The sequence below is a fragment of the Micromys minutus genome (assembly GCF_963924665.1).
Source record: "Micromys minutus genome assembly, chromosome: 3".
Classification (NCBI taxonomy): Eukaryota; Metazoa; Chordata; class Mammalia; order Rodentia; family Muridae; genus Micromys; species Micromys minutus.
Window position 1 is genome coordinate 70,143,086 of NC_137972.1, and position 72,089 is coordinate 70,215,174.

The following is a 72,089-nucleotide window of genomic DNA, read 5'->3' on the forward strand; positions in this document are numbered from 1 at the left end:
AAATTAAAAGAACAGGACCGGATAGGTTTAGTGCAGAATTTTATCATATCTTCATAGAAGACCTAATATCAATACTCTCCAAACTATTCCACCAAATAGAAACAGAAGGAACACTATGAAATTCTTTTTATGAAGCCACATTTCCACTTATACCTAAACCACACAAAGACCCAACAAAGAAAGAAAACTTCAGACCAAGTTAACTTATGAATATCAATGCAAAAATACTCGATAAAATACTCACAAACTGAATCCAAGAAGACATCAAAATAATCATCCATCACAATCAAGTAGGCTTTATCCAAGGGATGTAGGAACGATTCAATATACAGAAATCCATCAAAGTAATCCACTATATAAACAAACTCAAAGGAAATAACAATTATCTCATTACATGCTGAGAAAGCATTTAACAAAATTCAAAACCCCTTCATGTTAAAAGTCTTGGAAAGATCAGAAATTCAAGGCTCATACCTAAACATAGTAAAAACAATATACAGCAAACCAGTAGCCAACATCAAACTAAATGGAGAGAAACTTGAAGCAACCCCACTAAAATCAGGGATGAGACAAGGTTGCCCAATCTCTCCCTACACATTTAATATTGCACTTAAAGTCCTAGCCAGAGAAACTAGACAGCAAAAGGAGACCAAAGGGATACAAATTCAAAAGGAAGAAGTCAAAATATCACTATTTGCAAATGATATGATAGTATACTTAAGTGATCCCAAAAATTCCAGCAGAGAACTCCTAAACCTGACAAACAACTTCAGCAAATTGGCTGGATATAAAATTAGCTCGAACAAATCAGTAGCCTTCCTCTACCCCAAAATTAAAAGGGCAGGCAAAAATACTAGGGAAATGGTGTCCTTTACAAAAGTCCCAATTAATATAAAATACCTTAGTGTGACTCTAACCAAGCAAATAAAAGATCTGTATGACAAAAACTTCAAGTGTCTGAGGAAAAAAGTTGAAGAAGATCTCAGAAGGTAGAAATGTCTCTCATGCTCATGGGTTGGCATGATTACTATAGTAAAAATGGCCATCTTACCAAAAGCAATCTACAGATTCAATGCAATCCCCATCAAATTTCAACTCAATTCTTCATAGAGTTAGAAAGAGCAATTGGCAAATTCATTTGGAATAACAATAAACCTGGGATATTTATATTCTCAACAATAAAAGAACTTTTAGTGAAATCATGATCCTTGACTTGATGTTGTATTACAGAGTAACAGTCATAAAAACTGTATGGTAATGGTATAAAGACAGCAGGGTAGAAAAATGGAATATAACTGAAGATCCAGACATGAACCCACATATGTATGGTCACTTGATCTTTAACAAAGGAGCTAAAAAACATTCAGTGGAAAAAAGAGCAATTTCAATGAATGGTGCTAGTCCAACTGGCAGTCATCATGCAGAATAATGCAAGTCAATCCATACTTATCTCTCTGTACAAAGCTCAAATTCAAATGGATCAAAGATCTCCACATAAAACCAGATACACTGAAACTAATAGAAGGGAAAGAGAGGAAGAGCCTTGAACACATTGGTACTTGGGGAAAATTTTCTGAACAGAACACCAATGGCTTATGCTCTAAGAGTAAGAATCGACAAATGGGACCTCATAAAATTGCCAAGGACACTGTCATTAGGACAAAACAGCAACCAACAGATTGGGAAATGATCTTTACCAATCCTGTTCTGATAGAGGGCTAATATCCAATATATACAAAGAACTCAAGAAGTCAGACTCACAGAGAATCAAATAACCCTACTAAAAATAGGAATATCGGATGGTTGAGAAGCACCTAAAGAAATGTTCCTCATCCTTAGTCATCAGGGACATGCAAATCAAAACAATTCTAATACTCTACCTTACACCAGTCAGAATTGCTAAGATCAAAAACTCAGGTGACAGCAGATGTTGGTGAGGGACATTCCTCCATTGTTGGTGGGATTCCAAGGTGGTACAACAGCTCTGGATATCATTCTGGCAGTTCGTTGGAAAATTGAACATAGTAATACCCGAGGACCCAGCTATACAACTCCCAGGCTTATACCCAAAAGACATTCTAATATACAACAAGGACACATGTTCCACTATGCTCAAAGCCTTATTTATTAAGGGCCAGAAGCTGGAAAGAACCTAGATGTCCTTCAACAGAGAACTGGATATAGAAAATGTGGTGGTACATTTACACAATGAAGTAGTTCTCAGGTATAAAAATAATGAGGTCATGAAATTCCTAGCAAATAGATGAATCTAGGAAATATCATTCTGAGTGAGGTAACCCATTCACAAAATAGCACTCCCATGGCATGCAGTCTCTGATGAGTGGATATTATCTCAAAAGCTTGGAATACTCAAGATACAATTCACAGTCCACATAAAGGTCAAGAAGGAGGATGACCAAAGTGTGGATGCTTCAGTTCTTCTTAGAAGGGGGAATAAAAATATTCTCAGGAGGAAATATGGAGACAAATCTTGAAGCAGAAACTGAAGGAAAGGGCATCCAGATCCAGCCCAAATTCAGCCACCAAACCCAAACAATATTGCTGATGTCCAGAAGTACATGCTGACAGGAGCCTGATACAGCTGTCTCCTGAGAGGCTCTGCCAGAACATAACAAATGCAGAAGCGGATGCTCACAACCATAGACCTGAGAACAGGGTCCTTAATGGAGGAGTTAGAGGAAGAATTAAAGGAGTTGACTGGATTTGCAACCCCATGAGAATAACCATACCAACCAAATAGAACTCCCAGAGATCAAACCACTATCCAAAGAGTACATATGGACAGACCCATGGCTCCAGCTGCACATGTAACAGAGGATGGCCTTTTTGGGCATCAGTGGGAGGAGAAGCCATTGGTCCTGCCAAGGCTTTTGGCTTCAGTGTAGAGGAATGTCAGTGCAGGGAGGAAAGAGGGAGCTTGTATGTGAGTGAATGCTCTCCTAGAAGCCGGGGGAGGGGTGATAGAATAGGGGATATAGAAGGGAATCTGGGAAAGGGGATTAATAGTAAAATGTATCCAATAAAAAAAAAAAGAAATTTCAGATTTATGTGAACCAACACACACAGACACATATGTACATACAATACACACACATATGCATACACACTCATTTTCTCACTTGTACATGCATGGGATAGGGGAGATGAATATTATTAATGCTTAGCCTATAATCTCTCTTGGGTATCAGAAAACATTATGTATCCACTGGTGATAGGCAGGACCAATATTGGTCCCGGGAAGCCCAGGACTTCTTTTGGTTCCAACAAAGAGCTGAAGAGCAGGGTATATGGGGAGGTCTGAATAGCTAAATGAGGAGCAGGTGGGATGGAGAGTCTGGCCTCTGGAAAGAACCCTAACATTGAGGTAGATCAGCACAGAATAGGTAAAGATTCCATACAAAAATTGGATTGTTGAGTTGGAGTAACTAGTTGATATTGAATCAGGAGGAAAGAGGAGGAAATGAAGCCCTCTTTGCTTATAGGAGAAACAACTCAGCCTTTATCACAGCAAACTGAATGCCAGGTTGGAGCAGAATAAATATGAAAGCCTTCAGAGAACATTTTAAAAGTATAATCTCGCCAGAAAACAAGACTTAAGGTATGAATAAATTAAAGGTAGATTATCATATTTTTCTACACCTAGTCTAATAAAACAATCTAAAAAAGGATGAAAATGTTACTAATGTCGACAGAGCAGAGGGAGGCCTAAGGCTTGAACCATGAAGTCCATAGCTTGGTGCTCAATGGAAGAATACAATGCTTCAGAGAACATCCATTTTTGGAGGGTTGCCCTACAGTAGACCCTCTCACAAGCCAATGCATTGAGTAGTTTGAACCACCAAACTCCCACTGTGAGCCACATTCCCAAAGAAGAGCACATCTGTAGGTTTTCTTCATGTGAGAAAGAGTTGCTGTTTGGCTGCTGGAGAAGAGTTGAATGGAATTGTTGGCGAGTGGCTTCCTACCCAGATAGACACTGTGGCAGAGACCAAGGAACTGGGCCGAACTAACTCCTGCCCTTACCATAGCTGACACTGCTCTGTTCTGACATCTGTTAACAAGAGATTGGAGTGAGGACACACTCCAATTTCTATTCTTTTAGAAAGGAAAAAATAATTTAAAGAGAAGGGTAAGCAGCCATTAAGAATCCCCTGAACCTCTGACATTTTCTCTAGAAACAGTGGGTGCAACATTGGGTTATATGCTAATCTGAAAACCAGGGCTTAGAGGAAAAACATCAATTCAGCCTTTATCAGAGCAAACTGAATGCCTGGATGGAGTTGAATAAATATGGAACAGATGGACGGACCACGTGATGACTGTGTCAACCCACGTAGGCACACAGTCGTCACTGTGAAAGTAGTACAAAGGAACACGGGGCGAGACAGAAGAGGAAGAGAAGAAACTAGAGATAGAGGGGAAACGGGCGATGGGACTGAATTCCTAGCACTTGCTTTGCACCACAAGTTAGGCTATTAAGAATGAGATTCAGCTCAGTGAAGATGAGATGGTAACAGACAGTCAACATCACTACACATGGCGGCACACACCTGCAAGCCATCCTTTAGGAGGCTGAAGCAAGAGAATCAAGAATTCAAGGCTAGCTGCAGTGAGTTTCAGGCCACACAGTCAGAGCCCATTTTACCAAATAGGAGGAGAAGGAGAAGAAAGAAGGAAGAGGAGGGGGAGGAGAAGGTAAGAAGAAGGAGGGGAAAGGTGACTGGGGAGGAGGGAGAGGACTTGTGAAAAGGAGAGGGATGGAGAGAAGAAGATAGTTTAAAATAGAACTTGCTACTTTCAATACATTCCAAAGCAAGTCATAATTAGACTTAACCACTGTTTTTAATGAAGGAACAAAAAATTATTGATTTATTTAGTTATACTTAAAATAGCACTTCCAAAAAGGGATTATTTTTCTACACTTGATCTGAGCCAAAAGGCCGAGAAACGATGGGTTTTATTTTCCAGACACATGGAAATTACTTAAAATTCATCAGAGACAATCTAGTTGTATAGTCAGTAAAAGATCACCCCCCCCCAAAAAAAAACTTACGTTCAGATAGCAAATAGCCGATGATTACAAGCACATTTACCTATAGTCACTTAACACTGGAAAAAAATTCAATTACCCCTAAGTGGGGAACAGAGAGATACTAGTAAGGTCACAAGATTGCAACCAGTTTCAAAAATAAAGAAGAGACAAGATGTAAGTCACTCAAGCTTCTGAGTGTAATGGAACATTTTTTCACAAACCCAGACAAAAAGTAAATGTCAGCTGGCCTTGGTTTTCTTAGAGTGATATTATGTGCCATAAAATTATGGGGTCCTATAGAAAAAGGAATTACCCCATATCTTTTGGGGGTAGATTTATATTTTTTTGCATTTTTATTTTATTTTTATTGGATATTTTATGTATTTACATTCTAAATGTCATTCCCTTTCCTGGTTTCTCCCTCTCCCATTCTCCCTCCCCCTGCTTCTATGAGGATGCTGTCTCTCTGACCCACACATTCCCACCTCACCACCCTGGCATTCCACTGTGGAAACGAGCCTTCACAGGACTAAGGGCTTCTCCTCCTACTGATGCCACTCAAGGCCATCCTCTGCTACATATGTGGCTGGCACCATGGGGCCCCCCATGTGTACACATTGGTTGATGTTTTAGTCCCTGGGAGCTCTGGGTGTTCTGGTTGGTTGATATTGCTGTTCTTCCTATGGGGTTGCAAACACCTTCAGCTCCTTCAGTCCTTTCTTTGACTCCTCCACTGGGGTCCCCATGTTCAGTCTGAAGGTTAGCTGCAAGAATCATCATCTGTATTAGTAAGGCTCTGGCAGAGCCTCTCAGTAGACATCCATATCAGGCTCCTGCCAGCAGGCACTTCTTTGCATCATCAATAGTGCATGGGTTTGGTGGCTGCATATGGGATTGCTCTCCAGGTGGGGCAGTCTCTGGATGGCCTCTCCTTCAGTCCTGCTTTACTCCTTGTTCCTGTATATCCTCCTCCCATGAGTATTCTGTTCCCTCTTCTAAGAAGGAGTGAAGCACCCACATTTTGGTCTTCCTTCTTCTTGAGCTTCATATGATCTGTGAATCGAATGTTGGGTATTCTGAACTTTTGGACTAATATCCACTTATCAGTGAGTGAATACAATGCTTCCCTGGATCCAAGCACAAAGGGTGAAAAAAAAATGTCAAGGAAGGAAAAATGCAGAAATATGCTAACTTTGCTGCTGACATGACAGTAACTGCAGTTACATGATTGCCATTATTAATTATAAAAGTCTTGAAAACATTTAAAATGTCCTAGAGTAACAACCAGTTGGTAAGTGGAGGGGAGCTTCCCAGTGAACAGGCTCCTAACTCATCTGGAGCTGAAGTTATTTTTTTCTTTCAAAACTGAACTCTAGCTTTATTTCTTCTTAAACAACATTGTTTTGAAACTTTAGAAAGATCTTATTGGAAGGAACACTTCTGAAGGGGAAAAACAATACGAAACGAAACATTTACTTCCAAATGAAATATTTCTTCAGTTGGGCTCTGCATTCTCACAGTCTGCTTCCACTCAAATAAAATTAAACACCAACGTAATCTTAATAAACATAGAGTCAGTACAGTGTTCCTGACCAGATGCTTCTCCTTTTAACTTTCTCATGTGTGCAGTGGTAACCAGGCTGGTAGTGGAGATGTATTTAACACACGTGTGTGCAGTAGTAACCAGGCTGGTAGTGGAGATGTACTTAACACACATGTGTGCAGTGGTAACCAGGCTGGTAGTGGAGATGTACTTAACACACGTGTGTGCAGTGGTAACCAGGCTGGTAGTGGAGATGTATTTAACACATGTGTGCAGTGGTAACCAGGCTGGTAGTGGAGATGTACTTAACACATGTGTGCAGTGGTAACCAGGCTGGTAGTAGAGATGCATTTAACACACATGTATGCAGTGGTAACCAGGCTGGTAGTGGAGATGTATTTAATGTATTTAACATTTGCTGTACATACTCAGGAGTATTCCAGGCATTAAGCCTGGGTTAGTGCATCTATCTTTGTCATCCACCAGAAAATCTACACATGAAGAAACTAAAGAATAATGTGTCTGACCTGTAGAAAGACAGACAGATACACACACATAAATACACACACACAAATACACACACACAAACACCTCGGTAGGGCCTTGGAAACCCTTGCCTGACACTAGGGCCTTGGAAACCCTTTCCTGACACTTATTTCTATGCCCACAGGAAGAGGCCCACTGGGACCAATGACCAATTCTTGAAGAAGGAAAAGTTTCACTTTTATCTTTAAGACATTTCTCTGTATTATATGATATATATATACATATATATAGCATTTTAATGTAATATGATTATACTACATGTAATATCTATATCAATATAAAATATAATATATAGTAGTTCAAATATAAAATATAACAAATATATTTATATGTTTAATATATCTGTATATTTAATATACAAAATATTCAATATATTTATATTAAATGTAGTTAATAATAATGAAATATATTTAATATTTTATTATAATACTCAATTACAAAAGGATAGCAATTACTATACAAGGGTATGTATTAAATGTAATTTTAATATGAAAGGATAAATTTTATCTTTTAATATAATTTAAAATATAATTTTAAAATATGATATATTTTAATATAAAATGATAGCATTTGACATTTTTGTTAAGGTGTTAGGAGAAAGCATGCATTAGGTAGTCAGGATGTGAAGTGTGATGTTGAGACCAAGATGGTTTTCTTCCTTTCAATTTTATCTGTATTTTATGTGTTTTGGATAACATTTTAATTTATTTATAAATTATGTGTACGTGCGTTTTTATGTTGGTCAAGAGGCCAGCACAGGGCAAGAGATTGCCTGTAGCTGAAGTTGCTGTCAGAAGTGAGCTGCCCAGTGTGGGCTCTGGGAAGCACACACAGGCCTCCTGCAGAGCGGAATGTCTCTTAACCTCTGAGCATCACATTGGGCTCTGTGGTGTGCTTTTATTGTTTGAAAAAAATCAGTGCTACAAGTCAAAGTAAGAACTGCCTTTTAGGACGGCAAACCAGATAGCCTTTCTCTCTGTGATTATTATTGAATTCTTTTCTTGATATTTCATGACTACTGCCCTGTTAAATATTTTGTAAGATTAAGTAATTAATTAGTTATAAATTAATGTGAGCACACTTCTGCTCTCTTCAGACACATCAGAATTGTGAGCCATCATGTGGTTGCTGGGAATCGAACTCAGGACCTCTGGAAGAACAGTCAGTATTTCTAACCATTTAGTCATCACTCCAGCCCTGGCCCTGTCCGTTTCTTTGCATATTCATTGTTACAAAGCATGCTCATTCCTGCTTCATTTCCTGCTTAGTGAGGCTCTTCCCACTATGAAGATCTACAGTGGAAAGAAGAACATAGAATCTTTCAGTACATGTCTTGTCATATCTTCAGAAGCATTAGCACGGACATCTATTCCCAGTTCCGTTTTCCGACTTTTCGTCTCTGTTGAATCTTACGGAGAACAGTTGTAAGCACAGTCTGACTTATATAAATAACTTAGATGAATTAATATTTTAACGTCTTATAAAAATGACTAGGCTATTTGCACTAAATTTGGAGAATGTCTGGGGCCTGGATTTTCTGATGATGTAGGCTGTCGAGTGAGCCAGAGATCATATTAGGAGACATAGCATTATTTCAGAGAAACTGGGGTTGAAGACAAGTTATTAATTCTGGAGGCTTCAGCTTGAAGGGATCTAATTTTGACCAGATGGGCCTGTGAAAGAGAGAGCGTGTCCCCAGTGGTATCTTTTATTTGCCCTAATTGGTTGGAAGTTTAGAGGGAAACCCAACAGGAGAGCTGCTGATTGAGACTAGCCAACATGGCTACCCTTGGTTATCATCTGAATAACGCCATGTTGGTGAATTGAATGTCGGATGTTGAATTCTCTTCTTCAACAATGGGTACACAGTGGTGTGTGTGTGGGAGGCCAGCTGGACTCAACAGTTGTTCATTACACATGAGGTCATCACGGAGCAACCACTGATGATGCTTAGGTCCCTTAACCACCCCCAGCTCTTCATCTTCTCACTAGACCCGTAAGGAGGCATGAACTATCCAGTTCCACCAGTGAGACCACAGAGGCTCTCTATGCTCTTCCCACAGTGCCACATTGTGTAGCAGAGGCAACATTCAGATCAAGTCCAACCCGGGATGCAACCACACAGATTCGAGTCTCTGCTTTACCACTGACCGTGTATGTGATGAGAACATGCTCTTTAACTCTTTTTACTTGTTTGTTGTTTTGTATGTGTGTGTGGCTGTGTTTTATAAAGGGTATCACCATGTAGGCCTGTCTGACCTAGAACTTGGTATATAGATCAAGTTGACTTCAAACTTGTATGGATTCTTCTGACCTGGCTGTACATGTACAAATTCTAAAATTCGAGTTGTGTACCACCTCACCTTGCTCAAATCTCTTCACTTTTCTATGTTACACCTTCTTGTTTTTAAATGGTGAGAGATAAGTGAGTTAATTAATGAATTCAAACTCTTATTTTATGTATTTGCTTGGCTTGTGCACAACACCCCAAAATGTTAGCTGTCATTATCTCTACCGAGACATGTCATAGATACCCAATGCAGAACACCGCATCTAGCATGGAGAAGACAGTAGATTCAAAAGGAGCAAATATGACTATTGAAATTGTGTACTGATTTTGAAATCAGTGCAGAGCCTAAGGCAATGATGTTATGAATGGCGGTCCCTTCCTTACTCACGCCCAAATGATGGGCGGCAAGACCTAGGAGGACTGTGCCTAATGATCAAGAAAAGGCACATTTGCTAAGATGCCATGGGACTTTCTGAAAGGCTTGAAATGACACATGCTTGGTGACTCATAGGGTTCATCCTTCCTCTTTTATGGCCTTCATTCTCAGTCCTATTCACCTTTGCAGGAGTTCCCTGAGCTGTCTGTAGTCCAGGTCTCTTGGTGTTCTGCTGAATATTCCTAAGAGTCCAATGATGAAGAGGAACATCCCTCCTTGGTGGGGTGGGGAGTCAACGCATGGCTCCGTGGGCACTGAGTGCTGCCTGGTTGAGTCATGCCAGCTCATGGATCAGGTTGACAATGGAGGTAACTGCTGTTCCTTCATTGCTTCTTTGGGTGTAGAAAAAGCACTTGAGTGAAGTCCTGGAAGTGAACCAAACCCTGAGGGTTTTTTTTTTCTCTCATCTGTTAAGTAATCCTATTAGCATGATTAAAATCACGTCTACCTTCAGCACATTTCACTGGAATGAGTTTGGAAACCAAAACCAAAAGAGGAACAAAGAACCAGCCTCCTTTTCAATGAGGTGCCAGACTAGAAACTGAAAGACAAGATCATAATAATTGCTGGGAGCTCCAAGGGAGACCCCACAGCAAGTCCAGGGATATGAAGAAGAGCTGAAAAGAAAGGCACACGGAAGCCAGGAGCCTCTTCAGCACCCGCCACTCTAGTGACAGGGTCAATCCTCAGGAGTGTGGACACATGGAAGAAAGAGAGGAGACAGCTTAGTTTTCCAGAAGGATTCAGCATCCCAGGGCATTTTTTGAGTCTTTACTTCTGGAACCTGTGGTTTTGCTTGTGAATCCCCACAAGTGCTCTCCCTAGATCTGCCCTCACCCTGCCTTATGATTAGCTTTTCTCCCTGCCCTTCTGGATCCCAGTAGGGTTGACCAATGAGCAGCAAGCCTAAAGTAGCAAATACCCTCTCCCACAGGCTCGTTAAACTAGACTTTGAACCAGAGGCCTTGGGACTCTGTGCAATCCGAGGTTACATATTGTCATGTGTCTATTACTCAGGGAGTTTCTTTCCCAGGTAATAGGAAAAATCACTCACTGGGACCTTGTTCTAGAAACAACTCAACCCACATATCGACTCTTGTCAACTGAAGCTTCATCACCACTGGATGAACTTGAGTAGATAGTCTTCTTGTACTGGCCAGAATGTTCCCATGGGTCTCTGCTTGGTCAGCTTACCTGACACTGATGACTTTCCACAGTCACCTAGCCAGCACATGTGAGCACAGCTCTCTCTGCTCCTTTCTGTCCCACTTACCTGTCCAGCCCCTAGCAATTTTTTCTTTCATTCTGGCTCCCATAAGAAACTCCAAGCAGTTTCTATGGACTCTCGGGCATCACATTAACAAACAGGCTCTGCCTGGAATTCTCTTCTTACCTGTCATTCCAGACTGGGATTACTCATCTCTCAGGTACCAGTTCAAGTGTGACACCCTCCAGGAAGCTTTTGTTGAACTCAGAGTTATTCCATCTGTGCCCTGGGCATTGTTCTCCATCTGCACCGATTCTGAAGCATGAGATCATTTTCCTGATGGAACTGGGAAATCCCCGTCAGCAGCACCATGCCTCCCTTGACCCTGAGCACTCCCTAGCACACTGAGTGCTGGTGCTTCTGGGTTAGTGGTGGCAGGCTTGTTCATCTACTCTGGTTTCTGACTCCCACATAAAGAGATCTCTGTCAACAGGTCTGCCAGGTCGGCTTGCATAGCTCTTGACCTAGGGTTAAGCAGGGGAGGATATGAGCTGAGGCTTGAGCCAGTCAGCACATAGGCATAATCTTGAGCACAGCAAATGGTTACTGACCTTCTGGTCTAGTATGAGCACAAACAAAATATGCTCCAACTCTGCTCCTGGTGCATGACAGATGGCTTTTGGTCACCCCATTCAAATAATATGGGGTTTTTATGGACACTGAATGTGAATGAGCTGGCTGTTGTGTGCCAGCTCAGGGCACAATACCTGTCATAGAGACCTTTGGTTTTAGCAAATGGCCTGAGGGCTGTGGTTAGAGTGTTTCCAAGACTAGGTCTTAGGAAATAGGGGGTAATAAGAACTCTTTGTCCCTCTGCTATTACCAGACTCTATTGTATATTTCTCCCTTGTGCTTCCTGCTCAGGAGTGGGGGGGGGGGAGACAATAGAGGGGCACTTAAGGAGCTGCTCAGAACAGATGATGTGGAGACTTCCTGAGAAAAGAACACAGTTCTTTGTTCTCTGTGCATGAGCAGTGCTCTTGTCCCCTCTAGGGTAAAATAGAGAGAGGTTAAAAAAAGAAAAACCAATTGATCTTTCTAACTCTGTGAAGAATTGAGTTGGAATTTTGATGGGAATTTCATTGAATCTGTAGATCACTATTGGCAAGATGGCCATTTTTACTACATTAATCCTGCCAATCCATGGGCATGGGAGATCGTTCCATCTTCTGAGATCTTCTTTCATCTCTTTCCTCTTGAAGGTCTTGTCATACAGATCTTTCAGTTGCTTGGTTAGGGTCACATCAAGGTATTTTATATTAAATTGGGACTATTGTGAGGGTGTCATTTCCCTAATATTTTCTGAGCTTTTTAAATTTTTGAGTGGAGAAAGGCTACTGATTTGTTTGAGTTAATTTTATATCCAGCCAATTTGCTAAAGTTGTTTGTCAGGTTTAGAAGTTCTCTGGTGGAATTTTTGGAGTCATTTAAGTATACTATCATATCATCTGCAAATAGTGATATTTTGACTTCTTTCTTTCCAATTTGTATCCCTTTGAGTAGCTATTAGCCCCAAAAGCTCAGAATACCCAAGAAACAATTCACAGACCGTATGAAGTTCAAAAAGAAGGAAGGCCAGAATGAGGATGCTGCACTCTTTCTTAGAAGGGAGAACAAAACACTCATGGGAGAAAATACAGGAATAAATAGAGGAGCAGGGATTAAATGAAAGATTATCCAGAGACTGCCTCACCTGGGGATCCATTCCATATGCAGCCACCAAACCCATGCACTGTTGCTGATGCCAAGAAGTGCTTGTTGGCAGGAACCTAATATGGATGCCTCCTCAGAGGCTCTTCCAGAGCCATACTGATACAGAGGAGGATGCTTGCAGCTAACCATCAGACTGAACACAGGGACCCCAATGAAGGAGCTAGAGAAAGGACTGAAGGAGCTGAAAAGGTTTGCAACCCCATGGGAAGAACAACATTATCAACCAACCATACCCTCCAGAGCTCCCAGGGACTAAAACATCAACCACTGACACACATGGAGAGACCCATGGCTCCAGCTGCATATGTAGCAGAGGACAGCATTGTCTGGCATCAATGGGAGGAGAGGTCTTTGGTCCGGTGAAGGTTTGTTTTCCCAGTGTAGGGGAACACCAAGGTGCTGAGGTGGGAGAGGGTGGTTTGGAAAGGGAGTTGGAAAGTTTGCTACCTTCATGGAAGCAAGTAGAGGGGTAGGGTGGATGGGGGGGAACAGAATCACATTTAAAATGTAAATACAGAAAATATCTAATAAAAATTTTAAAAAAGAAAAGCAATGTTGTAGCCTTCCAATCTCATGTGAGGGTACAAGTGAAAATATACATGTACAACAAATATCACACACACACACACACACACACACACACACACACACACACACACACACACAGTTGACTCATCACATAGCCATACTACTAAAAACACTACACATACTATACATGACCCATACTCACTCACCACATTCACTTTATGTACACCACAAAAGTACCACAAATCAGAAACTTCAGCATCCACCACATATATCACACCCACGCCATACCACACAATATACACCACATCATGTTCACAACATACACACTACATAGCGTATATGACATATACACAAGCCACGTACCACATGCACAACAGACACAGTGCATGCACCACACATGCCCACATATATACCACATACTCATTCTTCATACTACATATACACCAAACATAAAACATACACCATGAACACCACACACATACCATATTGTGCACACATATGGTTTTAGTTTTTAGGCAACCTCATTCCTAGCTATACCCTTGGAACCAAGGTCAGAAGTGAAGGGTATGCTATGATTAGCTCCTTTGAAAGTTATTTTAATTTTAAAATATTTATTTAATATTTAATTTAATAATTAAAATTTCAATTATTTCATTTATTTAATTAAATAAATAATAAAATTAATTAATCAATTAGAAATGATTTAACTCTAATTTTAAAGTTATTTAATATCCACTTTAACAATTTAAGAGTATTAGTTTAAAATGTTTAATTTTTTTCTGGTTTATTAGCTGAAGACAAGAGGTAAAACTTTTTTTATATACTGGGGAGACCTGGGTGGGTATAAAATTAATTCCCAAAGTGACTCAGCACAGGAGTGTATGAACTTGTAAAACCTCAAAGTTTCTTGTGTGTGTGTGTGTGTGTGTGTGTGTGTGTGTGTGTGTATGGAAGTGAAGGCTGGAAGTGGTACGTAAAGGGAGGGAAGGCCATTGGACACTTTGGCAAGGGAAGCAGCCTCTTCCCGGAATCACCATGTTGTTGAGCACCAGGCTACTGTGACTGACGTCCTTAGACTGTACAATAGAAGGGTGATTGGAATAAGTGGACATGCGACTCACCTATAGTATCTGTTCCATGATTTCCTTCATTCACAGGGATCCTCCAGAGAAAAGCCAAAACAAAGTCACGTTGTTCCCTGCATGCAGGTGGCAGACTGGGAGTATTTTAAAAGCACCACTCAGACCCTGGCACTGGCTGTACTTGTGCCAACTGGGTGTCCTTGTACCTAGATGCTCAGAGCCTGACTTTGTGTGATTTGTTTGTGGCTATGGTCTCAGTGTGATACTCTTTCCATTCATCTCCCACTGTCTATAGCTAGGGCATTTCTTTATTTCTGCTACCATAACTGATTACCTGAGGCTGGATAACCTCCACAACTGAGCTGATAATCTCCCAGATCCAGTGGTTAGCAGCCTGATATTGGTGCCAGGGTTTCTGTTGTCTATGACTCCCTGTATATGGCTGTGTCCTAGGCTCTGTAAGGCCTCCAGTTTTATTGGACTATGCCTTACTGTTATGTTCCACACTCATCTTTTGAACAACATTGTCTCTACTTACAATGGTATACATAAGCATTTGGGAAGGGGAGAAACAACCCAAATCATACAGAGAATCGTCCCCATATAATGTTGCCACTATTCATTTTTATCAAAGGAGAAACTATGAGTTAGATTGGCCTTTTCTGTCCCTATAATGCCAAGAAGTCATTTCCCACCAAGACTGCTAGGTCCTTAAGGGATTCGCCAAATGCATCTCTCAGGGTTTTACTAATGAGTCCTTCTGAAGTGCTCAGCCTTAAGTGAGATATCTATATAACAATCCCTACTCTACAGGCTTAGGGAACATATGTAGTGAATGATTTTAAGAGAGAGAGGTTGTGGAGGGGTGGTGTGAAGGAATAACTCTGAAGTTGACATAGTTGTGGTCTCATAAACTCAGCGACCATAGCTGCTTGGGCAAGCCCTGCCCAAGATCAAGCCAGCTTGGATGGGAGGGGCTCAGATGGCTCCACCATTTGCTGAGGATCTCTTGACACTTGATGGGGGAAGAGGTCAGGTTTTATGTTGCTGTTGTTTTGATTTATTTTTAGGGATGTTGTTCTTATAGGTCCACTGTGCTCCTGTGGATAGTTCTACACAGACATATAAGTTAGACTTAATGGGTTACTTGAACAGGAGGGCAGTGAAGCTGAGTGTTGGGAAGGAGATGTGTGTGTGTGTGTGTGTGTGTGTGTGTGTGTGTGTGTGTGTGTGTGTAGGAGGAGGAGTTGTAAGGGGATGGGGACAAATGTGGTGTATGTATATTATATACATTTCAGAATTACCAAATAGTTTTTACAGAAGGCTCTGTGGACCCCTGTCACGGTGTGGCCCTGAGCTGAGTGGCACGGATAGTGTGTGTCCATTATATCTTGTTATACTTTTTGTGCTGGACAGGTTAGTTGGGAAATGGTGGTGAATTATCTTGAGGATGCGGAAAAGTATGTGTGATTTGACACTCCCATGTTCACTGAGCTTCCCAGCCTCATCCAGGCAGATGGCCCTGGATTCCTTCCCAGTACATTGGATGAGAACTTCCTACACATCCAGTCCTACCGACAGTGCTCAGAGCACTCTGGGAATTCCTGGAAACTGTTCAGCAGAATGATTTACATGCCAGCATATTTTCAGATGCTAGCTTTGTAGAAACTGCCAGTCACTGCCGAGCCACGAGTAGGGTGAATAATGAGGAACTAAACTGAAAGATGTTTCAGTAATCAAACGGGAGCTTCTCCTGGGCGAACCATCCCACTTGTCTTCATGTGGAGTTGGGAATCTGCCTCTAAGGATCATTCCAAGAGGTTTGGAGAAGCGTTGTGAGCAGAATCATTGAGCAAATCTTTAAAAAAACTCACACACACATTGCATGTGTACCGTGTGTTCACTTCTCATAAACCAGCCTTCGGTTTTTTTTTTTTTTTTTTTTTTTTTTTTTTTTTTTTTTTTTTTTTTTTGTCTTCTAATAAATAAAAAGTAGCAAGCACTTCCAGAATACCTGCTCTAGGTCCAGGAACTCATTCAGCCCTGAAGACGTGGACTATAGCTCTATTGGCCTCCATCAATAGATGTTAAAGCATGCACCGGTGTATACACGGTGACAGATGTATCAAAGCCATAGTTCTCTGTAGAGCTGAGAGTGTACAAGGACAAGCATGTAGTCCTCTTTCTTCTTTTGGAGTTGAACAAGAGCCTGATGAAGGTGGGAGGGAAGACAGTTCACTGTTCAACAAAATCAGCCATCTGCATGCCTTGGCAGCATCTCATTCAGATATACATGTTTCTACCTTTTGGTCTGGTGAAACTTGGAGTTTACAGTAAGGTTTGAATTTACTTTCCATTGTTACAGCAACAAAGACCTAAAGCCAGGAAAGTTACATAAAGAGAGAGGTTTACTATTTTCCAGATTTTGGAGACTGCAAATACAAATATTAAAGAGCAGACCCTGGTAAGGGATTCCTGGTAGACAGGGTGTAGGGATGTAATGTTCAAGTCTAGTTTCTGATCAGGGCTCCTTCTACAGATACTGGTGGACACTCGACTGAGACATTGTGTTAAAATTGCAGTCTTGACAGCACCCCCTCATCTGAGAAATGAGTCTACACCAAAGGACTGCCCCATCTGGTTCCTGGCTCACTTTCTTGCTTTCTGACTTGAAATCAGAGAACTTGGCTGTAGGCTTCTGCTGTAGACCTCTTCCTGTCCTAAAAAGCTTTGAGAAGTGGTTCCCTCTTCTGCTGTGTGGACTGTGACTCTCCTCAGAGACCCTGCTATGTTGTCTCTACTGGGCCAGAACTCTTTTCAGAGAGCCATCATGATGTTACTCCTCTGTCTGCCAGTCTATAGCATTGATAACTCTTCTAATAAACTCCTTAATCTCTAGTAACCCGTCTAAGTGTGATCTTGTACCAACCACTTCATCTAGAAACCATTTGCTTAGACAGGAAGCCAGAAACACAGGGGAGACAACCGCCTTACTTTATTTGTAACAGCACTTTATTGATAATTAACCAGAGCCTTCCAACAATAACATTAGATCCTTTCTAAAGGCATCTCCCCTGAGAACCTCCCAGTAAGCCCATCATCCCAAAGATCTTACTGTTTCCCAACATCCTCAAAGCTTCAACCTTGTGAAGAACTCTTTGCATGGGACACCCTAAAACCATTTCCAAACAACAAAGGTACTTTTAGATGTCAGATGAGATGTAACCAGGAGGTTCCAGTTGTACAGCCATAGTCATTTGCATATTTCATTCCTTTTTAATCACATGTGGCACACAGCCCATATATGGGAGGGATTTGAACCAGTAGCATCCCTATAGAGACTCTGGGAATTCCAATGTCAGGCGAGACTATGGCCTAGGGCTTTCTTGGCCTCTCAGAAGGTCCCTGTGAGGCAGCTCTTGGGGTTCTGACTATGATCAAGAGGAACAAGGTGCTTTAAGTGCACAACTTCCCAGAATATACATATCCCTATCTTCTGTCTTTGTACCAGGTTCGTGTGAAGCTTTGTACAGCAGGAAAACAGGAAGCAATCTGAGTGCCCACCGGGAGGACGCTGCTTAAATTAGTCATTGTTGGATCATAGTCTGGGCGATCATGTTGATGGAGAACATTTTAGGTTCCAATGTAGGCACTGAAAAAAGACTACAGGACGACAATAATGTTTTATTTTATATATGTAGTATTTGATTTCAGTCACATTTAAACATATAGTGTAAATAAACAATGCTCAAAACATTGATTTATTTATATGTAGAATATTGATTCCCCCCATACTCTCTGAATTTTTATATAAGCAAAGCAAAACCTTATTCCATTCTTCATCCCCATTGTCTTTTTAACTAACCCTAAAGTCGACTTTAAACCAGAGGAAGAACAAATCCAAACACACCCAAAGTGATAGTGCTCAGTTCCCTCCCAGTCCTTCCTGGTCCTGGCCCTTTAGAAGTCATTCACCTAGCAAGTATTTATTGAGCACATGCTGTATTCCAGGCATAGCTCTGACCATCAACACCATTCCAGTCCTCACTCCTATCTCCTCAACACTTTGCTGAACTGCATCTCTCTACCCTTGGAGGTTCTCCTATCCTCCATGTGGCAGAGAAGGGCAGAGAGAAGAGCTTGAATTAAAGTTGTTGAGCCACCACTTTTATATCAGGTGCTCAAACATTCACATGGGGATTTGTTAGCAGAGAAAGCAATCAAAGAAAGTGTCAGCTAGCTAATCTACTACTACTACTACTACTACTACTACTACTACTACTACTACTACTACTACTGATGATGATGATGATGATGATGATGATGATGATGATACCAGAGGGCATCAGTTTACAGACTGGAACAGTTTTAATTCCTTGGGTCAGTAAATCAGGCAGACCCATTCCTTTCAGGCCTCTGTTGGAAGTGGCAGATGGTGACGTCAAGGAGAGGACCAGGGTCTGACTCTCCTTTCACAGGCAGATATTCCTGTGGCCTACTAATCATCATCTGGGTACCAGCTCTTAATGTTCTACTGCTTCCAAAAAGTGCCAACCTGGAGTGATGTCTTCATCACTTGAGCTGTCACAGAAACATCTAAAATCCCAACTACATCAAAAATGATAAGTAATTTCTTTAGGGTTATTGTGGTGGTTTAAAAGAGAAACACCCTTCATAGGCTTATGTATTAGAGGCCTTTGTCAGCAGTTATTGGCACTCTTTGGAGAGGTTATTGGGAGGTGCAGCCTTGCTGGAGAATGAGCATCACTGGGAGTGGGCTTGAAGAATTTCATGCCATACTCCACTTCCATTTCTCTCTCCAATCCCTCTTGGTGGTTGCAAATGTGCTCTCTCACCTTCATGTTCCTGATGCCTCCTCACCCTAAAGGATTCTCATCCCAGTGGAACTGTAAGTCAAAACAAACTCTTTCATAAATGGCCTTTGGTCATGATGTCTTTATCAGCAACAGGAGTGTGACTAAGGAATACAGTCATATAGCAATTAAAGGGCAGAGCATGGTCAAACTAAGGCATTTCCCCATGACAATCTCTTATCACTTTACAGGAGCCTAAAAGTCCACGTGCTTTATTCTATATCCAGCCTGGAATTCCCTTCAGTTCAGTAAGATATCCAGACATAGCCACTTACCAGGATTTCTTGACCTGCTGGCTTTAAGGATTACCGCTATTTGGTGCAAAACAATTTTTCTATATTTCTATATTTTCTATAGAGATAGAACAATGGTAGGAGACACCCATGCTTCATTTAATCCACCATCTCTCTTTCAACCTTGACAGTCTCTCATATTCTGTGATGTGCCAGAGATCGTCGTCACACAGGGACCCCTGAGCTAGAGTGGAGGGACATGGGTCCCTACTACTGTACTTAGACCTACATGGACAATCAATAGTCATCTTGTTTCTTGCTGGGCTTCTTTGCTTGCTTCTTCATTCTCTCAAGCTCTTTCTCAAAACATTGTCCTTGCTCCTTTTAGGGAAAAATACTTTGACTAGTCTGTTGACATGCCACTCTTCTCATGGGAACTTACAGGTTGACTTTGAATAATGACTAGTAATGTGGAGGCAGGAAATATAAGCAAACTTCCCATGGGGAGTGGTCAGGGAACAAATCTCTATGGCCCATTATACTGAGAGAAGACTTGTGATTTCTATTTTAAAAACAAACAAACAAACAAACTATGGAAGTCATGATGGTTTTCCCTTTATGTTCATGGAGAAAACTGGTCTTTCAGTTAAGGTAAATTTGTATTAAGATCCTGATGATGTGGGAGACAGTGAGGGGAGAAATAAATAGAGCTATTTAGATATCTGAAGGTGACAATAGTGTTTTGGTTCAAATTCATCTCCTTGCCACAAGCCATGCCATTTTCCACTAGAGACTGGCCATCTGTATCCTGATTCTTATCTGAAGGCGTTACTCCCTACTCTCCTCTTCCATCTCCCATCTCGCCCTTCCTAGTTCCCTCCATGTATTTTCATATCCCCAACCAGCATTGAAAGTTGTGTCCTTTATTTTTTGTCTGATTTATTGTTTGTATATTCTCCAAGATGCTGTAACCCTGTGGCTGCTCTGTTCCCTGCGGTGACACACCTGCCTGTGCAAAGTACTCATGAATGTCTTTTAGTGAGGAGCTGGCTTTCAGAGGAAGCATAGATAAAGTCATCCACAAATGTCCAACTTCTAGTGGGAAATGATGTGGCCTGTGGCAAAGAGATGAGTTTGAACCAAAACACTATTGTCACTTTCAGATATCTAGATAGCGCTGTTTATCCCCTCCTCACTCTCTCCCACCTCACTGGGGCACTTAATACAAATTCACTGTAACTGCAGAACCAGTTTTCTCCACGAACACAAAGGCAAAACCAACTTGGCGTCCAGAGTTTGACTTTTCAAATAGAGATCAGTCTTCTCTCAATACAATGGGCCATAGAATATTGTTCCCTGACCCCTCCCAATGGGAAGATTGCTCAGATGTCCTGACTCTGCATCAGTCTCTTCTGTTGCACAAGTCCAGCCAATTGCTCTCAGGATGACACAAGGTACTAAAGTCAGAGCATGACCTAGTTACAGTGTTTATGCGCCGCCCCAGAGAGAAACCAAAGCTGAAATCCGATGACGGAGGATAGGGCAACATGAAGATAGAAACTGACCTGAATTCTGGATAACAATCAGAGAGAAGGAAGCTGGAGAACGTGCTGGCACACCTCCAAAGCCTGCTCATTGTGTGAATTCCTAGAAGCTGTTTGACACTGGGAAACAGGCTCACCCAAATGATTAAACCATAGAGCTTTGAAGAGGCAGTAATACAAACCTAGCAGCCTGGCACTGAGGCCAGAGGCTAGCCTCAGTGGGTCAAGCTGTCTTCGTTTTCCCACTTCTCTCCTTGGTCCTGGTGCCCTTTCAAACTCTATGCGAAGGTTGAGAGTTGAATGGGTGTCTTCATCTTCTAACATCTTCTCAGCAGCACCACCAGCAGTACTGGATTACCCGGCACTGGGCCCACCCCTGTAATTAGTCTCATGGAATGGCCAGCTTCTCTGTCAATGCCACCATTTTGGAACAGTTGAGAGGCCTGACTTCGGTGTCTGCTCACATCTCAGGGGACAGGCAGGGTAAGATATTTTGAGGGGTTGCATTGTGCTGAATTGGATTGTGTAATCCAAAGACGGGAAAGGACTTACTGCATTCTTCCAGCTTGTTTTAGGCAGGGCAAACATAGCAGGAAAAAAAAAAAAAAAAAAAAAAAAAAAAAAAAAAAACTACACAGAGCCAGACCTGGTGACTCATGCCCATAATCTCAGCTCTTTAGAGGAGGACTTGGAAAGTCTGATGCCAGCCTGGACTACATAGTGCGCTCTAGGCAAGCCTGGGCTACAAAATGAGAACTGGTCTCAAAAGTGGAAACAAAAGCAAACCAATAAACAGTCATGCGGCCTTTCCCCCAAGACACTGTTTCCATCTAAGGACACGGGGTTACAGTGACTGAGACTCATAACTAAGGCTCCTCTCTACAGAAAACAAAATAGTACTTGAGGTCACTCTGCAGGATGAAAGAAGAGAGCATGGCATCTAATGACTGCACTACTCATGTTTGTCTCAAGGACAAAATGATCAGGAGGGACCTACCCATCATACACATTGAAATAACACGGAATCCCAAAACTCGATGGACTAAAAACACTGGACAAAAATATCAAGACCCCTTAGTTAACATCCATGAGTTTTAAGTAGTCTCCAACCTCAAACAGTCTCTTGTTTATGATTCCTTTGCCCTGTCAGAAACCCACACTGAGGCTTTGTTGCCTTCTGCAATTTACAAGTGCAAGAACATGTTTAGAATGCCCTGCAAGCTATCTTTGACAATCTGTTGGTAGCAGAGTTTAGATTTGAAAGAGGTACTTACTTGGCACCAAGGAGTTACTGTGAACAAAAAAGTAGTAGAGACAGGGTAACAGAGCAGATTCAGGGAGAGAGGGGACCTGAGTTGCAGTCTCTTGAGAAGATCTAGGACAATACCTTCTCTCTAGGCCTTTCTTCTATGTATCTAAAATTCTCCCACCCAGAGCTTACATGCTTAAACCCTGTGAAGAATGATGATGTCCCTTACATGAATAGATGTTGTGTACGAAATGCAGAGAAGACATATATAGAGAATACATTTAATTAAAAACAATGTCTTTAAGGATGAAAACACCAGCATAATCACTGACACTGATTAAAAGCATGCTACAGCTGTGGCTGTGGCTCAACAGAAAAGTTCTCGCCCAGCATGCACAGAGGACTTAGGTTCAGTTCCCATGACTGCAATAAATTGATTCATTCATGTTTTAAAAATGCACATGCCAGGATCTGGCTATAAGCCTTCTCACATGGGGTCTTTTAATTTTTGTCAATCCAATGACTAAGATAGCATTACAATCCTGCTCATTTGTTTCTTCAGTATTGTGTGTGGCTTTTAAGCACATGTGGGCAACTAAGGAGGTTTAGAAAGGGCCGAAGGTAGAAAATTGGAAGTGCATCGGTTACTAGATGTTAGCAATGAGTTCTTCATGATGGTGCCTTTTGAGAGATGACTTGGCAGCCTCTGGAGGGGAGGGTCTCACCAAACACTGCTGGAAGGAACTCAGGCTGAGACTCTGTCTGTGTGAGGTTCTCATGCAGACGCAGCTTCATGGCCCTAACCCACAGAAGGGCTTTCTTGTAGGTAAGTCAATGTATTGTCTTGCAGTTTGCTCTAAATTATACCTTGTCACCTCCCTCTTGAGACCTGGTGGACTGACAAAGCTCAGTGACTCAGATAATTGCTGACCTTCAGTGCAGGTTAGCAGAACATTCCAGTGTCCAGACTTCAGGTGTTTGCTCCTGTCTCAAAGGCTACATCTCAGAGATAAGATGCCAAGTGTTTGAAGAGATTAGATACTGCTGTACTAAACTTCATGGGGGTGGGAAAGAGGAGAGGCTCCCAGAATCCTCCCTGCAGAGGCTGTGGCTGTACATATAGCTTCATGCTATTTGTTTGTAGCAGCTCCTGTTGTCCTTGGCAGAGACCTCCACCCAGATAAAGATGGGCCCATGGCTTTGCCATGAGCAAGGATTTTCGCACGATACAGAATGGATAAGAGCTGGAGTTTATCAAAACCTAGACTTCAGTGTGTAGTAGAAAGCAGGGCTGTCGAAGAAGTTCACTGGAGAGGGTGGGCCTGGACTTCCGAAGGGAGAGGCACGCTTTGGCATGGTTACTGTAGCGCTATGCACCATTTGAGTAAGTTTGGAAGTGGTTGCCTTCCAAAGTTTCCCAAGATATTGAAGTGAAAACAGAGTGGATTACAATTGATAAAGTAAAAACAAACAAACAAAAAAACCAGTATCACTGGAATGCAGAAATTGATACTGTTCTGAGCAAAAATAATTAAGTTTTGTTTTAGAAATTTAGAAAATATCTTTGAAAAGGAGTGAAGCTCCACCCAAGGCTGTATCTACTCATGTCTTAGCTTGGTTTGCTGTTACTTTAATATTCTTATATGAAACTCCTTCTGCAGGAAAAAAAAATATGGTTTTTATGTAGTCAATCATTACAGAAAATGTTTAGTGAGATGGAATTCTGAGCTATTATCTTACTTCACCCATTGTTCCTACATTTTCTTTTATTCTGCCCCAGATCCCAGCCTAGAAACCAAATGCTTTGGTGGAAGTGAGTCCCGAGGATCCACTGAACCGCATTAACACAAAGGCATAACTCAGAGATGGGCTTGGGATACAACTCTTCCCATGACTCATTTATTCACTGGGCTCTTTTTGAGTTCTGTGCTCTGCTCTGTGGAGATAAAGCTATGTATAATAAGCATTCCTGGCTGATATCAATCCTCAGCACCCTACCCTGACTAATGTCTCCAGCTTCAGTGTGGATTTCTGACAGGGAGTAAGAATCATAAACAAGGGGCCGTTTGAGGTTGTGTTGTGTCTCTTTGGAATCAGAACATCCCATTCAACTGAAATCACTTTTTTTCCTATCTGACTCACATAGGCATCCAGGACCTCGGGTTCCACTTGAGTATACCAAGAATGGGCTCTTCAACCACCACATCTCATTCCCCAAATTCAATAATAGTCTTCATGTGTAAGTAATTCTTGGGACTTCATGTAAAGAACCACAAATTCACTGAGTGTGTTTTTGCCCTCCGAGGTCAGATTTCTTTCTCTTCCCCTACTGCAAGATTTTACTCCACAGCTTTCTAGGCATATGTGTGCATTTAAACTTGCTGATTCATTCAAGTGAACATGTGACTTTGTTCTGAAAATTAGACATATCTCATTACTGTAGGCTTTTCAAATTATGAAGCTTGAGAATTTCCAAGTCATCTGTGGCTTTGGGCACTATAAACCAAAGCCCCGAGTGGCTCTTCTTATCAAAAAAAGGCTGCTTCAGAACTGAAGCAAAGGAGGTGAATGTTCCATACCTTCATCGGCGCACAAAACCAGCAAGGGCATCTCAGGACTATTTTCAGAAGGCCTTCTGGTCACCCCAACAGAAGCAAACTTGTGAGTCAGCTATGAAGTTTCTTACCTTTCCTGATAAACTAGGCAGCCTCTAATGTGCCACTGAGATTGACTCACTTATGGGTGGTGCCAAGAATGGGCATGGAGCAAGTCCTTCTGTTTGTGAGCAGCCCAGTGTTAGGCCAGCGAGGCTTCATTGACTGCCTTGTGTCAGTCAGTATGTAGATGTGGGTATTGGCTGACAGTCAAAGTGGGCTACAGTCTGTAGAGCTGTTGGCTTCTCCATTGACCTCTTCCACTACCTCTATCTCCTCTAAACTCTCCTTTCTCTTCTGTTCTAATAACTCTTGCCACACCCTACCCACCCTGCCTTTATGGCCTGCAGCCTGCATCCATTAAACATCCATTAATGTATTTTGCATGAGTTGTATTTTGTCTCTCGTGAGGATTCCTCACAAGCATGTCAAGGGAAGTCTCCTTGCTACATTCTGCACTGGGTGGGTGAGTGAGCAACAGTTTCTTGGAATTTCTGGACTTGCTAGGAACTTGCATCATTGACAGGTCTGGACTGCAAGACTCTGTAGTTTCCAGGAACCTCCATGTTTGACATATTTGTTAAGGAATTCAGAGGACCTAACAAGTTGAAAAATAGATTTAATCTTCACCATTGGACCTCATCATTTACATTTGTTATTCTCCTAGCAAACTCAATACTACTGAGCTATTGGGTCAATGAATGGCTTGTCTAGGAAACAACAGACCTAACAGAGTGGTAAGAAATCACATGCAATAGGAAACGGAGACTGAATCCTAGATGCTGTGTCCCTCATACATCAACAAGCTCTTAGGAAAGATTATTTTGGTAGACATGGAGTCAAGCAGATGGGTTTTCAGTGTTGATCTTGGAAAATAGAGAGGAGATTGTTGTTCAAGGGTTTCCTTCCTTCTTTATCTGAAAACATGATTGAGAAAGCCAGATCAGAGCTGTTTTGAAATGGTAAGGACTTGCACATGACAGGTATCTGACACAATGAAAGATTGTGTCTCAATGATACAAGCAGAAAGAATAAACACAAGATTTAGTGATGGGGATGGAAACATCTTCTCTTGCTCTCTCATTAACATCTTTTTATCTATGCAGTATGTTGGAAGTATGTTTACAATAAATAGAATGATAAGACTTGGGTGGAAACTTTAGCTGGACATTCACAGTGGGACATTTGAGTTTTGGAAGTAGTTATCAACTGTAGGGCATATGCTACTTAGGAAGTGCTTCCTAGATTCATAACTTTCTGTTATCTTGTATTATTAAGTATTAAGTGGGTCATTCACTGCCCATGGAACATCTATGAAGGAGTGGGGTGTTCAGTTGAAATAATCCACTCAGGAAACTTGGGCCTGACCCAAGAGTTGATGAGGGTTGTATTGAGTATTGTATTTCTCTTCTGAGTCAGTCTAGATTTTACCCCATGAGCCACAATTATCATTTACCTATTTTCATTTCTTTTAGGGCTAATTCACACCCAAGTTCAGCAAAGTACAAACATTCACTCTTGTCTTTCAACATAATGCATGCTTGGTCTATTACTACATAGAGAGTACTATGAATAAACCTGGAGTCTGGCGGAGTGACCCATGCCTATAATCCCATAATGAAGAAGGCTGAGGCTGTTAGTTTAAGGCCACCCTGGATTACACAGTGAGTTCCAGGAAAGCTCATTGTCTTAGGGTTTTACTGCTGTGAACAGACACCATGACCAAGGCAACTCTTATAAAGACAACATTTAATTGTGGCTGGTTTATAGGTTATACGTTCAGCCCATTATCATCAAGGCAGGTATAGTGCAGGCAGAGCCAAGAGTTCAGCATCTCCATCTGAAGGCTGGTAGTGAAAGACTGGTTCCAGGCAGCTAGGAGTAGGGTCTTAAAGCCCATGCCCACAGTGGCACACCTACCCCAACATGGCCACACCTCCAAATAGTACAACTCCCTCTACAAGCTTATACACTCATGATAGTTGGGACCTTGCTCAAAACCATACAAGCAAATTTGTTAGTTTGCTAACAGCCCCCAAACACAGCGCTGAGTCATTTTTAGAAGGTCAGATAATAGGAGTCTGGTTGGGTTCTCACTGTATGAAACTGGATACACTGGTCCCATTATCTGGCAGGTCCATTATAGATAAGCTTGGAAACTCTCTGTAAGAAAATAAGGGTTTGATGTGTTCAGTGAACTGAGACATTTGAGGTGTAACTCATGTATATGAGAACAGAAGGAATTCATTTCTGGGACAGTAAATGTGTTCAAAACCCATGGCCAGGGAAGTTATAGACCCCAGGAGAGAGCCTTTTGGTCTTATTCAGATGCCTTCTTTATAATCACGTTGGTGTGCATGCATTTGGACTGTTCTCAACCTTCACTGAGGATTGTTGCAGTGGGTAGAAGTTGACACACTGCTCTATTACTATGCAAAGAGTTGCAAGTAAGTATCACTGGGTGCTCAGTTGTAGGACATTGTAGCCCCTGCTGCCCAAAGTTAGGGAACACCATAAAGGAACAGCTGAAATGATGTAAAAAGCAGGAGGGTGGGAGAAAGTGATAGCTTGCTGTGGTATACACCAACCTACAGCTGGGATTAGCTGTAGAGGATCAAGGCAGCAAAGGGACTGAAAAGACGGTTCAGTTGCTTAATTTTTTTTTTTCTTTTGCAGAGGACCTAGATTCAGTTCTCAGCACCTAGACAGTGGCTCATAGGCATCCAGACTTTCTGGTCCAGGAGCTCTGACACACTCTTCTGACCTCTGAGAGCACCAGGCATTTGAGTGGTGCGCGCATGCACACACACACACACACACACACACACACACACACACATACATACATACATACATACACACACATACACACATACATGCAGGCAAAGCATTCTAAATAAATATAAAGAAAGAAATTCCAGCACAGAGGGAGGAGAGGCTCTTGGGACCCCACCCTTGTCTGAAGATTTTACTGTTAGTTGATGGCTGGTGGAGGAGGAAAACTCACTCTTTTTTTTTTTTTTCTGAGACCACTGTTAAGTTGACCAATCCCCAGCAGATAAGTAATTTCCATGTACACATGTAGATATCGACAACTAGACTCAGCGGATTCAAAGACAGTTCAATTAATAAACACATAAACATAAATAATTGTAAAGGAGGGGGCTGAGTCGCAGGAGTGAAAGGCTGTTCCTGATTCGTGAGAAGAATCACGAGGGGAAATACAATCGAGATGATGTGTCTGAAAAGGTCAAAGATACATCACACTATTATTAAGAAAACAAGGATGGAGAATGAGACACTCTTTTAAAAATGCAAATGAGGAAAGTCAAACAAACTGTACAAAGACAGCAAGCTGTTTTCAACCGAAACAAGGGCGGCATTATTTGTTGGCTTACAGTTCACATGACTAGGCCTCACCCGCCCAGACTGTGTTGTGCATGAGTTGTTACTCTTTTGTATTTGCTAAGATACTTGGCAAATCTGTATCCAGAAGGGGCAGAGTTCAGGTGGTTCCCTTACCTGCCCATTAGAGTATCTAGAATTCCACTTGCATGTTTCTTTTGCAAAGGAGCAATTTTCTAGCTTTTTTTTTTTCAATTTAGCATCTCACAGACTGTTACAATTCTTGATGGAGCATGACACGTCTGATGTCTGATGGGTGATTCACGTGCCTTTGTTCTTCGGAGTCTACCAAACAACTCCAAGTGTCATAGTGGGAAGTCCTCACTTCAGGTTTGCCTCAAGGCCCTCACCATCTGACCCACCCAAGACCTCCCCAATGTGTCTGGGTGGCAAGTAGAAGATCGGTCTTCCCAGACAGCCTGCTACATCCTGGTGGACTGATCTCAGGAGATGCTAAGATCAAACCTACAAAATACATACTATCCAAGTTTAACCACAATCCCAACACTAACTCTAAGGTCTTTGCCAAGTTTTCTAAGCTTTCTGGAAAGACAAAGATGAGAACCGGGTTGCAGAATTATCTTAAAGGTAAAAGGAGATAAGCTAAGTAGACTGGTGTAAAAACAAATTAAGATTTGCTCTTAAGTCTCCATCTCAATGCCACAGACCCTTTTCCTGCACGTCCAACTTTCACAAGCTTTCACTACAGCGTTATCCTTGGCCACACTAACCTTGAAACAGTCACAAGCTCCTCCCTCAGATGGACTCCACCACCCACATTGCATTTATAATTTATTGAAGGTAATTATATTCTTATACCTCCAACTGGCTAGTAAACTTTGTATGGTATGGTATGTATGTATGTATGTATGTATGTATGTATGTATGTAAGTGTATATATGTCAAAAGCCTGGTATATTTTTCACAGTATATAGTATTTAAAAAGGCGATAATAACTAAAATGAATTAGTGAGCATGAAATGAAATAGTAAATATAACAGGAGCTAATGAGCACATGTTAACTTACACTTTGCTGTTCTAAGAGGAAATTTACTGGGCTAGAGAGATGGCTCATGGCTTAAGAGTGCTTGCTGCTCCTTCAGGAACCTGAATTCAGTTTCTAGAAACCATGTTGGGTAGTTCACAACTGCCTGCAACCCTAGTTCAACAGACCACGATGCCCTTTTTAGCCTTTCTATATTTGCATGCCTGGGGGGTATACAAGAACACACACACACACACACACACACACAGAGAGAGAGAGAGAGGGAGAGAGAAAAAGAGACTAATATAAACATTAAAAGAAAGAAAATTTATTGAAAAAAGGAGTAGTATACATAGTTCAGTGATAGAGCACTTGCCTAGCACTAATAAAAACACTTAAAGAAAAAAATTATTGAAAACAGGACTAGTATTTATATATGCAAGAGCACTTGCCTAGCATGTGTAAGACTCTAAGGTTCAGTTTCAAGTAGAATATCACACACACACACACAAACACACACACACAAATACACACATGCACACACATGAACACACACATGCACACACACATACACACACTTTCTTTTCCACTGTCTCTGTTTTTCACTCTTTCCCACACATATGCAGATGTGTATTTAAAAATTACTTTTACTGAGGGTGATGATCCAGACTATGTGAAAACCATATAAATCGGTAAGAACACAAGCCGTTATGAAAGTGGGCACGGGAGAACCACTCAGCTAACACCCACTGAAATACAGCTGGCACCGTCATGTGGAAGCTGCCTGGTTATTTTTCTAACGAGCTGGAGATCATGTTATGATTTCCATTCTTTAGATAAGGAGGTTGAGGGCCAGAGGAGCTGCGTGACATGCCTGAGGCTGTATAACCCGAATAGCCAGGAATTACTGCCAAGTTTGTTCTGTTTGGTATTGCCTCTTTGCTGATTCCTCAACTTGATATGCCTTTCTCTAATGAAGAAAAAAATCTCCTCATCTCTCTTTGCAGGAGAAGGCTCATAGCTGTCTTATACCTGTATTTTGGGATTAGCACCCACTAGTCCCTGTAGGGCCCCACCTTCGAAGACAATGATCTCCAGTAAAAGAAACATTCTGATCACTTAAGAAACCTTTGCAACTAGAGGCAGTGTGGCTCATATTCAGAACTAAATGATACTCACAGTGAAAGTTTTATTGAGGAACTGGCAGGATGGTTATATTTAAGTAAGTACAAGTTTGTGTTTCTCAAAATATATGGCTATTTGCAATGGGGTATATCATAATTTTCAATTATTAAGAAGTCTGAAGTACAATATTTTCTTTGAGCCAGGTGTGGTGGTGCAGGTCTGTAATCTCAGCACTAAGGATGTTGAGACAGGAAGGTCACACATTCGAAGCCATCCTGGACTGTATAGTAAGGTTCTGCCCCACCCCCACCCCTGTTTTAATGTTACTATTTTTTTTTTTCAATCCCCTTCCCCTCCCCCAGGCCCATGAGTTTAAATTGCCTAGTTGTCAGCTTTTGGTGCCATTAGATAGAGACAGAATGTTTCAGACGTGAGGTCCAGTTAGAAGGAATCAAGAACCCTTCAAGGGGGTGTGAGACCCAAGCTGTCTTCTCCCTCTTTGCCTACAGGCTGTCACAATGTGGTCATACCTTTTCTAACACTCATTCCCTTCACAGTGAGTGAGGGCAGCTATAGGACCAAGGCAACTGACCAGAGGACTGTGGACGGACACTTCTGCAACATCTGGATTTAGCTCTTGAAGATGCCAACATGTTCAGATGCCAAGACAATCCTCTTCTTTACGTGCTATTTTTATTATGGATTTGTCTCAATGAAAGAACACTGGCTAATACCAACATTTATGAACAGCTCAGAATTCAGAGAAAGAGAGAGAGAGAGAACAGACAGACAGGCAGGGGGTGGGGTGGGATTCTAGCACTCAACACTGGAGGCTGGCTCCATCAGCCATATAGACTATTCCTTTAATGTGCGGGGGTCTGGCTGCATCCACAGACTCAACAGAAGCATTTCTTCCACCGTCTTATGTTGTTTGGGAGATGGCATAGCCTGAGTAGGAAGGCTGGAGTGTCAGGGATGGAGAACAGATACATAAGTAGTAGCAGATGTGGCACAATAAAAGATCATCCGGGGTTCAAAACTTTGAGGCACTACCTGTGAAGCCCCCAAAACTCCACAGTGGAAAGTTCCTACTTCATCAGGAACCAACCAGACTGAAAGACAGGGTTGTGAGTTCTGAAGCCATCTCACAGAATGGTGTTCTGCACCCCCTACCCCCCCTGCCCAGCTCGGGGTCCTCCCCCACAGATCCCTTGCCTAGAATTGCTTTTTGTGCTGTAAAAGCCAAATGAGAGGCTTTTAAATGATTTCCGTTGCCTGGGAGAGAAAACTAGTATCCACAGCAACAAAATCATCAAATTTTATTATGTGTTAGCTAGTGCTATAGATTTCAAAGTTTTTGTTTTAAAGGGCCTCATTTAGAAAGATGGGGCTGCTTCTGATTGGCTTGGAAGTTTCTATTGTCAAACCATATTACCAGGAAAGTACAACATGTTGGAAAATTACAGGGAACAGCACTTCAGCCCTATTTGGACTTTATTTATAAAAAAACAAATTAATAGTAGATGAATAAAACTTTTAAACCATTATCCGAGTAATAATACTAAACAAAATAACTAATAAAACAGACGCATCCAAACAGCTGTTTAAGGAGAGTCAATGATATTTCATCCATTGTCAAACTTGGCACTTGAGCAAAATGAGGACCAAAGTAAATATTTATTGAATCATGGGAGATTACGCAGAATTCCTCTTTTATAAATAGAATAAGCAAATAAAGCATGATTTATAAAAACCCTGGCTAACTAAATCAGCTAATGGCTCTATTCAAAAAATTCTTATCATGTAAACTGTGAATTGACAATTATAATTGAAAATTACCCGTTTCTCTATGAATTTAATATACATATAGTTAACCACCTGCTTGACTGTTACACAGAGTCATTTAAACGTGCAAATGGATGTTCAAATGTTTGAAGGCTTTTGAACCAAAAGCATTAATTGCCAGTCTGTGTTAATGGAAACACACAGAATGGATGCTTGCCTGTCTCTGTAATAACTATAAAAATTCCCTGGGCTTCTAACACTCTCTACTGAGCACACATGGAGGCATTTATAAGAAAAGCTCACAGACAGGCAGAGTTCCTCAACCCTGACCAGGAGAGGAGAAGGTAGAAGACACTTAGGGGGAGGTATGGATATACATGTTCTTATTATATCAGCTACTTATGTATGAGGCTGAGGCAGGAGGATGATCGAGCTCAAGAGTTGAAGGCCAGCCTATGCAATAAAGTGAGCTCTTGTTTCGAAAAAAAAAAAATAGAGGCTGGGGAGATGGTTCAGTGGATAAAGTACTTGCAATGAACATGAGGCCTTGAGTTCAGATCCCCACCATGTACAAAAAGAGCTAGGCATGGCCTGAAGCATCTGTAACCCCATACTGGCAGAGAGAGAGAGAGAGAGAGAGAGAGAGAGAGAGAGAGAGAGAGAGAGAGAGAGAGAGAGAGAGAGAGAGAGAGAGAAGAGGACCCCTGGAGCACGCTGACCCAGCCATCTAGTCAATCATCAGTGAAGCATCCTGATTTGATGATGAAATTCTATTACAACAAAATAAAGTGGAGAGCTAAAGAAGACGCCCCGCCTGTGCACACATTCACACACACAGACAAGCACACGCACAAACAACAGCAACAAGAAAAATGACAAATGGGCCATCTCTTCTAACATGATTGTGCTTAAACAGAGATCTGAAGTCTTCACAAGAACCAGCAGCTCTGATTCAGACATCAGTAAGCAGGCCAAGTGTAAGGTATGCCTTGGGAGCAAGTCGGTACTCACACAGTTCCTGTTGACCCTTCGGCAAGTGATCTTGTGTTTTCTTCTAGTGGCCCCTGGACCTGGTAGCTATTTAGGCCTGGAGGCTATGGCCCATAGCTAGGATGCTTACCCTATTTAACACAATGTGTCAGTTCCGGGTCCTCTGCCTCAGGCTTTCTGTGTCCTTACATCTCTCCTTCTGTGAGCTCCCTAGGGCAGGTAGTTTCTCCACAGCTATGATGGACCATCACAGTGAACACTAAAACTGAAAACCGTAGTGAGCAGCACAGTGAACACCACAACTAACTACCACAGGGACCACACTCTGGCTGACCACAGGGGACACTACAAACTATCACCACAGTGACCACTATAACTGGCCATCACCCTGGACACTAGAACATCACAAGGGATACGAATGGACACCTCAGTGGCCACTATGACTAGTTATCACAGTGAACACAACTGACCATTTGTTTAGCCACTATGACCGACTGTCATAATGAACACTACGACTGACCACCAGAGTGAACACTCTGGATAACTGTAACAGTAAACTAAAATTGAACACTACAGTGATAAACATTGTGACTACCACAGGTAAACACTACAGCAAATACTTCAATTCAACATCTCAAAGTAGCCTGTATTTTGACCATCCCAGCAGACACTACAACTGACCAGGCATGAACACTGTAAGTGTATAACTGACCACCACAGTTAACACTACAGCTGACCACAGTGACCAACCATCATGACGTCAACTCTGCTTGTTCTGTAGCTTTCTGGACAACGTGGCAGACAGAGAAAGCCACATTTTTACTCAGAGTCAGGACTGAAGTCTATGCAAATGTTAAGAAAACAGTTGGGGACATGAGTGAAGACAAACTGGACCTAATGCACAGGCTTCATCTTCAGTGGAGAGTCGAGATTCTGAACTTGGGTTACTTGATTTCTTCCAGCAAACCCAAGTCTTTTTTTTTTCTCCTCCAGATTTTTACTTTTGTTGCTTTATAGGAGCAAAGACAGCGTTTCAGGATATTTACCCATAGTGCATTAAACAGCTTCCCATCTTCCATCAGATGGCAAATAAGACAGACTCAAGCGGAGAAACACACGAAAAAGAGTTAAAAACCAGTAGCTACTGGCAAAATAATCAATCTTATGGAAAAGGAAATTTACAAATGAAAAGCTATACAAGGCAGCTATAAAGGAGGCAGCATAGGGATGGCTCAGTGGGTGAATGCACGTGCCATGATGACTGATACCCTGAGTGAAAAGAGTTAACTGGACACACACACACACACACACACACACACACACACACACACACACAGAGGACCCTAAACAATAAAGTAATGAAAGACAGGAGTTGCTTGTCTCCAATGTGTAAAAATGGAACCGTGGTTTGGATTCTAAAATTTTCAGGACAAAATGGAGGATACTAGAGGACAGTGAGAGGTGACTAACTCATGGGGTCTTCACACATCCTTAGGAGTGGGGAGGAGTGGGGACAACTAAGAGTTTGCATGATCTAGTTGGGGAAGGAATTAAAGACAGCAGTATTTTAAATGGGAAGTGGTTACGGACGACGCACAGGTTGCCTGCAAACAAGTATATCATGTATAATAGGTCTCATGTTTGGCAGCATTTAAATTTAAACCCAGTCTTCAGTTCCTCAGAGACATATCCTCACTAAGAAGCATATTTTTTTTCTGTCTTCTTTGTTTTTCTCACTGCCACAACAGCCTAGCACCCATCTATCCTCTCCAACTGTTTCTGAGTGAGTTTCAGAGACCTTGAAAGAGTCATTGCCAACACAACCTCAGTAGATAAAGGCTTTTCACCAGAGAAGGCAGAGAAAACCAGGCCAGCTTCTGAGGACAGTGTTAAGAGAACTCTGTGCATCTACTGTGTAATAATGTCAATATATTTTTAGCCATTTTTTATCTGTAAAAGCATGCCACTTGACACCAAGCATGACCTAGGATGGTTATTTTTGAAAGGCTCTGCTCTTCCCTGAGCCAAGGTCATTAGGGAAAGAACTTTTGGAAGTAAAAGGGGACGGATACCGCTTGGAAAATCAGGTGTCCAATTCTTTATGGGAGAGGAAATGGAAGAGAAGGAAGGAAGAAGAAGAAAGAGGAGAAAAATGGAAGTTGGAAAGGGTATCTGTGCATATTGGCAGGGAGCTGAAGCCCCACAGGAGATGTATGTCCTTATAGCCAAACCTGGACCTTGGTCCCTGGGAGCTCTTACAGGCTGAAGATATAGCCTCCATTACTTCATGGAGCTATGGAGGCACATGGCAGTGGGAGGGAAAGATGAGCCAGGTATATGTCTGGTTTCTACAGAGGTCATGGCTTAACCACCAATGGCCCAAAGAGTCTGATCATTCCAGTCCCATCCATATATCCTTAGTCACTCCTGTGACAACAGTCCACTTAGGGACTGTTGGAGGTAGGGAATAATTTGATGTAGTAGGCTTAAAGGCAACATGTGTTGATTCTGTGATGCTCTATAGCTAGTCACTATGAATTTGTGGAGCTCGGTCATATCTGATGACTCAGGACGTGGCCTTTTTAGTACGAGATAGGAGAAGTCTTGGACAAACTAGGACAAGTTGGTTCTCTTGGGCAAGAGGAGGTCAGGGTGTTGGGATTCTTTTTGGTTAAGGAGAGATAAGCCAGCCTAGTAACTATCTGGTTCGTGAGGTATAAACTTTCTATGCAGAAGTTGGTAGTAAACTAAAGAAGATGCCAGTAAATAGCATGCATACACACAAACAAAAGACTGTTCCTTTCTAGCACACTTTATCCGATTCTTGTGACTTCTCTGAGATTCCTGATTTTGAGGTGGAGGTACGGCATTTCCATTAATTTTCATGGGAAAGGGCTTCACTGTGGGTAAGCTCAGTGTACATGTATGTCACATGTAGGGCACAGCCAAGAAAATTCTGTGGTCATTTGCACATCTGGAGAAACAACATATGTATCTTTCAGCTCTCCTAGAGCCAGCTTGGGTATAATCAAAGGCTGACAATTTATAGTACTAATGTCACTTGCTGGCTAAGGTCCAGAGATCCCATGTCACTAGCTGTCTAAGGTGGCCAAGAGGTAAATGGGTAGGCTTCTTGACTGCTATCAAAATTTCTCACCTTGTAACTTTGCTGGTGTGATCAAGAGCAAGTCTAAGGTCATCAGAATCCCCCCACTTTGTATATAGACATGGTTTAAACTGTCTTTCTATAAGAAGAGTATCAGGAGAGAGGGTCATCTTCAATTTGTCTCAGGGATGACAGTTTCTGGGCTGGTTGTTTTTAAAAAAAGTTTTCAGGTTCAGAAAGATTAATTTTCTGGCAAGCATGGTATCTATCTGATGTAACTTGCAGCTCTCACAGGGGAACAGCTGCTGGTGTTCATATCAGCTTACAGTGGATAAGGTAAGTTATCTTGTGGCATCAGGGCCAAGGTGTTTTGTTATATCAGATAAGATAAAGGCAAATATTTGCTTCTGGACTTCCCCAGTGTTCTGGAATTACGTAAGAAGGTAAGAGATTTACCAGGAATTTTTGCTTTATCCTCTTTGAAGAAGGAAAAAGCAAGAGTTTAGCTTATATCACATTCTTCTTCTTCTTCTTCTTCTTCTTCTTCTTCTTCTTCTTCTTCTTCTTCTTCTTCTTCTTCTTCTTCTTCTTCTTCTTCTTCTTCTTCTCTCTCTCATTCACTCTCTCTCTCTCAGTCTCTCTCCCTCTCTCTGCCCTCCCCCACTTCCTCCACTTGGTTTAGTTCAGACAAAAAGAGAAACCACAATAAATTTTAAGTTTTCTATGACTGTAGTCCAGGAACTGTCAAGAAAATGCATATTCTCCTTAATCTCTCTCGCTCTCTTGCTCTCTCTCTTCTTTCTTTTTGTCTCTTTTTCTTTTTTCTATCTCCCTGTCTTATTCTTTCTTCTTTTTCCTTTCTTCCTTTCCTCCCTCTTTCCTTCCTTCCTTTTAAAGGATTAACTAATGCATGTTTCAAACTTATGTGTATCTGTGTGTATCTGCATGAGCATGTGTGTATCATGTGTGTGCAAGTGTCTGATGAGGTCAGAAGGGAGCATCTTGAGCTAGTTATATGCAGTTGTAAGTCACCTGGTGTGGGTGCTGGGGACTAAACCCAGGTCCTCTGCAAGAGCAGTCAGCTCTACCAACCACTGAGCCATCTCTTCAGCACCACCCTGAATTTTCTTATATATAGCTATATTTGGTCCTTAGTCCCATCTAAGTCACATGCTGGACTTTATTTAATCAGTGTTATGGTTTTGCTTTTCACTTCCTGTACTGAAGTAGTATACTGAGATGTTCTGGAACTATGCCAATTGCTTTACTGAACAAGTTCTTGTCTTTTATCTGCTTATTGTAAACATATATCAGTCACTGAAAATCAGGCTTATGCTTTGTGTTCTACTAGTTAAGGGATGGATTGCTGTGGATAGCATATAGTCTCTAGAGTCTATTAACAACACAATTGTTGATGACTTTTCTTATCCTTACATAAGGACAAAACTCCCATTCAATATGAATGTGCACAAGCAGAAGTATTCCTTGTGTGTGCAGATATGTGCATTTGTATGCTGCTTTGAAGTTCCTTATTCATAGATGAGAAACCTGTGTGTCATTTGCCCAAATCATTAAACCATTTAGGGCAACCCCAGATATTTATATTGATAGCTAGAACAAATAGTGCTGACATATTGATCAATTTACATATGAACAAATTAACAAATGGATGGACTGTGGCACTGGACGATGAAAAACAAAATCCAAGAAAGCAAATCTTCATGCTCTGTAATACAAGTCTTCATCTATGATGAACAAATGCTACTTATGAGTTCATATAATTGTCATTGTTTTGATATGGAACATTTTGTGTCTCTTATTCACTAAGATATGACCCAGGGTAGTGTAGAGACAGGATCATTATATCAAGTGGTACAAAGAACAAGGCAAACTCTATTCAATAATTTCCCAATATTTCTCAAAAAATACTCAGGATTTTTCCTGTCTAGAGACAGGATGGAAAAAGGCTGGTGGGAAATGGCTTCCTTTCTGGAAAATTCCTGTGGAAGTATTTGTTGCTTTTGTAAATAAGTATATGTATGTATGTATGTATGTATGTATGTATGTATGTATATATGTATGTATATATATATTTTTTTACCTGAAATAGACCTAGGCCTGGAGGCGATAAACACAGATAAAGCAAACAGCAAGAATGGTATCTGCATGTGTGTACATGTATTGATCTACGTGCACATGTATTACCAGATGTCTCTGTGTACATGTATGTATGTATGTGCACCCATCGCAATGGTCGAGGCTATTCCAAGTAGAAGGGAGACAGCAGTGTTTCTCTTCTTCCCAGTGGCAGACAGATACCATCTGCAGCAGGTCTTTTTCTTGTCATTAAGACCTGTATCTTTTACTTTTTTCATAACCAAAAGACTCATTCTAGTTTTAAGGGCAAATTCTTTAGGTGCACATAAATAGCTACTGTGAAATACAAGTTCTCCGGGACAGAAAAACTTAAGTCTTAACAAGTAATCTCTTGCTTCATCATATTAGGTAAAAGCATGTTTGTAGTTCAAAGTTTCTGTGTTCTGTGTACCTTCTCACTTGATAATTTAGAAATGGGATTGTGAACCATGAGAGTGGTAAAGGAGACAGGAAGAAAACCCACAGAGTTGAATCTGAAAACACACAAGGCCAACGTGCTCTCAGGCTGAAATCAATCAGACTTGGAATTTGATACAAAAAAAAAAATGCCCTAGCATAGTTTCTCCTGGTCTGCAATCACTGATACATCCTTGATATGACATTCATCTATGGTGCCGCAGCCTGTCATCTCTAGGTAAAATACTCGAGGCAGTTTGACAAGTTGAAGGTGTATCCCTAAAGCTTTGTGTAGATCTATACTGTATTATCTATCAGATAGAAAGTAGTTTTTAAGCCCTGACCTGAAATAATTATTAAAGTATTATGTATACAAAACTGCTACAATTTTTTTTTTACTTGAAATTGCAAGTAACTAGTAGTCAAAGTGTCTACTTGTGGATTCCCTCAGCTCAAATATGAAGGTACAGTCTGTTGATGCAGGCGGTGGTGTGTGTGTGCATGTCAACTGGCTACACAGAATGAAAAGCAAGGAAAACAAAAACAAGAAGAGCCAGAATGAGCTCCTGTACCTTGCATTCAGAAAATGGCAACATGGGAGATGGCAGATCGGTGGGGGGTGGGGCTAGGGAAATAAAGGGAGAGGGAGGTGAGACTGGAAACAGCCCCCAGGAGTTTCTCTGTGATGGCGAGCAGTTCTGAATCTCCATTGAGGCAGTGATTCCATGAACCTACATGTGTGGCCACATGCCATAGAACTATACACAAAATTATAGGCAGAAAAAAAATGTATGCAAAAGCTTGCTGATGTGGGTCAATGTTGTGGCCTGGCCTCAGTGTGTAAGATGATAGATAGCACTGGGGGCCTGGGTGGTGGCTTCAAGGACTTCTGTCTACTGCTCTTGCAGTGAAGCTGTAATTATTTTGAAATATGAGGGTCTTAGATCTTGTGTTGAAGAAGGAATCCCAACTACTAATTAAACAGACTTAGGAAGCCATTTAGGCAGACTTGCTCACTTGTGGAGGCGGGTCTTTTGGATACAAACACAAAAGATTAGATTTACCACAAGCCTAGCATCCAGGTCTGCAAGCCTTAAACCATGCAAATGAAGCAATGGATGGGCTGTTTTCATCACTTCCTTAAAGGGCTGTTTTCATTGCTTCCTTAAAGGTGTAGACTCAGGAAGCAAGTAGAGACCTCCCCTAGAATGTGGGCCAAGGTCTAAGGTTTCCTGTCTCTGGCCTCTGGTAAACTCACCGGTAACTGGAGAGCTGTGTCCTTCTTTCCCAGGCTGGTCTAATTCAAAACTTCACGAGCCACTGTATTCCAGTACAAACTCCAGAAAGCCTAGTGGTAATCCTGCATGTTTTTCTGTATGTTATATGATGACAAGAATTTCAACTTGAGTGCATTGATATATATCTGGGTGCAAAGACACCATGTAAGGCCATGTTCCAGATTAAAACCAAGTGGATACAAACCAACCAGGCAACCCAACCTATCACGGGTTAGCAAACATTAATTTTATCAGACCTAGGTTTGGGCAGGTTTCTTGAGATGAATTACCACTGTATCTTCCTTTTAATAGCATGATTACATTCACCTGTGTATTCACATACAAAGGTGACATTTGCTAGGCTGTCCTTGATGACCCACAGCCTTGCAAACTCACTTGGGGGGCAGGCAAACCAGAAACTGAGAGTTAAGTCTCCTGCCATTTGGAATGAAAGAAGGCATGTTCTCTCCCTGACTCACACACTTTGCCCTTCTTGGCTTGGTAGTACCTGTGTGCCTTCGGACATCTGCCCCCGAGTAGTGTACAGACCCAGTAGGCTCCAGGCTGGGCTTTATGCTTGATCTCATGCATAAACTAATGACCTTAATTACAGAATACTGTGTGTGGCTACTGATTTTCCTTAAGTGTAGGATGATTTAACTCAGTCTTTGAAGTCAACACAGGAACAAAAATGAGCTACCCAGATCATTAGTATAACAATTTTATTAACAAAAAAGAACCCATGGGGTTCAAAGAAGAGTACAAAATACAATCTTTATTTTGCCCTTGGTTAAATTATTACATTTTTAATAAAAACTTTACAAAGCGAGTGAACTTACCAAAAACACAACCTTTGCCTACTGAGTTTCTTATTGTGCAAAACAAAGACACAGGAAGTAAAGTTCTGCCCCAGGGAATGGGAAGGACAGTGTGCACCAAAAGATGCACACTTTGAATCTCAAGCTTTGTGCATCTGAAAGAAAATCCTAAGGGCACTTTTTGTTTCCCAAACTAAGTGAGAGCAAGTGGGGACTAAACAGGCAAGTGTTAGCAGCTAAAAGTCTGATCTTCATTCGCAGGGTTTCTGCAGTAGTTTTTCTACATTCACGTTATCCTGGGTATAAGCTTCAGGCCAGACAGACAGGTAGAAAGTCAGGTCTCTACACGCCTCTCTTTATTGCCACTGTTAGCTATGCTTCCGTTTCGTGGGGGGCGGGCTTCAGGATCCCCCTAACCAACCCGGCCACCATGGCTTGTCTACTCTTTGTACTCCTTACTGCAGCTTTCTTTCCCTTCATTTTGGTTTCATAGATGGACCATGACGGGACATTTCATGTAAACTACAGGCCAGAAGCCAAAAGACAGCTCACCATCTTTCCCATGGCAAAAGTAAGAGCAGTTTATATGGGATTTGAACAATTGTAACTTGAACTGTTTACACACACACAACAGAAAGAAAAGAGAGGAGTCTCTAAAAACCAAAGCAAGAAATAAGGTCTTGTAGTAACTCCACACCACAATTACTGGCAACACCATTTGGCATTTTTGACAATGGCGTACAGCAAAGTCCATGTGTTTGTTGCTAAGACGATCACAGAAGAGGTATGCTCAGCAGGGAGAAGGACACATTTACCACACATTGGTTCAAAAACCCCTGACAAATGGCCCACTGACTTTTGATATAAAATTCCACCCTGGAAGAATGTCTCTAAGGGGACATGGTGATTGAAAGGTAAGCCCATCACCACGTTGTCTGTGGCACAGTGTTCTGCCTGGGAAGCACCAGGGTTTGGAAACCAAACCCTTAGGATTTGGCTTGTCCAGATCTTGACTGTGAGAGTCTCCCTCCCACATGGCATCAGAACTGTTTTCAGTTCCTGGGACCAACAGACTGCGGGCAAAAGCATGTGACTGTGAACAGAGGGAGGAGGCTGGTAACATGGTTGACCCTGCCAGCAGCAACACCGTCCTGTAGGTCTGAGTATCCTGAGGCTCAACAAAATATTGCACCGAAACAGTTTTTTTTTTTTAAATCACAGTATAAATGGAATTACTAAGAAACTGGAAAACGAAAAACGAATACACAACACAGAAACTGCCATCTGCCCGCGGAAGCCTCTTCATAGGCGCCAAACTCAGGCATGCTTCTGTCCTCTTTTGATTGGGATTTCTTAAGATCTTAGGTGTTTATATTCATTTCTATTTAATTCTGAGCTCACAGACTTTTCCCTTGGTCTAGTTTTCAGGTTAAGTGACAGGTTCAGAGGAGTCTGCCAACTACAGAGAGCAGAAACCCCAGACATCAGTCAGGCCTGGCCTTCTGAGAGCAGATCTGACAAAGCCACTAGAGGTAGGATCAGAGAACACTGCTCTGTGTCGGTATCAGGTATCCCAAAGATGTTGCACTTACCCCGTGTTTTTCTAATATTCCCTCAGTAAATAAGGAATGAGGAAAATCAAATATATACCCTTCAAGCAGTTCTTAAAAGTGTAAGAAATACAGCCCTTCACAACACACACTTGCAGGAACAATTCCTCTTTTCCTTTTGATACGACAAGCTTTTAAAGAATCCCCTCTAGGCTTCCTACCACAGTATAGCCAATTTTTCAGGTACATTTTAGTCTCTCCATGAAAGACTGGAGTCACTGTCAGTTCTACTAGGATGACACGTGACCACTGACTACAGAAAGGATACTTTCAAGGATCTAGATCCTTGCTGTGGTAACATGATAAGAAGTCATGAAGAACCAAACCTGGGGACCTCCACTGCATTGAAAGTAGACCAGTTGCTCATTCACACTCACTTCAAAGCTGACTTGTTCCCCTAAATCATGTCTTCCTACCAAGTCCATAAGTTCCTAACTGTGGGAACCCTGGTCAGAGCACACTCCAGTAACAACCCAATTCCTTAAGACTCCTCTCTCCAACAGTCTGGGCATGCTTTCACATCCTCTCCTACCACCAAGACTTGGGTTTTTCAATTCACATTTTCATCCACTTTTAAAGGGACATGAGCCCACCCTAGAAATGTCATAACCATCCCCATGGCTACTAAAATGTTCTCATATTCTTTCATCCTTCTCATCTTCAGACTTGAAGAACATCGACGTTCTGAAGTTAACTTTCTCTCTCATGCAAGAAGGCAGGCATAATAAAGAAAACCCAATATTCTAAGCTGGTAACAACACAGTGAAGTCTGGAGTCTGTTCAGAGAATGAAGGATACAGGCTGGGTCTCTTGGGCATCACCAGGATGTGGATCAACCTACAGAGACAGAAGAGCAAAATGATGACCACAGCACCTTGGTTCTCCTACTTACTTCTAATCACAGGATAGCTGTTGGTTTGAGTCAGTAACCACCTGCCTGCCATTAAGCCCTCCACTGGCGACTGAGTACTCTTCTATGGTAAAATAAAACTCTTCAAGGCAAGCCACAATGCTGCATGCTGTAGCTCACTAGCAAAACACCAGAAGCCGTGGTAAGTGGTTGTGATAATCTACCAGCACTGTAAGGACAAGTCGATACGTATACCCTACCAATTATGAGTCAGCAAGAGCCCATTAATGAATGGAGGGGAGCGAGTGTCTGCAGACGGCATGAGTCTAATTTCCCTTACCTCTGAATAAAGAGGTGGAGGCTGGAACCGGAATTCTTGTATGCAGGCAAACATAGAGTAGCAAGCATCTCCATCACAGTCAGAGGGCTGAGGATATGGAGGAATGTGTCTGGAGAATTCCTCTTCAGATACCACATCTGCATAATTTGGTGGTGCTGAAACACAATTGGAGTTTGAGCTAGGAAATCCATGTAAAAGTTGAAAAGCTACTGCGTGTCTTCTGAACTTCTGCAAAAGCAAGAGACTGAGCCAAACTAGAGATATTATGATTATCACAAAAAAAAAGTTTTGGTTCCCCTAATACTCAGCTACTAATATTGATTATTCTATTTTCAATTACATTCTGTTTTTTTGTGATCTGTATGTTATAACCTAGGCAAACAAATACCTCTGAGATGTATGTAGCTATGGAAAATATACAACAACACTCTATACATCTATTTTAACCATCTCTCACTGTTTTAATACTACAAATTAGCTTTAGGAGATGGCCATTTTATTCCTGTGTTTGTCACTGGCTTGGTGTCATGGCTAATGCAAACATTCAAGGTTCCTTTCTCAGAAATGTTATATAATTCTTCGTAGTATAAAACAATAGAGTAGTTGTGATGTTCATCTTCACTGTCAGCCTGACTGGATTTAGAATCTCCTAGGAAATGGAACACAGGCCAAGGCTGTCAGGGAGTTTTCAGAGTCTGAACTGAAGGAGGAACCATTTGGATGTGGGCAGCTCTGTGCATAGGTCACGGCCTCTGCTCAGCTAAGGGAAGAGCACTGGGCACCAGCACCCATCTTCCTCTGCTCCCAGATTGTGAATGCACTCTGACCAGCTGCCTCACACCCCTGCAGCCATAGTTAAAACATTCTGCACTGTCGTATGATGACTCTAAGTCAAGCAAACCCTTCCTTCTTGCTGTGTTCTCTTGTCAGGCATATGGTCACAGCCATGCAGACAGTCACGTGGCATGGGGAGAGGGGATCTGCCACATGCACACCTCTTCCTGGTATGTTCTGTTGTCAGCTAGTCTCTGTCTAAAACTTCACTGGGGACAACTTGAATGTTTTACCTTCGGGCTGCTCCGGCAGGGCCAGTGCCAACCAGCACATGTCCATACTGAACTGACTTGCGACACTGCTATTTCTGCGGCCAAAGCCACTGTATGGTATTGTACCAATAACCAAGGGCAGCTCCAGCATCAGTTTTTTAGCACCAGGAATGTGAATGTATACCTGATACGTACAAAAAAAAAGAAGCATGCGTGAAGGAGAGGAAGGCATGGGCTTATAAAGTTCACGGGAACTAGGCTAATTCAACATCCTTCTCACAGAAACAAACGTCTTTGTCTCCCACCAAACCACCCTGAAGACAATGTAAATTGTCCTGACTAAGCATAAATGAAGAACAGACAAAATGAAGAGTTCACTAACTACAGGACAGGCTTGTGACAGGGAACAGTGGCCTTCCTGTGCTTCACTGAAAGTTGGCATGACTTGTAACAATCCTGGAAAATTAACCTAGGCTCCATGTAACAAACACTACCCATAACATCTTAATTTCTTTACGGTTATTGCATTAAATTCCCCTAGGTAGAGACAGGGTTTTAACGGTGAAGGCCAGTCTTCATGTACCCAAAATAGTTAGCAATGCTAACAGTTTTCTGAGTACTGATGCAATAATTAGAGATACTATTTGCAATCATGTGGCTTGCTGCTCTGATTTATGCATTTTTAATGATTCAAGAAGCTTTAATTACAGCTAAGGAGTAGTCCACTCTGATAATGCAGCAATCCAGGATAGATGGAGTGACAGGTGGAATCTTCAGCATCTTCCCGTTCCATGTGTCCGTACTCCCAGAACCAATGTGGTTTCCTCGGACGTTGGCAACCATGTGCCGGACTGTCTTTGTCTTTCCACTAGCCAAATACGTCTGGGTTTGGAATATGGCCGCCTTAGGAACAACCAGCCGAGATGAACAATTTTCTATTTCTGCATAGATAGGGATAGCTTCTCCTAAAGAGTGAAAAGAAATGAGAAGGAGTCAGGGAGAGAAAATGTCAACACATTGATACACCCTGCCACAGCCCAGCACTACTAAAGCCTATGTGGGAAATCTCCGAAAGAGGAATAGACATTCAGTTCAGAAGCTGACATTTAATACCAATTGCATTATTCACTTTTCCAATGTAAGACAGCACTGATAATGCTACGTCAAGATGTATAAATAAGCAGTATGCATAAATTAAGGCGCAGAAAGAAATGATGCGGTAGGAGGTAATGGATGAAGCTTACTAACAACCTCACTGGAGCCCAAGAAATAAAAACTTGCCAATCATCGAGTGAAGCCTTTGCTTCTCAGGAATTCATAGGGTTAAGGCACAAAGGAGCAGATGAGTTAGTTCACAACATTACACATCTGTATTATAACTTTCTGAGAGCTCTGTATCTTTTTTTTTCCTAAAAGGGTTTATTTGTTTGTTTGTTTATTTGTTTGTTTGTTTATTTATTTATATGAGTACATTGTAACTGTCTTCAGAAACACCAGTAGGGGGCATCAGATCCCATTACAGATGGTTGTGAGCCACCATGTGGTTGCTGGGAATTAAACTCAGGGCCTCTGGAAGAACAGTCTGTGCTCTTAACCACTGAGCCCGTATCTTCTCTTGTAATAAAAAAATTCTAGCATTTCCTCATTCTCCTTAGTTTTATTCTGTGACAAAAGCCACAAGATTAGAGTCAGAAAAAAACAGAAATTATATTAGAAACTATTATTCATGCTCTTAAAATATGTACATGTTAATTACTTATACTTTAAGGTACAATGTAATTCATAGGTTATAAAGCTTGCTGCTTAACATCATTTAGATCACTTAGTAAACTCAACGAGTCTGCTCTGCAGACTTTCTGTGTGCTGCTTACCATTACAGTAGCCCTTTCTATCGATCTTGACACTCAGTGACACAGGACCGGAAGTGAAAAGCCAGCAGCCCACCATTTTCTCATGCGTCTTCAGCATAGGAGTCTTGAAAGTTACAAACAAAAGAACTTTCGTTAAGCCACTCCAGAAAACATAAATTCCTTTGAAGAATAGTTATAAAAGAATATCAATCTTTCTTATTCTCATGTGCTAAAAGCCGTTTCCTTCTCATGAAAACTATGCTGGAGTCTCAAGTTCAAACTTGTGTGACATCTAACTTTATTGTGTTTCTAAGAAGTGATACAACATTCTTTAGAAAAGTGGCCAAGGGTCATATTCATACTGTACATGTTACAGAACTGACATTGTATGTGTGGTGGGTAGGGTGGGGCATATGTACAAGTGTACATCCATGACAGGGTATGCAGAAGGTAGAGGAAAAGGGCCACAGTCTTTTTCTATCACTTTCTCCTTTTTTCTTTCTTTCTTTCTTTCTTTCTTTCTTTCTTTCTTTCTTTCTTTCTTTCCTTCCTTTCTTTCTATCTTTCTTTCTTTCCTTCTTTCCTTTCTCTTTCTTTCTTTCTTCCTTTCTTTTCTTTCTTTCTTTCTTTCTTTCTTTCTTTCTTTCTTTCTTTCTTTCTTTCTTTCTTCCTTTTTCTTTTGAGACATAGTCTCTTGGTGAACCTAAAGCTTGCATTTTAATCTAGGCTGGCTACCCTGTCAATGAGCCCCCAGGATCCACCGGATTCCATTCCCAAATTCTACGGTTATAGGCACATGTATCCACTCCCAGCTTCTGCACGGGTTCTGGAGATATGCACTCTAGTTTTCTCACTTTTAGAGCAAGCACCCTTACCCTTAGCCCTTCTCATTGGCATGGTGAAATTGTGTTTGAAGGCAATGTAAAGATCAGGAGATCTTTACACTTACAATCAGAATGTTACACTGCCTGGCTATACACCACGGGATAAAAAAACAGTCTTTTTGCTTACATATCAGACAGAACTTCTAAGTGTCCTGGGACCAGTCTGGGGGCTTTAAAGGCATCCACATACCTGTTTCAGCAGGCCTGAGAATGTGGTGAGGCCCATTATACCCTACTATAGGATTCTATTCTTCAAAGTAAGAAAAAACACTTAGTTTTTCTGGTCACAAAACCTAAAGCTTTCTGTAAAATATTGTTACTGGCCATCTTTTATTGTTCATTTATTTTAAAAATTATACTGAGGTCAAGTGTCTCTTTTTGACAAAAAGCAAACCTCAATACGTGATTTCCCATAAAAACAGTGGCAATTTTAGAAAGAGTTGTAAAATTCTACACAACTTTAAAAAGATATGTTACTAATGCCACTGCTTTTCCAAATGGGATTTAAGGGACCTGTGCCGGGGAGCTGGCTAAATCATGCAAGCACATTTTTCATGTGTTACCACATTTACTCTACTTCCTGTAAAAATAAGAAGAAACTTTTAGCTGCTGGCTTTTCCCTTGTGTTTAAAAATACTAGTTAGAAAAAACAACATCTAATAGTAGAAACACATCTTTGCCACATCAGTGTGGAGATGAGGGGAAGTTTAAATTATCTCAGCATTATCTATGAAGTAAAAAAAAAAACACCATTCATTCATATTTAAATGAAGACCCATTTGGTCCTAGCAGCTTTCATGAAAGTAGAAGGTATAATTTTATATTATTTTGATAATATGGGTGCAGATAAAAGAATGTAGCTCATTAGTCCCCATCTTGCCTGTTCTGTTGTTTCTTATAGCCTGATCCTCCTTACCAGCCTACAGTATTCCTGATGATTATCAGAAGTTTAATGCCTTAATGTGGCCAAATCTGTCATAAGGAATGGTAAGTGAAAGGGCCATGGCGGCAGCTGCACACACTTACTTAATGTTAGAAAATGACATCAGAATGGAAGGATACATAGCATAATGGCCCGGGCTTCAATAACAGGCTGAGTGTGATTAATACTCTTTGGTAATTACTGCTCTTCAACCTGCTATTATTGGAGAGTTTAGAATGCCACGGTCCTGTGAATGTGGCTGTGCTGGTAAAGTAACCCCTCTCGTCTTTGCATGATTGTTATTAAGGCTCATTAATGCATTTCAAGCCTGTGTAACTTTTTGGCAAAAGCATCCCTGAACAGCAGGGATATAATCAATAGCATTAATACACACAATTTGTAATTTGCCCAACCTAGAATCATATCTTTACAGCAAACGCCTATGGGCTACACTGTGTTTCCTGCACCAGCAGCCGGTGACAGTGACTAAATACAGGCATCATTAACTGAAAGGAGGGAGGCAGAGCTCACCAATAGGGGCGGTGTGTTGACATCCACGTGACTGACAACCTGGAGCTCTCTTCTTACACTCTGATCTGGAACTTGGGGTCGTTCCAAAACGGCCCGCACGCAGTACTGAATACTGCCATACTTCCCAGTAAACGATGTTGCCAAAGGCCTGAAATAAACCAAAGAAATGGTTTATGAGCTTACTTTCTGCTATTCAGGGCCAGGAAAAGCAAGCGTTAAAAGGTGGGCTAAGAGGAAAAGTACCACAATCACAGGAAGGCTCCCACAGGATTGGCACACACACTCCAGTGTTGGGGAACACTGGGTGCTCAAATAATGGACACAAGGCAGGGGGTGGAATCGGAAAACAGAGCATCACTCACTCGGACGGAAGTTGAAACCGAAAGGGAAACTCGTGCTTTCCTGGTTGTAATAAGGTGACACCTTCACCTGAAAGAGACCACATGCATTTTAACTAAGGTCAACAGTGGATCAAGAGTTTTCACAATCTAAGCCAGTTTTTTTTTTTTTTTTTTTAAGGTGGTTTTCCTGGCAATACACTCTAAGTACACTGCACAAATGGAAAGAATTAAATTAGAATTTGCCTTTTACTAAAAAATCACACACACAAGAAAACACACACACACCTTTTATCTACAAAATAAGCAATTATACAATCACCATAAAGTATTATGGTAATTAGGGCCATAATAGAGCCAAGAGTTCATGTGTGTGTATAAAATGTATATATAATAATATAATATAAAATGTATATGGTGGATTATAATATAAAATATACATAAATATAGTTTGTGTGCATAAATACATATGTAGTGCATATTCATATACAGACACATGTACGCACACATGAATGTTATTCTATCCATACTAACATGAGATATCAACGTCAAATTGTACCTACAACTAATTGACAAGTCACATTTCTTTGGCTACACTACAATATTCATTCTATGTATTCTTTGGACAGAGGCAGAAAACCTGGGAACAGTATTAGTAATAGTTATAGAACAGAATTAGTAATAGTTGTAAACAAATCAGCCAAAGCAGCAGGAGCCGGCTCTTCACCCTTTAGCTCTACTGAGAGTGATGGGGTTTCTCAGAGGTGAAAGCAGGCACGGTCCCTCTCCTGTTCTTCATAGCATCATTCGACTCCCTGTGCAGGTTTGTTACTGAACAATGGCCCAAGGCCAGAAGTGGATGGGGTAAGACTAGAACCTATGATGAATCTCCATAGTCCATCTGTTTAATGTGGATCCAAAGTGGAGCCCGTCGCTTCCAATCTGGTCAGTGGCTCCCTACAGCACGTGACAGACTTCCTCTTCAAGCTCATAAGGGCTACGTTAAGGGTAGAGATGAGCTGATGGGAAAAGATGGCAGCCAGCTGGGTCTGGGATTTGTCTCGCAACCTGAATTTGTTTCTATATTCTGTGGTCAAAACCATTAATAAGATGGGTTTCTTTGGTTTACTTATCAACAACGCAGCATTTCAGTCCGGTGCCTTTAGAGAATAAGAATGCAGGGTCCCTAAATCTCACTCTACTTCATTAAGGGGAAACAAGGAATGTGGGTCTATTTTGTAAAGAAAGATATCACAGGTGCGGGCCCTGAAGGTAGTATGAACAATAACTATTCAGAAGGACACAGGGTCCGATTAAGTACACACGGATGCTTAGCAGTGTGGATTGCCTGGACTTAAATAGCAAGCCCGGGTGGTAATAAGGATGAGTTCTTCGGGCATCAGAAGACCAGCTGGAGGAACAGCGGCTTGACATCTGCAGCCAAGTGAAGACTACGGAAGCCTGAAGACCAGAGACTGCTCATATCAATAATGGTGGGTCTGTGGTCTGAGGACCGGAGTACAGATGATGGGGTCGAGTTTAGATGAAGGGAACAGGCATGTGGAGAATGGAGCTGCCCCACATACTCAAAGGTGGTAAGAGAGACTAAGAGCCCCTCAGGAAGCCAGTCAACACAGGAGTTACAGTACTTCAAATGAGAAAAATCAATCTGGGGAAATGGGCAAGCACTAGAATTCTAGGAAAAAAATGTTTCTCTTTTTCAATTTTTAGGTTTAGTGACAAATGCTCAGAAGATGTATAATGTGGCTGTTTCTGCTTGGTTTGTGGCTCATTGCTCCCACCTGTCCACTGAGGACTAGGGTGGTAAAGGAAGCTGCTTCATCTGCTGAAGCACGTGTAGCCAGAGTTCTTACTGAAAGCTTGCATTGGAGAGGAGAGGGGCTGGCGCAAGGTCTCACTTTGGTGGGTGCTTAGAACTGAAGACAATTCTCTGCTTTGGTCCCTGGGCCATATATTCTTGGTTGTGAGCCTAACCTTTAATGGCTGAACCATCTCTTCAGCCCAGGTCTCTGTGATTTACAAACAAAAAACAATCTTTTCCTAAGGACTTGAGGTGGTTCAGCTATACTGATAGCAAGTGGTTCAACAAGAGTAATAATTTTAAAGAATATCCTGGGAAGGTTTTAAAAATAGATCCGACAGTTTAACATAGATCCTAGGGGTCAGCAGATTAAAAAACTATCACCCCAGATCTTTGAATGATAATTAGTTTATGGAGTTAATGGCCCTGAGAGTCTGTTTCAAGTTGCTAAGTTCTTCCAAATTTTAAGTATGTGGGAGAATATTCCCCTTACCCCTTACATAAAAGCTGACTTTAAGCAAGCTATAACCATTGCCAATACATTCTAAGAAAAATGGCATCTGTCTGGTTGTAGCTGCTTCATCAGAACAAAGCAACAATATCTTACTTGTGAGTCAAAACTATTTGTTAGGCCAGGTGTTACCAAAGCAAAGTTCAGTTGTCATCCTAGGTCAATACTTCTATTTCCTCCTTAGTTACAAGCCCAGGGTCTGGAACTTAGACCAAAACTTGTTTACTTTTCTCTCCCATGGCCTTCCCTCCAGTCAGCCATCTTTAACATCCTTGTTGGCTATTAAGCACTGCTTGAAAAGGCTCCTGGAATCCACAGTGAGCAGGTATGAGATCTCACCTGCCACACCCCATTATCCAAAAGACAGCTCCTGTTAGGCATATGTTTGAGGACTTAACTGGACATTGTACTTTTCCACAGGAGGATAAGATACAATCAGTAGTAATAAGGCATTCAATAGGTTCAAAATGATGGAGGCAGACAGGTAAATGTTTACCATAGTTTCCATCGAGAGAAGAGTGACTCATGGTTACTACCATTTTCATGATGAAATACAATCACATTAACCCGACATACATATGCATGGACACTTCTGGAAGAGTCAGAAATGCCCAGATGGTAGGCATTGTCTCCAAAGGCCTTTCTGAAAGAGGAGAGAGGTAACAGGAAGAGGAGGTACAGGAACAGGAACGGATGGCTCTTCACGTGATTCAGGTTCCCCAGTGAGGAAACATTTTAGCACTAATCCAAGTACCACTTCCCTCGTCCCAAGATGTAGTTTTCTGCAAATCATCATGAAACCAGGAGTGTCTAGGACAGGCAGGAGCGGCAGGCAGGCCATCAAACTCTGGGCACCACATAATGGAATGTCCCTACTTTCCACCTTCCATGCCTCCAGGTCAGGAAAGACCTAGAACCCAGACAGTCTGATCTCAGGTTTCCATGGCAACGATTCCCTAATAGGTTACTAGAAGATCCCAGTAAGCCAAGTTCAAAGGCACACAAACACAAAAGGGTCTGGCCTCTTCTAGAAGCCAGGCGTGGGGCACAGGCTTGGCCTCCTTCACCCGTGACAGTAGATGACTCCCCTTCCAGAAGCTTCTTTCAGTGCCACCCACCACCCAGGGGCGCGCCCCCTCCAGTCCTCTCCCTGAAGCTCTCCATGCTCACCAGCTGGGGCCTCCAGCAGACTCAAGCGCAGGTTCAAGTATTCCACCTCTGAGGAGGCTGCTGGAGATACACCACCGATGCAGACCCTGGCCCCAGCGCTCGGGCCCCAGGCAGAGGTGGCACGGCCCTGGGCCTCCAGGCGCAACCCGCGCAGGGCCACCGGCTCTGCCGCCTCCAGCAGCACGTGCCCGGCCACTGTCTCGCCACTTGAGTAGCAGCCCTTGCTCTCATCTTCGAACACTAGACCCAGGCTCTTGACGCGGCCCCTGGGACCATCGGCTCCCGCTTCCCCTCCCATCCCGCCAGGCGATGGGGCGCTGCCACCAAGATCCGCAGCGGCCCCAGGTCGGGGTAGCCGGCTCCGCGACGCTGCTGTCACGGGCGCCGGCTGCACGCCCAGGGCCACTAAGGCCACAGCGCCCAGCCGGGTGAAACACCCGCACTGGGGCCCTGTCTCTTTAACACACCCCACTGGGACTGGAAAGGGGCTGACACGGCCCGCCCACAGAGCTCGTCCATTGGCTAGTCGCGGAACATGCTTCTTTCCCATTGGCTGTACGTGACCACTTAGTCATTTCATTGGCGCCCCCACACCGAGCTGAGCAGGACGGAGGTGCGTGATCAAGAGAGCTTCACCAATCGGGAGACACCAGAGTGCACGTGCACAGGCCGTTTATTGGTGGGAGCAAGGCACAGTCCTGGGCCACAGACCAATAGTGAGGCAGTGCGCCCATGTGGACAGAGGATGGGAAACAATATCTGTCAGGGAGGGGGCGGTACCCGGCTCACCCGCGCACTGGTGTCAGTCGTTGCTATGGTTATAGTGGGGGCGGGTTTTCCAGTTCAGAGAGGCTAGAGTACAAGTGTCTGAGTTTGTACTAGAACATGAACTTGTGGCTCCAGCAGGCCCGGTTTAAGATTACTTCTGCAGCATGCCCAGCAATAGGTTTCCTGGAAAACGGAGCTCAGCAGTCTCACTTTATGCTGACTGCCTTGGAACTTTAAAACAGATCTCAGAATCTGCTTTCATGATTCTGAGCCTCGCCTCTCTGGGTCTCAGAATTCCTGTACTAGGTGAGAGCCAATGTCTAGGAAGAATGCTGTGATTCCAAGCATCTTTGTCCTGAGACCTTCTTTCTGTTCCTGGCTGCTGAAGCCCCGCCAGACTCAGTCTCTGATTCTTCCGACTCTAAATAAGGTCGTGGTTTTAAAACATCACCTGCCACTTACTGGTGCTAGTGTAAACAAAAGGACTTCTTTATTAACTGAATAGTACTCCATTTGGTTGTTACTTATTATATACACGCATATATTGTAAAATGTGCAAATATTATGCCTGAAAAGAAAGATCTATACCTAACACACAAGTGCCCTACCCAAAAGGATTTCATAATCATGGGATCATAGTCCTTGAACATGCCCAGCTGCCTCGCTGACTTACTCCCCAAAACATGGCTCTTCTTGCTGGTTTCTTTTTAAATCACACTGTTCTAGATTTCCTTTGGTATCTAGAATATTTAAATAGATGTAATTATTTGGCCATCAATTTGTAATTCTTTATTTCCCCTCGTTAAAATTCTAAGTTATCAAGGTTTGATAACTGAAAATAGAAACTGAAAGATTTTTTTCCCCATATGTATTTTCGTCAAGAATCTTAAAGTGTAGGTTGTTCTTATTACACTCTTTTGAATTTAGATTATCAACATGGGAATTTTTAATATATTTATTTGTAAAACATTTTTATTCATACATGAATGCAGTAAATTTTGCTCATATTCTACCAGCATTCATCTCCCAACTCTCCCCAAATCCACTCTTACCTCCACATTCCAACTTCGTGTCCTTTTTTCAAAATTGTGGATTTAATTTAAAATGTCGTTTGCTGTTTCTAATCTGTGCTGTTCATGTACTGCAGAGGGATCTTGAGTATATGACCTGCCAGTAGACCTGCCTGGAGTCACACCCTTCAAGAACAGTGTAACTTTAATAAGGCTTTAACGATTCTTTATCACTTCTCAAAGAAAGTGAAAAGAGCCATAAATCTGTCCCTGTTTAGTATTCTGAAATAATACGCTTGGATTGCTGATCATGGTCTCTATAATGCTCCCTGCTTACTTTCCTTCACAGCACAGCTTGATCTTAAATATGCACTTGCATGGGATTTATCGCTCCCCCTGAGGATAAAGACTCGGTTCGTGTACATTGTGTTTATAACCTTTAGTATCTAACACAGAAATAAGCAATGCTCAATCAATGTGTGTTAACAAACACTGAATGATGAATCGCAACCACCGGCTTTGCCCCAGATGAACAGTTCTGTACCTCTTACTGGGCTTCCACTTGCTCCAGGGACATGTTCTCTTCAAAGCTAAGTGTCTAGGAAAGAGGTGAAAGGGCACTGAAATGCACAGAATGGTCCAAGGACAGAGCTCTAAACATGGCATCCTGCGCTGCCAGAGACCAGGTTCTGTCTGTCACAACTTTTTATTTTTTTAATTTTTCTACGTTTTTGTCTTTTGTTTTGTTCATTATGTTTTGGGGATCCAACTTAACATCTTTTGCAAAGGAGGGCAAGCTCTCTCTCACAAAGCTGCCTCTCTAGCCTTTAGAGACGGGGTCTCATTGTGTAGATCTGGGTAGTCCAGGAGTCCAGATCTTGCAGCCCCTGCCTCTCCTAAGTGCTCGCATTTATAAGCACCGGCCATTGTGTCAGTAATGATTTTAGACTATAGGCGGCAGAACTTGTGAGGGAGGGAGAGCAGTTTAGCAAATGTATTTCTTGGGGCTGGTGAGATGACTCAGCAAGTAAAGGCGCTTGCCACAAAGCTGGGCCATCTGGACTTTGAGTCCTAGGACCTACAGGTTAGAAGGAGAGAAGTGTTCCTGCAAGTTGTCCTCTGACCTCCACATGCACAGCATGGCATGAATATATTCATACACATTACAAGTCCAGAGTAATGTATATACTCATACACACACACACACACACACAGAAACACACACATAAAACCCTGTGGTGTGTGCTTGCATGTGTGCATGCTTATGTGTGTATATTATTGCTATTTCTGTTTAGAAGTGTCTAGTCTAATAATTTGCCCATTTGTTGATAAGATTATATTGTTTTGGTGTTCTGCTGTTTGAATTCTTTTCATTCATTAACTAATTCACTTTCCATCCTGATCATAGGCCCCCTCCATCTCCTCCCTGTCCCAACCTTACAAATTCTTTCTACCATTCTCCCCCTCCCCTTCTCCTCAGAAAAGGGGGAGCACCTCTAGGTACCACCCTACCCTGGCACATGAAGTTACAGCAGGACTAAACACCTCGTCTCCCACTAAGGCCCAACCAGGCGATCTGGCTAGGGGACAGAGGTCAAATAGCAGACAACAGGGTCAAAAACAACTCTGGCAACAATTGTTAGGGGACCCACATGAAGGCCAAGCTGCACATCTACACAAATGTATAGGGAGTCTAAGTTCAGCTCCTCATGCTCTTTGGTCGGTGGTTCAGTCTCTGTGAACCCCCATAGTCCCAGGTTAGTTGATTCTGTAGGTTTTCTTGGGGAGTCCTTAACCCCTCTGGCTTACTCACTTCGATCCCCCACCCTTCCACAGGACTCCCCTAGCTTGGCCTGACATTTGGCTGTGTGTCTCTGTATCTGCTTCCATCAGCTGCTGGATGAAGCCTCTCGGGACAGTTATACAAGAGACTCCTGTCTGAAAGCACAGCAGAGTAGCATTAATAGTGTCAGGGGCTGGCTCTCTCACATGGAATGGGTCTCAAGTTGGGCCAGTCATTGGTTGGCCGTTCCCTCAATCTCTGCTCCATCTTTGTCTTTGCATATCTTGTAGTCAGAACAAATTTTGGCTTGAAGTTTTTGTGGGTAGGTTGATATCCTTCTCCTTCCACTGGAAGTCCTCTCTGGCTGCAGGAGGTGGCCACTTCAGGCTACATATCCTCTGCTGATAGGAATCTCATTTAGGATCACCTCCATAGATTCCTGGGTGGGGGCTCCACCACCTCAGGTCTCCAGCTAGTTTCAAAGATGCCCCACACTGATTTCCATTCACACTCCTAGTCCTCACCTCTCCTCACACCTGATTCCCAACCCTGTTCCCCTCCTCACTCCCTCTCCCACTCAGTTCCCATCCTTCATCCACCTCTGATGTCTATTTTATTTCTTTTTTCTGAGTAAGATTCACACATCCTTCCTTAGGCCCTCCTTGTTGCTTAGTTTCTTTGGGTCTTTGGTTACAGCATGGTTATTCTTCATGACTTGTGAGTACATATGGTGTATGTCTTTCTGAGTCTGGGCTACCTTACTCAGGGCGATAGCCCCAAGTTCCATCCAACTGCCTGTAAATTTCACGATGCATTTGTTTTTGATAGCTGATAGTATTCTGTTGTGTAGGTGTGCCACATTTTCTTTGTACAACCTTCAGTTGAAGTGTGTCTAGGTTTTTTTCAGTTTCTGGTTAGGAATAAAGCTGCTATGAACAGAGTTGAGCTAGTAGCAGTGGCCTTATGGTAGAAGTGGGGCATCCTTTGGGTATATGCAAAGGATCTATATAGCTGGGTCCTGGGGTAGAACTCTTCCCAACTTTCTGAGAAGCCACCAGGTTGATTTGAGAGTGGTTGAGCAAGTTTGTACTCCCACCGGCAACAGAGGAGGGTTCCCGTTGTTCCACATCCTTGCCAGCATGTGCTGTCCCATCAATGTTTGCTCTTAGCCATTCTGACTGGAGTAAGATGGACTCTCAGAGTGGTTTTGATTTCATGCACAAAGACTACTTTATGGGCTATTTACTTTGTTTCCCTGAGCAGAAGCTTTTTATTAGCATGCAGTCTCCTTGCTGATGTTTGTTGTGTTGTCAGAATCCTTCTTAGTAAGGTGTTGCTTATCTCTTGAAGTGTTTCTGTTTCCTGTAGGTTTTCTTCTAGCAGCACGAGTTTCAAGTTTGCATCAAGACCTTTGATCTGTTTTGTGTTAAAAATCTCTTCATCTTATAGAGTAGCATTTTTGTTTTCAAAATTGTTTCTCACTATTTCAGTGTTTTATAGCAGTCTTTGACCTCCTTGGTTGGTTTCCCGCCTATCTATTTCACTGTCTTTTCAAGGCCCCTGTGGGTCTTTTCCCCCACTTCTCTCTCAGAGTGCTCATTATTGGAACACAGAAAAACTGTTGACTTTTGTACAGATCGTCCTATTCCTGATTCTCTTGTATCAAATCCAAGTGTTTCCTGCTTGTCTTTAGAAGTCTTTCAAGTATGAGTTCCTATCACCGGAAAAGAAAGCGTTGACTCACCTTTTTCCAGTTTGCATCCCCTTTATCTCCTTTCTCATGCTTCATTGATCTGGCAAAGACTTCAAATTCTGTATTAAACTATGCTGTAGAGAGTACACATACCTGTATCTCTCCTGGTCTTAGACGAAAGGCTTTGAATTTTCAGTATAATGTTGGTTCTTGTTTTTTCATATACCACATGCCTATGAAGCTAGGGGTAAATGTTGGACATCGTCCTCAATTCCTTTCTACCTTATATTTTGAGGCAGGGCCTGTCACTGAACCTGGAGCATTCCAGATCATCAAGATTAGCTGGCCAGCAAGCTCCAGGAATCTCTCTCTCTGTCTCTGTCTTGTGCCAGAATCATGGGGATGTGCCACCATGCTCACACTTTCAAATTGCTGGTTATACACTTTGTTGGTTATTTATATCACGTGGGGTTAATTCTGGTAAGCCTTGTGTATAGAAATCTATCCATTTCTTGTAGATTTTCTAATTTGTTGGAATGTCACTTCTGAGTATCTACCTAATGTTCTTTTGGATGTTATCGGTAACTGCTGTAATGTCCTCTCTCTTTGAAATTGAGATTTTAATTTGGGTCTCTTTTTCTTTTGGTTATTTTGGCTAATTGTTTGTCAGTCTTGTTTACTTTTTGTAAAGAAACAATCCAGTTTCGTGGGTCCTTTGTGTTGTTTTCCAATTTATTATTTTCTGCCTTGATTTGTATTATTTCTTCACAGATATTAATTTGGGGTTTTGATTATTCTTGTTTTGCTAGAACATGGAGATGCTCTCCATTCAGTTATGCATTTGAAATCTTTTTGCTGTTTTACTTAACCTCAATGTTCCAGTGAGTTGTGTGTTTATTTTCATTTTAAAATTCTAAGAGTTTTAATTTTATTTTTTGATATTTTTAACAACCCACTGTTCATTTGGAACATAATGATTTGTCTTGACTTTTGTATATATTCTTCAAAAAAAAAGTTTCTTTTCTTGTTTAGACTTAATTTTTCCCATTGTTATGTTATAAGATGCAAGAACTTATTTTTAATGCTGTTTATTTTGCTAAAAAAAGAGATAATGATAATAGCTTTCTTTACTTCCCGTTGCCTGGGAATGTTTTACTTGCTCCTGTTGCTGACGGATGTTTTAATTGGAGATACAATTGGAGTTGCAGGTCCCCAACACTAGATGGATGGTTCCTAATGTTTTTTGAGAATCTTGATTTCTAAAAAGACATAAGTAGCTCTTTAACTGGGGTCTTACTAATTAGATAATGGGTCACTTTTTTCTACTTGGATCCATTTTTTATCATTAGTTTTCATTTTAATGTCACTTATTCTTTTAATTTATGGTTTGGAATTTATTTCCTTCATGGTGTATATTTATGTCTTATCAAATTTTTATTGTCCACAATTAAGCTTTCAATTATTTTTATGTTTTGTAATGTTTTTTTCTTCTTTTTGGTGTTCAATACCAGAAGGTTACTCCTTTTTGATACTGCCCTACAAGTCTCTACTGATTTTTTAAAAATATTTTTCTTTTTTAAAGATTTGAGAAATCCTATTTATCTGTTTTTAAGATCACTGACACATTGCTCTGATATGTAAATATCATGATATATTGAGTCAATGCAATGATGTAATTGTCTTAGTCAGGGTTTCTATTCCTGCACAAAACATCATGACCAAGAAGCAAGTTGGAGAGGGAAGGGTTTATTCAGCTTACCCTACCATATTGCTGTTTATCACCAAAGGAAGTCAGGACTGGAACTCAAGCAGGTCAGGAAGCAGGAGCTGATGCAGAGGCCATGGAGGGATGTCACTTACTGGCTTACTTCCCTTGGCTTGCTCAGCCTGCTTTCTTATAGAACCCAGGTCTACCAGCCCAGGGATGGCACCACCCACACTGAGCTGGGCCCTCCCCCTCGATCACTAGTTGAGAAAATGCCTTATCTATCTCATGGAGTCATTTCCTCAAGGGAGGCTCCTTTCTCTTTGATAACTCCAGCTTGTGTCAAGTTGACAGAAAACCAGCCTGTACAGTGATTTTTATTGTTTTTTAACCTTCTTTATATAGGCCTTACCTTCCTCATATCTTGTACCACTTGTAGGCGGCGCCTCCAGAAGCCAGCAAGAGCACCGCATCCCCTGGAACTGGAGTTATAGACTCTCATGGAGTGCCAGGTGGATGCTGACCATCAACCCCAAGTCCTCTGGAAGAGCAGCCATGGGAGAGCAGCCATGGCCTTTTAATCACTGAGTTATCTCTCCAACCCAAAGAGAGTAAGTTCAAATTTCAAATGTTTTACTTTTAAGCACTTTACTAAGGTAAGCACTTTAAGTTGTATCTATGTCTTTAGTATGAATCTCTCCCTTTTCATTACTGGACTGTCAACCCTTGTCAGATCTAACCTGGTCTATGGTCTGCTCTTTCAGATCATTTCTGTATCACAGATATTCCAAGGCAGGTTTATAATTATTATTATGTCTCTGTAATTGAGTACTACTGGTAGTTGGGTCCTGATAAATCTAGAGAATGTCACCGCTTTTGTTTTGTCATGGGAAGAGTCTGGGCATATTCAGACTGAGGATTCTGTGTCACTTTGTAGAGGCAGTGTCATGTCAATCTAGCTCTCAACAAGCTCCCTGAAATTCTTCCTGTGAGTTTGTCCTCACAGCAGCTCTGAGATTTTTTTTTTTTTTTTTTTTTTTTTTTTTTTGGCCAGGTCACATACAGGTCATACAGATTTGGAATTCCCCCCTTTTGTTTTTTCCTTCTGAATGTTTCTTTGTCTGTTTTGGTTTCATTTCTGTTGCTGCGGTAAAAATACCCAGACACAAAGCAACTCAAGGGAGAAAGTGTATATTTTAGTTCTCACTTTTGACTTTCCATGTATTATGGTAGAGCCAGAGAGATAGCAGGAACTAACATACCTAGTCACAGGACACCTCCGCCAAGAACAGAGAGAGATGACTGGATGCTTAGTGTCCAGAGAACTTTCTCTACTTGTATACTGTTCATGGCCCAGAGCACATTCAAGATGGACTTTCCTATTTCAATTAACCTAATTAATAAAATACAAAACCTTCACAGGGATGCCCAGAGGCCAATCTTGTACAGTTTATGCCTTTGTTACTGTTAATATTTCTGTGAAGAGACAGATGTATCTTAAAAAAAACAAATAATTGAATTGGAGGCTTGCTTATAGCATTCTCATATAAACCATTGTATTATACTCCCTGACCCCTATAGGCTTGTGGCCATATAATAATGCAAAATGCACTTACTCTAAATTCAAACAACCCCATAGTCATTCATAGTCTCAAGACTGCCTCAATATTCAAAGTCCATGTCTCTTATGGAACTCAAGGAAATTGTTTAACTGTAACCTTGTAAAAGCAAAAGCAAAAAGAAAATCACATACTTCAAACATACAATGACACAGAATGACCATTCTAAAATAAATAAAAGGGGGCATATTGAACAAATACACTGAACCAAAGAAAGAGTAAAACACATTAGGACAAACTCCAAATTCTGCATCTCCAACTCTGATGTTAAAGCTTTACTCATACTAAGTAGTGTTCCTGGTACTGGAAGGTACTCTGCAGGCTACTGGAGGAGAAAAGCAATGATCAGTATCTCCTAGCAACAAACTTTGTAGGCTGTAACAGTAACCTACCTAGTAAGACATACTAGTGTAATAGTGACACAAATGGTATGGGGTCAACCAATCACTTCTGATTGGATTTAAGGACCACTTCATGAGATCGACCCTATATTGCTAAAATGGCCAACAACCTGATACTAGAGAGGCATGAGCCTATGGGAAAACTAATACTATCATTCTGCTAAAGGGACAGAGCAATAAAATAACTCTTAATGACATGCCACTATACCTGCAGGTCAGTGGTTCACTCAACTCTCATTAGAGATGCTTCTTGAAGTAGATGAGAGGCATTGGAGCACTAGTCCTAAATGGAATGTCTTCATCAAAGTCTTCCCCTTAGGGCTCAAGGAAGTATGTGGCAGAGAAAGCAGAAACATTTTTAAAAGCCAAAGGTGATGGATAAATCCAACAAAACAGCGTCTTCCAGACAGATCAAGATATGCACACATGAACACAGAGGCCAGAGCAGCAGGGCATGAACAAGGCATGCACAGGCTCAAGCTGAATAGGGTACCATCTTGAGAAGTGGAAGTAGACATACGTTCCCATCCCTAATTGAGAAGCCATGTGTTGTTTATACCCACTGGTACAGGGGAAAGGATCAGTTCTCACTGATGGAGTTTCACTGAGTATATTAGTCACATCTAAGGACAGGCCCCATATCCAGGAGTAGTTGTCTAATACAAAATAAACTCAATGATATATTTGTATTTTTTTTGTATTTTTTGTTTCTTTTCACTGTGTTTGTCAATTTTGTGTCTATTGGTCTTTTGTTTTTTGTTTTTGTTTTTTTTTTTTTGTTATTGTGGTTTTTATGTTCCTTGTTTTTGTTTTGCTTTTACTCTGCTTGTTTGAGAGAGAGAAAGAGAAGAAGAACATAAAGTTGTATGAATAAGGAAGTGGGAAAGATCTGGGATGAACTGGAGGTGGGGAAATCAAAATCTGGCGTGTGAAATCTTTTTCTAAAAAAAGTTACAAAGCAAACCCCAAACTAGACGAGCATTCTTCCTTGGTGCATTCGTTTGCCGATATTAATTTCCCTGGTTATCTGGGCGTAAAAGAAGATTTCTCTCTGAGGTCTTTTTCTGCACATGAGCTTTGAGACTCCCCTAAGAGGAATACCTTTAGTTCAAAGTTAGGAGATGAAAAAAAAAAAAAAAAAAAAAAAAAAAAACCCAGAAAACCAACCAAACAAAAACAAACCCTTCACAGAAATCACTTCCGTTAATATCTAATCTTTGGAGATTGTTCCCTGATGCTCCAAACCACCTTTTAAAAAAATTTTACTGTCATTGCTAAGATGATTGTTTCTTTGTTGTTTGAGGATTTTGTACGTGTGTGTTTTGATCAAATTGACCCCTTAATTTCTTCATTTTCACCCTCTCTCCATCATCTCCACCACTTACCCCCCCAACTCTGTGTGTTCTTTTATTTTAAACCCATTGAGTTCAGTTTGTGTGACTAGTATGAGTGTAGGGCCATGTCCTGGACACGAGTAGCCTTTCAGGGGCCACATCCCTGAGGGAAAATGGCTTTTTCACCCAGTTGCCATCAATTTTCAACAGTTTCTCAATAACAGGTGACATTGTTGTAACATTTACCTCCTGCCATGTTGTAATTTTTATCTAGCTTGATCTTGTGCAAGCCTTGGGCATTCAGTTACAGATGCAGCGAGTTCTCGGGTGCAATAGCCTTGTCATACCCCCACCACATTAGAGTCACTTCTTCTGGCTGTTGCAGTCTCTCTGCTCCTCTTCCACAATGATCTCTGAGCAGTGGGAAGAAGGATTTAGATATCAGGAGACAATATGACAAGGTTATTATTTTTGGAAATGAGAGAAGACAAGCTAGCTATCTGAGACACTCAGTGTACCACAGACAAGTGCTCAGTATGTGCCATGCCAGTGACACTCACAGAAACTCTGAGTTCTCACAGCAAATTCCAATGTTGTTTACAAGAAGCTCAAAGTCACAGAGCTTTGTCTTCCTTCCATCGCCAGGAAGTGTAGCATCAAGACAAAAACTCCAACATGCCATGGCACCTTTTTTCCCCACTATACTTTATTCAGTCTTATGGGGGAAAAGGAAGGAAGAGGAAAATTAAAGAGGAAGCTGGCCTGGAGAGGTGTCTTCGTGTTTAAGAGCACTGGATGCTCTGCCAGAGACCAACATGTGGAGAGTGGGTGTGGCGGCAGTCCCAAGATGGCGCTTGGGACTTTGGCCAAGTCTTGTGACTAGCAACTGACTTCCTCCTGCCCCTCCCCCTAGATTAGCCACTCCCACTGTGGGCACACCCATGACTCAAGATCAGGCCAGATGACACAGACCTATGAACTGCAGCCACGCAACATGGACTGAGGAGGTGGAGTTGAGAGAGGATAAAAGGGACTGCGCTTGGGGGGCGGAGGAGAGAGAGAAGGGGAGACAAAAGATTTTAACTTGCATGCTGTAAGGTTCCTGAATAAACCGCTTTGAGAAGAACGCTGTGTCGTCACTCCTTTTCTGCTGGTCGGAGACATTAGCGACACCTACATTTGATTCTAGCATCCACAAGGTGGCTTACAACAGGATCGGTAGCTCCAGTCCAAGAAGATCCAATGAGCCCTTTATGGCTTCTTTCTGGTACTGCACACACATAATACACAACCACTTTTGCAGGCAAAACACACATATACACAAGTTAAAAACAAATCCACGTTTTAAAAGAGTAAGGAAGATGAATTGATTTTTTTAAGTCAAATGATATGATGCTAACAGAACTCCCTTAGCCACCATGGTTGAATGTTTGTATTATTGACCTGGGGTGCTATAACCTGGAGACCCTGCACGGTAAATAGTTAACACTGTGCTTGAGCACCTGCAGAGCTGTGTGGGTAGATTCCCCACACCCCTCTTGGAAGCAAGGAGGAAAAACTAAAACCAAACTTTCCGGATAGGGAATATAAATCCAGAGAGAGTGAGGGAAATTAGACCACTTAAGAAAAAAGAAACAGAGCATCCAAAAGGGCCTCCAGAAAAACCCACAATCCTGAAGAAAAAATGTATTGTGATCTCCCCATTTATAGAGACTTGAAAGTTAACATGAGGGCAAAGGCTTACTTTGTTAAAAGTACATTATTCTGAGCAGCGGAAGCCCTTGCCTTCTCATTTCATGGTTCACACATACATAATGCAGCAATATTGCAATTACAGAAAGAGTCAGAGGGAAGAAAGCGTTTCTCTGAATAAACTGGTAGAAGATTACGTTGACACACTACAGCTGAACAAGGAAACACAAAATTAAGGCATTCACAGTAAGTAACATGGAAGGGTCTCAAAAAAAAATTAGATCAATGTTGAGTGCATTCAAGAGGAAAAGTTCATCTTTACCAAACCCTATTTGTTCTACATGATCGCCTTTCAGTACTTGCTTTCCCCCAGGACGGTCTGCACCAATCAAAATTGCCAAGTGGTAAATGACTTCACTCTGGGTTTCACAAAACACCTCCTTGAAGAGTACTGGGTGGCCCATAAATAATTCTAATTAAATTAAAGAATAAAGCTATTATGGACTTAGTGGAGATTATAGCAGCTTGAAACAGTCATTTTCTGAACAACTAAGAATTCAGATTCCGTGTTCCAACGGATTGACTCCCACATGTAGGTTCAGATACACGGATTACCTGGTTTGGCTGCATTTAGACCCGTCTACCTCCAGCTCTATTTTTCCTGTTTTAAAGCAATACTCACCATGAAAAACTTAGAACACATGTTTGTAAACAGGTTCATTTAGGAACATGTAGATTTTTTATGTGCATAAAAAATCTATCATGTATTTTATAATACATGTCATATACCTATATACATTAAAAAACATGGGGCACCTATAGGCCCAGCACCTTGCTTTTCTTCACTTTAAAGTTGTCAGTTCTTCTATAAGTACACACAATCTGTCTTATTGTGTTCCAGAATAACATAAGATTCTATTGTGTGATGGCTTGATTGTTTGTATGATCATAGCTTCATTAAGATGCATTTATATGATGTTAGGTTTGGACGTATGAGCAGTAAGAATAATATACTGAACACTCTTGTGCAAGTCTTTTTTCATGTGTATGTGTGTGATTGTGCATATGCATGTGTGTATGTGTGTGTCCACTCGATGCTGGACACCCAATACAAAGGATATATAATACTTTCAACGTGTCCCTCAAAAGAATTTATCTTCTTCTTGGGGAAAGGAACAAATGAGAAAAAGTATAAAGACAGGCACACACACACACACACACACACACACACACACACACATGGGCTTTGATGAAACTCATTACTTTGTATGCTGTGCTGGTTAATTTTAGTCAATTTGACAGAAACTGTAGTCACCTTGAAATCAGTGCATCTATAAGATTCGCCTATGATAGAATTTTCTTGATTAATGATGAATGTGGGATGGTTCAATTCACTCTGAGGGATGGTAATCCCAGGCAGGTGGTCCTGGATTGTATAAAAAGCCAAGGCGAGCAAGCCAGGCAGAACAAGACAGGAAGCACCATTCCCCCCAACCCCCATAGTCTTTGTTTCATTTCCTACCTCCAGTTTCATGCCTTAATCGTCTGCCCTGGCTTTCCTCCATGATCTAGATAATAACCTAGATAGACCCTTTTGTCTCCCCAGTAGCTTCTCCTTAGTGGGTAACACAGCAACAGGAAACAAACTAGAAGACCTACTGTCGCTGAGTTGGTGTTGCTCTGTGGCACTAGATCCATGAGTAGGCTTTTGAATGAATATGCCAGAGTTTGGTATATATTTGTTTCGAATTGTAATTGGTTCTAGTTTGTTTGCTTGTTCAGAATGAATTGTCTTTCTGTGTGTTATGATTTATCTCGATTTCAAGTCTATTTTGCTAGGTATTAGGACAGTGACACCTACTAGTTATCCTGATCTCATTTGCATGGGATACGTTGTTCCATCCTGAAAGTCTGGCATCTATTTGAGAAGGTAAGCTATGCTTCTTCTAGACAAGAGAGTCATTGACCTTGCTTATCAACCCACTTAGTGAACTTCGATCACTGGACTGGAAAGTTGAGACAATTGATATGGAAGTCTGTCATTGTAAAGCGTGTGTTCATTACTGTTATGTTGTTGCTTATTGACTGTTCATGTTCTTAGCACTGTTGCCATTGAAGCAATTACAGCTTCATTTGTTTCTTCCCGGAGCCTCTTTGCTTATGTATCTTTTCAGTGCTACTAAATTTCAGTACTTTTGGGGGGACTACTTTGGTGAACATGAAGTCTTTAAGCCTGTCTATGTTGTAGAGCATTTTTCTTTCTCTGTCAATGGTGGCAGACAGTCTTCCTGGGTACAGTGGTCTAGGTTGGCATCCATTACAGAGCTTTCAGTTCTTTGTTTCAGTTTATTCTGGATTTTAATGTTCCCATTGAGAAACCAGGTGCTGTTATGATGAGTTTGCTGAGTTACTTGGGGCTTCTCCATTGCAGCTTTCAATACCTTGTCTTTGCTCTGTGTATTAGAATTTTAGCTACAGTATGCCACGAACAGTTTCTTTTCTGTGTGTATTTTTTGTTGTTTGTTTGTTTTTATATTTGATGATCTGTATGCTTCTTGTGACTGTACCAGTATGGGCTTTTCTTCTGTTTGTTTGATTGTTTTTGTTAGTTTGACGTGTTCTTTGGTCATCCTGTTGAAAATCTGGTCTATACCATTAATCTGGGGTTCTCCTTCTATGCCTATAATTAATTTCAAAGTCTCTGCTCATTCATTTCCCAGGTTTTAAAATTTTACCATATACTATAATTGTGTGCTCCAGTTCCTCTATTTTATATTTTAGTCCTGATAAACCATCTTCTATTTGATCAATTCTTCTGATAAGGCTTCCCCCTTCTAGTTGGGTTATTGAATTTTTCAATTTATCTTTATTTCCAAATTTGTGTCTATTCACTTTCCAATCCTGAATTTTGTTTTTTATTTCATTCAGCTATATCTTGGTGTTTTTTTTTTTTTTTTTTTTTTTTTTTTTTGTATTCAATCCTGAATTTATTTCTCTCCTCTTTAAGTTTATTATGGTACTTTTTTTCTCTTTAAACCCCTTCAATTCTGTGATCACATTTACAGTCACTCATTTGAATTCTGTGTACTGTAGGTTTTCTGGGACATTCTCATTGGAGAACCTTACCCTAGAACTGGTCTTCGGAGGGGCCGTACTGTCTTACCTTTTTTAGCCTTTTATATATTTTGTATTTTTGTAGTGAGGACTAGGCACACGGGTTTATTTAGTTGTTTATATGCGTGATATGAAATTTTAACCTGCCTCTATGGAGTGGAAGTTTGGACCACTTTGTTTCCTGTCACTCAAATGTAGTTGATTTTCGATAAGATAGAAAGTGTTCTTATGTTAGTCTCTCAGACACTTGGTGTTGGCTTTTAATTGGAGAGTGGATGATTCTATTCAATTTAGCAAGAGCCTGAAGTGTCTTAGGAGTGTGGGGAGACTCCTTGGATCAGGTCCAAGAAAGCTGAATGGCAAACCTCTAAGCTGGGCATGATCAGCATTATCAGGGAAAACACTACAGACTGAGAGACAGTGCAGAGTTACCTAGAAAGCATACGAGGGCTGCTTGCTGCTGGTTCTGAATGTGGGAAAAGTTTGTGGGGTGAGGATCCTAGGAAGACTCATCAAGGATACATACAAATATGGCCCCTGGCTGGGCCTGGGTATAGAAAGGAAGTAGAAGCAATAGACCCAGGTAGACTCACAGAAAGAGTACAAATAGTGCTTCCATCTGACCTAGGTTTGGGAAAGGAGAGGGCATCCTGAAACAACAAGTAAGAAGGGGTGACTCCGACTTGGATGTGAGCATGAGAGGCTCAGGGCAAAGGTCTGGGGTTAGCCACTCACGAAGCATGTGCAAGAGGTGACCCCTTGCTGGGAATTCAGGACTTGTAGATAAGAGAGTGTACACACTGGTGGAACATTAAGTTTGGTCTAGACATGAGGGGACAGGACAGGGCAAGGGTCTGAGATGACTCACCAAGAAAATCTGAGGGTTCAACTTCTCATTGACCCTTCAGGGTCTGGAGCAGAGTCTCTGAGAGAGCATAAAGGCAGATGTGACTCCTACTGGGGCCTGGGCACAGAGGCTTGACATAGGGCAAGAGTCTAGAGCATCTCACTCAGGGAGCATGTTTCTGAGTACAGGTACAACTAGACAAGGCCATCCAGGGGTGCAAAGCAAGGCCCTGGGTCCACTCATCGTGAGAATAAATGAAAATACACATCCCAGCATTGGTATCTGGTGGAAACTTGCCTAGAAACATTGTGCAAGTGGATCCATTGTGATTTACATTTTATTTTTTATAAAAATATAGAACTGTGAATGAAATTGAAAGCATTTTTATGTGGCATGGGAGGTGATTATTTTCATACAGTGTGGTTCATAATGATAGCCATGTAGATATCACCTAGTGATAAAAATCTCTGGAAATGTCCACAAGTAAGTTGCTAGATGGGGTTAACTGACATGGGAAAACCAATTCCAAGTGTAGAAAATACAATTCAAAGGACTAAAGAGAGCAGAGTGTCTGCATTCATCTATCTCTGCTTCCTGACTGTGGACACGATGTGATCAGCTGCCTACACCATTCTCCTACTGCCATGCATGTTCTGCCATGATGAGCTGTAATTCTAACACTTTCTCCTTTCAGAAACTTTTTCATGGCAATGAGACAAGTAACTAATACAAAATGGTGCCAGGAGTTGGGTGCTAGAAATATAAATTTCTTACTGCGAAGTGGTGGTGTCGCTGTGTCAAATCTGAGCATATGGTTCTTGGAGCTGGTTTGTACAAAGAGTTTGTGATTTTGAACAAAAGTCTTAGAATGCTATAAGCAGAGCTCAGCGAGCTATGCATGTTCAAAAAACAAACAAACAATAACAACAACAAAATAAAAAACAGAATGTCAAGATAGTAGAAGCAAATTGTAGAAGCTTGTCCCTTGAGGTTTCAAAGAGCAGAAAGAACTTTATGAGAAATGGGGTAGAGCCCATTTAGGCCAAAGAAACTGGCTGTACTCTACCTATATCTTAATAACTAGTATGTGTGTGTATGTGTGTGTGTGTGTGTGTGTGTGTGTGATGTATATGTATATGTGTATATGTGTATATGGATATATATGGTGTTTATTAGAATCATACAGGGACTACTGTCCAACTAATACAACAATGGTAGGCTGTGGATGGAAAGTCTAAGAATCCAGAAATTGCTGAATCCACAAGACAGGATGTCTCATCTGGTCTTCAATTCCAAAGAAGTGGCTCTAATGCCACTGAAGGAATGTACTTGCCAGCAAGGTGAGAACAAATGAGCAAATGGTCAAAACTTCCTTCCTTCACGACCTTATATAGGCTTCCAACAGAAGGTGTGGCCCTGACTTGTGTCTTTCCACTTCAAGGTCTGGATCGAAGGTGTGTGTGTTTAGACTAGAAGTGGAATCATCCACTTCAAACTAAGCAAAAACTAATATCTTGAATGTGTACCCTCCATTTCTTCACTGGAGTCAATTCCAGATGCAGTCAAGTTGACAACCAAGAAGAGCCAGCATACTGGCTTAAAAATAATGGCTGACTTTGTTTACCTGGAGAAATTTCAGGACAGGTATATTAACTAGGTTTCTGTTGCTGGGATAAAACCCCCAAACCAAGGTCATTTATAAAAGGAAGGCTTTATTTTTGCCTCATGGTTTCCTGGGGATTAGAGCTCATGATGGCTGAGCAGGAAGAACTGACAGATCACATCCTTGAACCAGTAGCATGAAGTAGAAGGAGTATATTCAATATGGTGCTAGGCTTTTAAAACTTCAAAGCCATCCCAGTGTCATACACCCTCCAGCAAGGTCACTTAATGCTCCCCAAACAGCCATATGCTTGAGACCAAGTATTCAAGTGCACAAGACTTGTGGAGAACATTTATTTAACATCTTATTTAAACTACTACCACAGAGTAGCATTGATGCTGTCTTGTATGAGAAAGCAGTTGTAACTGTTAAAGGGATAAGCACTTAAAAGAGTTCTCTACACTGGGTCAATAGGGAATACAACATTAAGAATAGGGAATCCAGGTGAAGATTTTAGTCATCAAAGACTCCATCTTATAAAAGCGAAACTTCAGATGAAAAGAGAGAGCCTAAACCAACAGCCTCTGTGAGGCCTTCCTGTTCTTGCCTGGGGTAGTGATTCCCCAGCAGTTGGAGGCTGAAAGATCTGGGATCCAGGGAGGGTAGGCTGATTTTTAACTTGTACTAGAATTTGGCAACACCAGGCACATGGTAATGGTTTTATAGATAGGAGAGTAGGAGGGTCTCAAGGTTCTAGAGAACTGCTGAGGCCAAGCCCTGAGTGTCAGGGTTGGAATCCGACAAGGATTCCATGATACACTGCTGTATGGAGTTGTGGAAATAGAGATAAATTTCAATGGAGACTGTGCCCAGTGAGCAGAACCCTCCCACACCAGCCATCAATCAAGAAGATGCCTATAGGCGGTCTGATGGAGGCACTTTCTCAGTTGAGGTTCTATCTTTCCAGGTGACTCTAGCTTTGTGTCAAGTTGACAAAAATCCTAATCATGACAGTGGGGTAGATTGCAAACATTTCTCTTACACAGTTGAGTTGTGTATCTCATAGATGCTTTCAAGTTAAACTGAATTAAATATAAGTTCATTTGATATTGTCAGGTTTTTTAATCATTCAAATTGTATCATCATTTAAAATCCCTCCAATTATGAATTGTTCACCTATAATTTCTTATAATGCTTGTGCATTTTATTTAAATGTTATTTAAAAATCTGATTATTTTGTCAAAGAAATTAGTTTCACAATAAAGCCATATAACTTCTCAAACATAATTTAATGAATCAAATTAAATGAATCTATTTTTACCCCCATATTATATTGTTTACTTATTTAATTTGAGAAAAGGTCACATACTGTAGCCCAAGAAGGACTGGAGCTCACTAGGTACCCCAGGCTAGATTACCTTTTGACAAATTGACTCTCTGTCTGTCTGTCTGTCTGTATCTGCATATTTGTATCTGCATATCTGTATCTGTATCTGCATATCTGTATCTGTATCTGCATATCTGTATCTGTATCTGCATATTTGTATCTGTATCTGCCTGTATCTGTATCTGCCAGTATCTGTATCTGTC

The 72,089-nt window shown here is 41.5% G+C and overlaps 1 protein-coding gene across 1 annotated transcript; it reads right to left on the reverse strand.

Moving 5' to 3' along the window:
- Positions 1–41,006: 41,006 nt before the first annotated feature.
- On the reverse strand, positions 41,007–53,344 carry ARRDC4 (arrestin domain containing 4). The gene is made up of 8 exons (XM_080914869.1): positions 52,931–53,344; positions 49,452–49,518; positions 49,090–49,237; positions 46,774–46,876; positions 45,611–45,867; positions 44,924–45,086; positions 43,857–44,011; positions 41,007–43,503 (listed from the first exon to the last, which is right to left on the reverse strand). The coding sequence occupies exons 1-8, from the start codon at positions 53,226–53,228 to the stop codon at positions 43,447–43,449; spliced, it is 1,248 nt and encodes a 415-aa protein (XP_080770995.1). The 5' UTR covers positions 53,229–53,344; the 3' UTR covers positions 41,007–43,446.
- Between the last annotated feature and the right edge of the window lie 18,745 nt (positions 53,345–72,089).

What these genes read in the sequence shown, in the direction of transcription:
- ARRDC4 (XM_080914869.1), bottom strand. Translation starts at nt 53,228, where the DNA reads ATGGGAGGGGAAGCGGGAGCCGATGGTCCCAGGGGCCGCGTCAAGAGC. An exon ending in TCTGCTGGAGGCCCCAGCTG is followed by an intron (nt 49,519 to 52,930) that starts GTGAGCATGGAG and finishes GGTCTCTTTCAG; the next exon opens with GTGAAGGTGTCACCTTATTA. An exon ending in TAGAAAGGGCTACTGTAATG is followed by an intron (nt 45,868 to 46,773) that starts GTAAGCAGCACA and finishes TTCACTCTTTAG; the next exon opens with GAGAAGCTATCCCTATCTAT.